This window comes from Chelonia mydas, chromosome 7 (genome assembly GCF_015237465.2).
Source record: "Chelonia mydas isolate rCheMyd1 chromosome 7, rCheMyd1.pri.v2, whole genome shotgun sequence".
NCBI classification, from domain to species: domain Eukaryota; kingdom Metazoa; phylum Chordata; order Testudines; family Cheloniidae; genus Chelonia; species Chelonia mydas.
In genome coordinates this window covers 59,094,342-59,163,567 of record NC_057853.1, presented here as the reverse complement: position 1 = coordinate 59,163,567, position 69,226 = coordinate 59,094,342, and the positions used below count along the sequence as shown (strand labels likewise).

The following is a 69,226-nucleotide window of genomic DNA, read 5'->3' as shown; positions in this document are numbered from 1 at the left end:
CCCCTATGCCGTGTTGCCTCCCCAAGGCCCCGCCTCCACACTGCCTCTTTCCCGAAGGCCCCACTCCCACATCGCCTCTTCTCCCCAAGACCTTGCCCCCAACTCGCTCCTCTCTGTCTCCTCCCCCATCACTCACCCTTATGGCTGGTAAAAGGTCGTGGGGGTGGGGGCATGGCCCCCTGTTTCCGCCTGTGCCGGCGCCCCTGGGATTTGACCTGGTGAGGGCTGGGCCCACAGACATCGGAGAGGTGGCTTGTGGGTAACTGAGGGCAGAGAAAGGATCTCAATACCAGCTGGCCTCCAGGCTCCCTTAGCCTGCTAGCTGCAGGGCCCAGCACCTGCACTGAACATTTCCCCAGCTCTGTGGCCCAGGCAGCGTCCACTGCCAGCACTTCCCTCAGACAGCCGACTCACCAGCTGCTCCCCTCTCCCCCTGGTCTCTGGGCGTGGGACGTGGTGTGCTGTCAGAGTGAGGCCTGGCTGAGCTGGGCACCTGGCCTGAACCACAGCCAACACGCGGCACCGGCAGTCTTTGGTAATTGTGCTGCCTGCAAAGCCCGTGGAAAGACAGTGACTGACAAAAGCTTTCCCATCACCCAGCCCTCCAGCGGCCCTAGGCCGTTCCTGAGTAACTCAGGCCTCGGGGACACAGACCTCTGGTTTCTATCAACATGTGCTCAATAAATCCATTCTGAAACGCCAGTCCATTAAAGTCATCTTAATCTCCAGTGCAAAGAGATAAGCTGAATATGAAATAAATGCAGCTGCTTCCCGTGGGCTGGCTGGGAGCGTCACTACCCTGGCTAGTTTGGAGTGATTCAAACCATGTTTTGGCACATTTTCCCAGAGACGGCTCCCAGCCTTTGATGCCGGCTCTTCTTGAATTGACAAGTCTTCAGTCTGGCTTTGCGGTTCGTGGCCCCCCTGCACCGGGGCTCTGCGCCGCCATAGAGAGTTTGGTTACTAATAGGCTGCTCAAACACATCTTTATAAAACATGATGTGTCACGAGTGAGCTATCACGTTGCAGGGGGAGGGCCAGATGCTTTGGGGAGAACAGGACATGAGCATTTTGTCTTTCTCTCTGTACTGCCAAGCCGACCTGCAAGACCAGGCAGTGGAGGTTACCCTGAGCTGAGAGGGGCAGGAGGCAGAGCATGCAGTCCCGGCCCGCTAGATGAGTCCCTAATGCAGACATGGCTTGGTTTTTGCCAGCAACAGCTGATCCATTAAAACAGACAGTGGAATTTGGGGAGATTGGGGAGGAAGGATGGTTCGGGTGCTGGCCTGGGACTGGGAAGCCTGGGTTCAAGTCCCTTTTCTCCAAATAGGCCCCCTGGGGCAAGTCCCTTAGCCCTGGATCCTCAAAAGGATTTAGGAGCCTCACTCCCACTGAGCTCCTGGATTGCTGTGGAGTTAGGTGCCTGCATTCCTTTCAGGCCCTGGGCCTTAGTCTCTCATTGCCTCATCCCCCATCCCTGGCTCCCAGGGGGCAAACTCCTCACAGAGCAGGAGTGCTCAGCTACCAGGGGGATGGGGACAGAGTTTGACCAGGCAATACTTGGTGGATGGAGCCAGCTTCTCCTGCTAGTTACGCTGCTGTTGCTGGGCTGCCTCTCCCAGGTTCAACATGAGTCCCTTCACAGCAGGTGCTTATTTCAGCCTCTTCATCCTCTCCCAATTTCTGTCTGCAAACTCAAAGGTTTGTCCCGCAGGCCAGAACGGCTGCCATCACCCCCCACCATCAATGGGACTGGAACCACAGGCTGCCCCCTGCCAACATGGCTGCCCTTTCCTGACAGCCTTTGCAGGGGAAGGTGAAGCTGCCCCCAGTAACGATGGCCACCAGCTCTCATTGTTCCGCAGTGGTCCTGAAGCCACGCTGCCCTCAGGAAAGATGCTGGCTCCTTTGTGGAGGGTGGGATGGGGGGACAGAGGCACACAGAATAGCCAAACTGACATTTTTTTTCATTTTCAGGCATTTAGGGTTTTGATAAAAAAAGAAATTTTGCCCAGAAAGTGAGGACCTATCAGGAATCAGGTCACTGAGCTGAACTACCCAATTTTCCACAGAAAAATGGTTTGGACAGAAGATGTTTGCCCAGTGTGATGCTGGTAGACCATGTGGCAGCTCATGCCAAGGCCCCTAGGTCTCACTGACTGCTGACAAATGCAGAGTTGGAAACCAGTCTGATTCACTGGTGTGTTAGTAGTGTTCAAATAGGTATTAGATTTACAGAGCTGTGTTTAGTGTTTGGACTTTATGAAATGCTAGTGGGTCGTTGTAACCCATGTTATAAGGTAATATAAACGTGTTTGCTCTAAAACTGTACACAGCCAGGAGAGAAGCAGTACCAAGTGTGAAATATTAGATTACCATAAGAGGTGTCATCTCCTGCCCATAGACACCAGACAAACCACTGGGGAACATCAGAGGACAAAAGACTTTGTTGATTATTTTCCCCACACCCCTAAAGAGGGGATGTGCACAAACGCTCATCCAATCACAGCTTGAATACTGGGGGAAGGGCATAAAAATCCTTGAGAAGAAGAAATTGTTATCCTTAAGCTACTTGGACTTCAGGGAGAGGGCAAGATGTCTAAGCATAAGCAAGAGATCCCCAGCTGTTCAGCTTGGGTTAGCCCTAAAGGAGACATAGAGTTTGCACATTACAGCAGCTTCCATTACTTTTTGAAACCTGAGACTGTAACTCATTTGTGTGTGTAAGTTTACCTGCTTTCTCCTTGCACATAACTCTAATTTCTTGTTCCTAGTTAATAAACCTTTAGCTAGTTTATTATAAGATTGGCTACAAGCGTTGTCTTTGGTGAAAGATGTAGGGTGCACTTGACCTGGGGTAAGTGGCTTGTCCTTTGGTAACTTGAATATTGCTGTGATCCTTGGTGTAAGGGACCACCTATCACAAAGGTAGGCTCACCTGTATACCCAAGGGAACTGTCTGTGACTGCTTGTTAAGGCTGGTATAGTGCCTGAGGAGTTCACATTTGATTCTTGGTTGGTGAACTCTACATACAGAACTCACAGCCAGTCAGGGGGTGTGCTCTGCTTCCTAACAGTCTGCCCTGAGGCTGGCACTCACGGTCATGAGCCATTCCAGACAGCTTGACACCCAGCTCTGACACTGAGCACACAGGCAAGGACAAACCCTCGACTCCCCGTGGCACAGATGGGGAGCAGGAGCCTCACTTTTCTGCACTATCAAAAGTGGCTGCTAATTGGGAGCGCCTCCATGAGTGGGTGCTCAGTCTGAGACACACTCAAGGTCCCGGGGGAGACCACCAAAGACTAAGTCCTCCAAAATAAACTGCAGAATGTCAGAGCAGGGCCTTGGTGGACGGCTCTCCTGCTGGCAGTCCTGCAGCCAGGGGATACTGCCCTGCCAGGGGGCAGGGGTACTGGCCCAACCCAGTTTATGAGACTGGAGCCAGGTGATCCAGTGCTGTTCCTTGCCAATGCCCTGTATGACAGATCCTCATTCCAGGGAGCCAGACGTAAACACCCTCTCTCCTTGCAAGGGAGCAAAGAATGCCTCCTGCCGCTGACATGCCTCCTGCTGCTGCTGAGTCGTGGTGCCCAGCGCAGTGCTCCGCATCTTCACTTTGCTCTGTGTCTGCGTGGTTGGAGTGCATGTGTCTCTCACCAGCAATAGCCAGCACATCCCCTTCTTGAAAGGGATGTCAAACCCCAGCCCTCCTGCCCCTCCATCTTTGTCCATTTCTGATCTCCCTCCATGCCTTCCATTCCCAGGGGCACAGTCTGCCCTGGGCACATCAAGGAACTCCCTGGAGACGCTGGTGCGCTGGCAGTAACAGGGTGTGTCAGCAGGAAAGGCTAGACCAGGCCCCACTGCATGGGGAAACCACTGCAGTCAAACCAAGCAGCTTCTGTGTGAGTTCAGGGCCTCAGCCTGGTGCCATGGACCGGAGACAGCCGTGCTGCATGTGGGGATTACAGGGAAGGATGCCTTAGTAACAAGGCTAATTACCCGGGGGCTTTGGTAAGGGCAGGAATGAGCAGCATGTTATCAGCATATGGGGCGCTAGTGAAGAGATTTGCAGATGAATTGTATCCCATGAAACAGCCAGCCAGCGTCAGCAGTGCAGGGACAGCAACGAACCTGCCTGGGAGCCCAGCTCGGGGGCCTCTGAGCCCTAGGTAGTTTAACACCGGATGTACTAAATAGATCTGTCTCTCTGCACATAGCCAACGCACCGCACACTCATAGCACACACCCACACCACACACATGCATGTTCAAAAACTCTGCACAAAGACACACACAGCTAAACACACACAGACAAACACACCGCACGCTCGCAGCACACACCCAGACCAACATATCCAGACAAACATGCACATTCAGAAACTCTGCACACAGACACACACAGCTAAACACACACACTCATACAGGCACCTGCACACACAGACACTCGCATCCCACACCCTTAGACACACCCACACATAGACAAACACAGACACAGACAGACAGACAGAAGATAAACACACTAACACAGAACACTCGAAAGCTCATCTCTCTCACCAACAGAAGTTGTGCCAATAAAAAATATTACCTCCCCCACCTTGTCATCCTAACACAGATACACTCACATGTAAACACACACCCCCACCACATCCAAAAACATGGCACGTGTACACTCTTCCAAGCCACCGGATGTAGCTGTTTCTCTCCCACCCTCCCGCCTGTTGATGTTCCCCCCTCCTGCAGTCACAATATTCTCCTCTGTGGGCCTACCCTGAGACACCATGGGCGCACGATTCCTTCAGTCACATCGTCCTGATGCTCCTGCCACCCTCTTGAATGCCCCCCCCCCCCCCCCAAGGAGGAACAAGTGAGCTTGGAATCAGCTGGCCCTTGTGGAATCTCTGCAGCCCAAAACTGACCCACCCAGACATGTGCAAGGAGAAATCTGATACCAGCCTCTGCTCAACGGAAAAGATGCCATAGCCTCAGGTCACCTGGGGAAACAGATAATGTAGCCTGGGTCTCGAATCTCAGAGCCAGGAAGGACAGGGCCCCAAGGTGGATGTCTCTGGGGACTGGCCTACAAAGCTGGGTTTCAGGACAAAAGCCCGAATTTCCATAAGGCTTGTCTGAGGTGGAAGCAAGGAGAAGGGATCCTGACTTGGCTGCTCCCTGAATCAGAGGAAGCAATTGTGGGAGCTGAGGCTGGACGAGGGTGAGAGACGGGAATGGTCCATTGGGCAGGAGACACCCATCCTTCTCCAGCAGCGAGTAGATGCCCCAGCTGCAATGGATGCCAGATCTGAGTCCATTAAGCAGGGCGCTGCCCAGTCTGCTGGGAGGAAATCACTCCCGGTGTGAGGAGGGCTCCAGATCAGTTTGGATGGGACTAAAACAGATGTGCAAGGTGATCCAGGGGAAAAGCTCTACCAGGGAGTCTTGTCTTATGAAAGGAGACTCAAGGAGCTTGGCTTGTTTAGCCTAACTAAAAGAAGGTTGAGGGGAGATATGATTGCTCTCTATAAATATATCAGAGGGATAAATACCAGGAGAGGGAGAGGAATTATTTAAGCTCAGTACCAATGTGGCCACAAGAACAAATGGATATAAACTGGTCATTGGGAAGTTTAGACTCAAAATTAGATGAAGACCAAATTAGACGAAGGTTTCTAACCATCAGAGGAGTGAAGTTTTGGAATAGCCTTCCAAGGGAAGCAGTGGGGGCAAAAGATCTATCTGGCTTTAAGATTAAACTTAATAAGTTTATGGAGGAGATGGTATGATGGGATAACATGATTTTGGAATTAATTGATCTTTAAATATTCATGGTAAATAGGCCTGTGATGGGATGTTAGATGGGGTGGGATCTGAGTTCCCCAGGAAAGAATTTTCTGTAGTATCTGGCTGGTGAATCTTGCCCATATGCTCAGGGTTTAGCTGATCGCCATATTTGGGGTCGGGAAGGAATTTTCCTCCAGGGCAGATTGGAAGAGGCCCTGGAGGTTTTTTGCCTTCCTCTGTAGCATGGGGCACGGGTCACTTGCTGGAGGATTCTCTGCTCCTTGAAGTCTTTAAACCACAATTTGAGGACTTCAGTAGCTCAGACATAGGTGAGAGGTTTTTCGCACGAGTGGGTGGGTGAGATTCTGTGTCCTGTGTTGTGCAGGAGGTCGGACTAGATGATCATAATGGTCCCTTCTGACCTTAGTATCTATGAATCTAGTATCTATGAATAGGGCTCTGTACTGCGCCCATCTGGATGGCACTGCAGAGACGCTCAGGAGGAGGGTGCAGGGATCCCGGCTACACACCTGCTGCAAGGAAAGTCCTTCAGGGACCCTCCCCATGGCTAAGAGCAGGGAGAGCTGAGTCCAGCACCTCATCCCACAGTGGCGAGGGCTCCCCTGCCAGCCAAGGAGGAGGCTTGACCCAGCCCCTTCTCTGGGGAGCGGGTTTCATGCAGTGCATAGACACACCCCTGCTCAATGATGATTCCCTGTTTATAATTACATTTTGAGACCTATCAATTAGCTAGCTTTTAATCCATTTACTCTGTGCCAGGATAATGTTATATCATTTTAGTTTTTTAATCAAAATGTTGTGTTACCAAGTCAAATGCCCTACAGAAGTCTATATATCTTGCATCATCACTATCAACCCAACTCGTAATATCATCAATAAATAGATATCGAGTTTGTTTGTCTTAATCTATGAAATTTATGTGGTGAGAAGGGGACGTCACAGCTCTTTGTTCATGCACTGCAGAGCTACAGACAAATTGCTTGTCCACTCTGAAATTAACTTCTGCCCCTGTCAGCTTTATAGGCACCAGGGAAGCATTTCCCATTCTAGCACCCTCTGCCTAGGGTCAGCCTGCTGTCGACTGAGCTGCACAAGGGCAGAGAGATCTGCATCTAGCCGAACCTATAGGATTTTACCAGGGACATTGTGAGAGATTCATGTAGATTCAGAAGTTTGTTTTTTTTTAAATGCCAATGTATTCAGAAAAAGCAGCGGCCCTTCAGGCCGGAGACCGGCCTCCAGAATGGCACCGGACAGGACAGTGTTACTGAACTCAGACATCCTGGCTGCTGTGTGCCGGTTCCCCAGTTCTAAGGTGACGACTCTGCAGATCCGGGACTGGCACTGCAGAGGGGATCTGACGCCTGGCACTGCATCGGGGATCTGGGAGCTAGCGGTGGGAAGCAATGGACAGAGGAGCAGGAAGGGAAGTGACATGTGTCTCATGTTAGTTGCATACCGGGGTTTTCGGTTTCAGGACATCAGTGGCAGACCATAATCCACAGACACTTTGCCGAAGTGATCAACAGAGCAGCCTGCTCTGCCAATGTGATCAATTTCAGCTGGTTTGAGTTAAGATTCGCTTTAGTCTTGGATGCTGGGGCAATGAAATGTTGTGATCCCTATTGTATGAGTAACGGGCAGCAGAACTGTGCTCAGTGATCCCTTAATTGAGGGCATCACCCTAATTCTAACCTCACTCACGAAGCAGGGGGTAGCGATGTCAAAGCTGTTTGAAAAGCAGAGGGGTTGGGGACAAGTGGTCCTAGCAGGTTGGGTGAGATACACAGTCCTAGCGGCCATAGGCACCGACTCCCGGAAAAAAAACAGTGGGTGTTCAGCAGCCACCTGCCAAGAAGCTGTTTGGCAGCAGGTGGGAGGCGCTGAGGGGAGGGGATGGAGCAGGGGCAGGAAGAGGTGGAGAAAGGGTGGGGCCTAGGGTTGCCAGGCGTGCGGTTTTCGACCAGAATGCCTGGTCGAAAAGGGACCCTGACAGCTGCGGACGGTACCGCTGCCCGGGCTGTCAAAAGTCCAGTCGGCAGTGCTGCGGGGCTAAGGCAGGCTAGTCCCTACCTGTCCTGGCTTCACGCTGCACCCCGGAAGCAGCCAGCAGGTCCAGCTCCTAGGTGGGGGGGGGGCTCTGCACGCTGCCCCCACCCTGAGCATCAGCTCCGAACTCCCATTGGCCGGGAACCACCCCAGGGATGAGGGGTTTGGAGTGCAGGAGGGGGCTCCGGGCTGGGGCTGAGGGGTTCAGAGTATGGGAGGGGGTGCGGGCTCTGGCTGGGGAAGTGGGCTCAGGGGTGGGGCCAGGGATGAGGGGTTTGGGGTGGACAGAGGAGGACATAGACCTGGGTGTGAAGGTCGATCATAGGATGACTATAAGGATCTGTGAAAAAGGCAAGTGCAATCCCAGGATGTATCAGGCAAGGCACTTCCAGCAGAAAGAGGGAAGTATTAATGCCACTGTACAAGGCACTGGGGAGGCCTCATCTGGAATCCTGTGTACAGTTTGGGTCAGCCATGTTCAAGACAGACAAATTCAAACTGGAACAGGTGCAGAGAAGAACTACTAGAATGATCAGGGGAACAAAGGGCCTGTCTTATGAGAGGAAATTACAAGAGCTCGGTTTGTTGAGCCTAGCAAAATGTAGGCTGAGAAGGGCTCTGACTGCTCTCTACAAATCCATCGATGTAAACACCAGGGAGGGGGATGAGCTACTGAAGCTAAAGGACAGTGTGGGCACAAGAACAAATAGGGAGAAACTAGCCATGAACAAATTGCGGCTGGAAATGGGAAGAAGGTTTCTAAGCATCAGAGGGTGAAGTTCTGGAACAGCCTCCCAACAGGAGCAGTGGGGGCAAGAAACCAAACTCGTTTGAAGATGGAGCCGGATAAGTTTATGAACAGGATGAGATGAGGGGCTGACTGAGATAGCAGAGGACTGGACTTTGTCAGGGCAGTGATCGGGAGCCGCCATGGGAGACGGATGGATGCACGAAGCCAGTCATTATTTCTCCATGGCAAAGGCATGTGTTTTATTTCCCTCCGTCACCTTTTGCATTATTTTTGCAAAAACTTGACAGAAAAAATTCACCCTTGAGCAACAACCCAGAGTACCACTTTCAAAAGGGCCTAGGGGCCATCTTCAGATGTGAATTAGGCACTTAGAAGTCTCAGTTCAATTGACCTTCAATGAGACTTGCGCTCCTGTGTTCCAGAATTTTCCATGTAGGTGCCTAAAGATGCTTATAGGTGCCTAGTAGTGTTCTCAGACGTGTCTAGGTGCCTAACTCCCATTTGAAAATCCCACCAGCTGCCTTGCTGCATTTTATGGGGCCTTTGAAAATCTGGCCCTTTCGCACATCTGACAGTTTTACACTCGGTTGAGAGAATTCCCAGTCTACAAATTCTGGAGCTAGGGAAAGGGCCTGTAGAACAGCAATTGTAAATGAGCAGCTGCCACAACGTGCCCCAGCCAATTCTATTATAATAATTAATAGATTCTAATAAATATTGTCAGCTTTTTGGTGCAAGGACCGCCGTTTTGTTCAGTGTCTGGTCTATGCCTGGTGAGGCACTGCACTAATACAAGCAGTAATCCGCAAATCTGTTGTGACTCGTACAGTTTATGGAACCCCAAGGGGATGTGGACTCCAGCGAGCCAGGTGATGTCCCTGAAAGTAATTGGAGCCAGTCCCTGCCCCAGGGAGCTCCCTGATGAACTTGACAGGGAAGAGGAGAAAGGGGCTATTCTCACTTCACACAGGTGGGGATTGGAGGCACTGGGAATGGAAGTGATATACCCAAAGGTCTCACACACAGTTGGCTGCTGAATGCCCTGCTCTCTGTGCTGGGGGTAGTTTTCTGACCAGAAATCAGTTGCAACTTCCCTCTCTAAAATTCTCCCCCTGCCTGGGTGCTCCCCTGGCACCTCCTGGTGTGCTAAGGAAATCCCGAAGGAGCCCAGCAATGCCACAGGCTGAGGAGGGGGGGCCCTAGAAGGTTACAGGAGGGGTTTCCAGAGGGAAACATGGTACTGAAAAGTGCCATTGTGGTGCTACGTGGCCTCTGCAACCTGGCGGGGGGGGGGGGGGGGCAGGAGGATGGGTGTGTGTGTGCTGCAGGGCTCTGATCTCTGCTGAGTTGACACAGGAGCTTTCCACCTCCCATTCACGCACTGCCTCTTCTCGCACTATGAACATTGTTTCAGCTGAACCTTAGATCCTAGTTTCTCTTGGTTCCCTAGGCTCCACGGTGACCCAGGACACGCTCTGCCAGTTCCGGAGGCTCTGACCTGGAACAGGCCTCTCAACGGGCCAGTCGCTGCCTGATGTTCAGAGCCATCGCCCCGAGCTGGCCTTGAGCTCCAGGCGGGCTCCTCTCTCCTTTCTGCACTTCATGGACCCTACCCTAGACGTGGCCCCTGCCCTGAACCACCCGGGCAGCTCCTCGCCTGTCGAACGGGCACAGCTCCCCAGAGCCAGCTGCACTTCCACCCCCGAAGGCTTTGCAGAGATAGCTGGCCAGGCACACGGACTCACACATGCAGAGACACCAGCGTTGAACACACACAGCCCCGAAATGTGCAAGCCCAGCCCACGTGCATAGGCTCTCTGCACAGAACAGGAGCCGGGAAAGGAAGGCAGCCTGGGAGGTGAGGCTGGAGCCTTTGGCTAGCCAGGGCCTGAGATGGCTCCAGCAGAGCCCAGACAAACCTCGAGCAGATTAGACTGCAGAGGAGGGTCTAGGAGATCACACTGCTGGCAAGGAGAAGCAGGTGCCAGCTCCCCTCCCTCCATTGCTGCCAAGTGCCCTTCCCCCTGCTGTCTCTCTGTCTCCTCAGACTGGGTGCCAGACGCTGGCCCACGCTCTGGCCCCATGGCACCACCAGAGCAGCGCTAGGAGAAAAGCCCCAGCTGGGACAGCTCTAAGGTCTCTCCCCCTGCCCCCGAGCAGGGGGCAGGTCACAGGCATGCCTAACGGATGGGGCATGCATACCGGGGCCAATGCGGCTGGCATAAGTTAGAGCAACCTTGAGTTGCTCCACGTTGCCCCGGGGAAGCGTACAGGTGGCACAGGGCTGCCCCAAGGATATCTAAGGATCAGAGCCCTGCCACCTCCCCTGACCAGCAAAGTTCAGATTGCATCCCCCTAGGGCTCAGCGCTTTTGGGCTGCCAAAATTGAGTTTTCACTACAGCATGAATTTACTTTGACACGTGGCAACTAGATAGACAGACAGCTAGGCAGACAGACATCCTTACAGCATAGAAATATCGGCTCCTCTTTTGTACACATCTTGGAACATCAAATTAGTCTAGTTCCACCTTTTTTAGTTGAGTGACTTTCTGTCCCAGGATAGGCAAGGCTGCTTTCACCTGGGCTGCTTTACATTCAAGAGCATCTGGCCCGGCCAATCTAGAAGCAAGTTCAAGCCAGGCTAGAGGAAACAAGAGCAAGGGACATTTTCCCCTCACCCAAATGAAAGCAATCCATTTGTGACATCCCAGTATGGCCCACTGCTGCAGCCAGTGTGAAGAAGAACTTGAATTGTTCTTTTGCAGCTTCACAGCCTAGGAGGACAGAGCGTCTGGAGGGAGAAAGCAAGCAAGCAAGAATTGTCCCAGGACTCAGACTCAGATGCGGGGCTGAGGAAAGCCCCCTGCTGCTCAGGCAGTGGCTGTGGGTTGTCTAAGTCTCTCCTGCATAGATAACCCGCTGTCAGGCAGGCCAGACTAGATCAAGGGAAGCGGCCTTGTGACTGCTTGCTCAGGGCTGGGGTTGAAACAAGCGCTGGGCTGCTCTCTGAAGTTCTCAAAAGACAACAGTGCCCCCTTGCGGCCTCGCCCAGTAGCACTGCTGCTGCCTCAGAGCCTGTCCAGCCTGCAGAATGCTCGCCGCAGATCCACGAGCGCCTGACCCCAGCCCTGTATGTGCCCTGATGTTACTGCTACAGTCTCCTCAGTCTACACTCCAAATACACCATTGCAGCCACAGATTTGCTTTGCTTTGCTCATCCCCCTTTTCCCCAAAGCCAGTCCTTGCGGGCCCTGCCAGGTCACTATGCCGGAGGCTGGCTGTGGTCTTGGCCTGGCTTGAGAGTTTCTAGCTAAGTCCCTCTCTTTCCTTTCATTGAGGCTTGGTCTGCACTAGGAACTTACAGCAGGAGGGCTACACCACTCAGGGGTGTAGACAACACACACACACACACACACACACACACACACACACACACACACACACACACACACACACACCTCCGTGAGCAATGCAGTTATACCGACCTAGCCCTCAGGGCAGACAGTGCTTCTCCCGTCGACAGCCGGCGGGAGAAGCTCTCCCATCAGCATAGAGCCCTGCTGCAGCGCTGTTGGTGTAGACAAGCCCTGAGGCTCGGCATTCATCCCCACAGTGAAACAACCATCTCAGCCCTGCTCCTCAGGACCCCCTGCCTCTCCCACCCCGGGACAATCGCCCTGCACAAGGCGGATGGGTTAGGGTTAGATCCTGCAGCCCCCTGTCCCCTGGCTCTGGGACCAAACTCTGAGTCCCGCTGGGGATCCCAGTAGCATGTGAGCCAGTGGCTGGTGTGCAGCTGCCCAGGCCGGCTCTCCAAGGGGAGGCGCCCCACATATCTCCGCTGGGAACAGCTCGGCAATTACTCGCCTCATTTGTTGTGTGAAAGGCCCCTGTGCTGCTCCACGGGGGATGGGCCAGACCAACACATCCATGTTCGGCCATTAATCAAGGGGGCAGGGTTGGCACTGTTCCTGCTCCAGCGGCCCAAACTGCCCCATCAAGCCACCGCAAAGAGGGTCCTTTCCCATACCACAACCCGGCTGAACCCTGCCCTGGCGTGGAGAAGGGACCTGTGCCCTGGGGCAGCAACAGTGTCTACGAATAGGGGTGGGGCTGGGGGCACTGTGTAGCAGCGGGGTGGGGCTGGGAGGCTGTGTATTTGAATGGGGGTGGGGCAGGGGGGCAGTGTCTGTGAATAGGAGTGGGGTGGGGCAGTGTGTAACAGTGGGGGGCAGTGTGTAAAGGTGGTGAGGAGCTGGGGGCCAGGCGGGGGGCAGTGTGTAATAGTGGGGTGAGCCTGGGAAATTGAATGGGGGTGGGGCAGGGGGGCAGTGTCTATGAATAGGGGTGCGGTGGGGCAGTGTGTAAAAGTGGGGGGCAGTGTGTAAAGGTGGTGAGGGGCTGGGGGCCAGGCAGGGGGCAGTGTGTAATAGTGGGGTGAGGCTGGGAGGCTGTGTATTTGAATGGGGGTGGGGCAGGGGGGACAGTGTCTGTGAATAGGGGTGGGGTGGGGCAGTGTGTAAAGGTGGTGAGGGGCTGGGGGCCAGGCTGGGAGCAGTGTGTAACTGGGGCTGTGGGGCAGTGGGATTGAGGGCAATGGGGTAGCATCACAGGCTAGAACTGCTTCACAGCAGCCGCAGCCCTGTGACTGCAGTGAAGTCCTGGCTCTGTGGAGCCAAGGGGAGTTGGGCTCTGACTGAAGTGGAGCAGGACGGCCCCCTGGGTGTCAAACCCAGGAACCCTAGCCCAGGGGAGGAGGATGTACAGGGCACACTGGGAGGGGAGGGGGACACTGGCAGTGCTGGGAGGGCAGCAGGTTTATTGGTTACACGGGTGTGCCAGTACAATGCGAGGCCAAAGGCTCCCATGCCAACATGCCACCCAGCCAGCCAAGCCCAGCATGCAGCTGCTGCCCATGCAGCGGGCACCTTAGCTCGCAGCCCCGGGGCTGGAAGGGCTCCCGCTCGCGTTCCCTGCCTGGGAAGCAGCTGCCGGGCCGGGAGAGGCCAGGGAGCGGAGGGGCTGTCTGTACTGCGCTGCTCAAAGGCCCTTTCTTGGCGCAGGCCCCATGCTGCTTGCCCTTTGCCAGAGGCGTTTATCACGCTCCGAGGGGCCGCCCGGCCCCGCTGCAGCGCTCCCCCTCCTTTGTGCGCCCCTACCGCTGCCAAGGGCCCTACATTTATTAGTTTGACCTTTGGCCGGGGAGGGGAGCCATCAAAGCGGAGCCGCCAGGGCTCCAGCTCTCTTGTGAGGGGCTTTGTGCCGGGAGCGCCCCGCCCCCCTTCATGGGCCTTTTGTCCCAGGCGCTGAGAAGAGAGCTCCCTCGGGGGCGGCCCTGAATGCCAATACAAATCGATTCGTCTCCGGGCCAGCGGAGGCGGGGAGGGGGGTGAGAACGGGGCTGCGCGCTAATCAAATCCGCCATGGTGCCGGCGCTGTGCAGAGCAGGGCTGGCGGGCCTGGCATGGGCAGGGCTGGCAACAGACGCAGCTTGCCTGGCCCGCCAGGTGGCAGCAGAGCACCGGGTGCCCTTTTCCTCAGGGTGTTTCGGGAAGACCCAGCCAGGGGCTACCCTGACAATCCTGCCATACCAGCTGCTCGCTGCGAGGCAGATGGGGCAGCTCAGCCAGGACTTGCTGGGGGCAGGATTATGGTCCCCAGGCTCTGACGTCAATGGGACTGGGGTGACTGTCACCCCCAGTGGGCGGATCCCATAGATGGGGAGGGGCAGTAACTCAGGGAACGAGGGGGCATCGGCACTGCCAGCTGGCCCAGCCTACCAAATGCACAGGGCACCTGCTAGTCCAAGCCCTATCCCAGCTGGCTTCCCTGCAGTGCCCGGGGCTTGGGCCCCAGGCTCTGGTCTGCAGAGGTCCCTCTACCCCGGCTGTGATCCTGGGCTGCAAGCCAACCTGGCACAGGAGCTTGAGGCTGCCCTCACCTCAATCTTTTGTTACCTCTACCTGAGTTCCTGCTAATGGAGCTTGGATTGGCCCCTGGCAGGGGCCAGGCTGCTTCGGGAGCCTCACACCCGTGGCAGCAGCTTTGCCCACCTGGCCTGAGCTGCGAGGTGAACCCAGACACCTGCCACCACTTCAGTGCGGGCGGGGAGAGCAACCCAGGCTGAGCCCCCGTCCACAGAGCATCCAGGGGCAGGACGCTGGGGGGCAGAGTATATTAGTGATTAACAACACAAAAAAGGGCTAATACCCAGGAATCAGCCGTGGTTAATAATTATTAGTAATGAACCATAATCAGTAACAATCGTAACCCCATTGCCTCCCTCACTGGCATGGCCTCTGGTGGGCCCTCACACGGAGCCAGCCAGGAGTGTCCGGGGAAGAGGGTGGGCCAGGGCTTGGCTGTTTCTTGCTGCCAAATCCCGCCCTGGTCTCTCCCCCGCCAGCTGTGCCCACGCTCCTTGCCGGGACTCCTGATTTTTCTCTCTAGCTGAATTTCAGACACTGGCAGTTGATTTCCCTGCACCGGCTGCTGCCCTCTCTGATCACAGGCACTAAATACGGCGCTTTTACAATGAGAAAGAGCATGTGCTGGGGGCCGGGCTGGCCCCTCAGGGCTGAGGAGGGTCCTGGAGGCAGGTTCAGGGGTGCTGGGCACAAGCCACTGTGGCCAGGGATAACTGGGTCTGCATTGCCCAGAAGGCTGCCTCCAGCCCTGGATATTTTTGCCTTGGATTTTGCAAGGACAATGCATCCCCTTTCCCTGCCACTTCCCAGCCGGTTAATATTCAGCCCGAGTGCCAGACACCAACGCCCCTCCGCTCTCTTGTCAGCATTCTCTTTTAGGAAGGGGCCCCCCGTATCTCCCCCCCACCCCGCCACAAGGGCACACAGCAGCCGCTGCCTGAGAAGCCCCTTTCTCTTTTTTTGGCTGATGTGCCTTTGAAAACATCTCCCCTTCCCTTTGCTGAACAAGCTGGAGGCTCTCCGCTCTGCAGCCGGTGCTGGGTGGATGTTGGAAACACACGGCACAGGCAGACTTCAAAGGGCAGCCCCCTGAGCTCTCCCCGCGCCCAGGCTCTCAGAGCATGAGAGCCATGACCCTGATGGACACAATATGTGGGGGAAGGCGGCAGGACTAAAGTCAGGCTCGTGTGTTTGCAGGATTGAGGCCCTCCAGCCTGACACACAGCAGCGTGATTTAAACCCTCACTATCGTCCTCAACTTTTCATCCGGGCCTCTCCCAGCAGGTCAGCAGCATCAACCCCATTTTACAGATCGGGAAACTGAGGCACTGAGGGGCAGTGACATGCCCAAGGTCACCCAGCAGACCACTGGTAGAGGTGGGAACAGAACCCTGGGCTCCTGCGTGCTGTCCAGGTCATAGAATCAAATCATAGAATACCAGGGTTGGAAGGGACCTCAGGAGGTCATCTAGTCCAAGCCCCTGCTCAAAGCAGGACCGAGCCCCAATTTTTGCCCCCGATCCCTAAATGGCCCCCTCAAGGATTGAACTCACAACCCTGGGTTTAGCAGGCCAATGCTCAAACCACTGAGCTATCCCTCCCTCCAGGTCACTGTCTGCCAGGCCCTACTCATCTAATGGCTGGCAATCTCCCCTCACAATGGATTTTTATCTGCTGCCCCTGGAGAGGCAGAAAAGCGTGTGATTCTGCTCCCGGACTGCTGGGCTCCAGCTTGTTCCTGGCCCTTTGCCCACTTCACTCCAAGGCGACTGGCATCGCCACTGTGCACAAAGCAAAACCCAGCCACTCGCCGCACTCTCCAGGCTGAGACAATCCCTGGCCTACCGGTTGCGTTCGTAGGATGTAACTAGGGGGGCTGGGAGGGTACTGCTAGAATTCCACCAGCACCCCCGAGCATAGGTACAGTGATCCCAATAGAAAGGTGCCTTATACCAGTGGTCTCCAAAGTGGGGTGCGCACACCCCAGGGGGTGCGCCAGAGGATCCCAGGGGGTGCGTGGCAGGAGGAGCGCCACCAGACAGCACTCCGCCCTTTTCTTTTCTTGGGCGGCAGCTCCGCATGCCTGCAGCAGGTCTTCCCCTCCAGCGGCACGCCTGCGGCAGGTCTTCCCTCCTTCTTTCTTCGGTGGCATGCCTGCGGTAAGTCTTCCCCTCTCCTTTCTTCGGTGGCACCGTGGGGGTGCGCGATCCAAAAACTTTGGAGACCACTGCCTTATACAACAGAGCTTATTCTCCTTCCCACATGGGAGTAGCGAGCCTAGCATAAGCACTTTCATACCAGTATAACCGGGCCCACACCGGGGACTGTACCAGTATGATTACACTGGTGTCTCTACATCGGGGCAATTTTTGTGCAAGCTTCCTCCCCTCACCCACGGCTGGAAAAGCTGGCCGGTTTCTCTCTGAGCTGGTGGGTGTTTATCAGGGAAGTCGGAACAGGTGGGTCATTTTCAAATCCCTGTCTCTGCCTTTAATCATTTGGAGCCTGACCCTGCAGACAAAGCTGTCCCGGCCCAGAGCGGGCTTGAGGCTCCAGTTCTTTTAGGTCTGGTCTACGCTGGGGACAGCGCCTGGCCTATCACGGTGCCCCATCTCCACACACTGGGCACAGCATCTGGAATGGAAGCAGCTGCCCCACTGCAGACAAGGGAAGCTGCAAGGCTCGGCTCCACCAGTTGCCTGTGGGTTGGCACTGGGGCAGCTCCCCACGTCACCAGCTCCCAAGGGCTGCAGTAGGGGGTAATCCACAAGGGTCGCCATGCTCGCAGCTGCAAAGCGGGCATAGAGTGGAGAACTCTGCTCTGGGCACATCTGGTTCTCATTGGAGTAACCAATGCCCATGCTTCTGGGCACAGGCAATCAGGCCTCTGGGGCTCTCCCTTACACCCTCTAAATTAGGGCCCTTACCCCAGGTTTGGCCTCATGGTTTGACTCCATGGTACAAACCTGACTTGGGAGCAGTCGGGGGCAGCAGAGAGGAATGCCATCCCCAGCCCAGGGTGTGGGGATGTAACCACAGGCTCCAGCTGGAAGCAAGAGGTTGGTCCGGCTAGCCCAGGCAGCCGGCCCCATCTGATATGTATTTCAGTAGCTGCACCAGGATGGGAATTCAGCCTCACGTGATCTATTAGGCTGTGAATGCAGAGAGGACAAAGGCGATTAGAAGAGCACTGGCTCACAGCCTGGGGGGGGGGGGGGGGGGTTAAGGGGCACCACATGGGTCCAACTGTGCTGAGGGTGGTGGGGGGTTCAAAGGATGAGCTGTTGCAGGCAATGCCAGGAGAGGCAGAGTGGAGCAGACCCGCCACCTCCGGCTCTTGCTTGATGGGCGCACTGGCTTCCCATGCCCAGGGCTATAGGAACAGGCAAAGGTCCCATCCCCATGCCAGCACTGAGCACCCTCTGCTCCTATGGCACCCAGCACAGGGCCATGGGCGCAGCAGAGGGCCCAGACAGACCCTTTGGGAGGGTTTACTCATAGGACAGGCCAGCCTGCCACCAAGCATACCCATCACCAGTGCATGCCTCAGTTCTGCCCTACCCTTCCCCGCCCCCGCAGCAAGGCAGCCCGGACAAAGGGTGGAGGGGGGGCGGTGGGTTCTGCTGAGCTGTGGGCAGCTTCCCCCCAGGGACTGGACTGAGGCCCGCCAAACTCACTGCACAGCAGCTAGTTGCACCCCCTGGCAGCCATTCCATCCCTGCACCACAGGGGAAGTGCCAGGTCCATGCCAGCCAGTGCCCCCTAATTGCTCTGCCATGGGGGATAATGGGAAGCACATATATTTATGCCCAGTCCTTATTCGTGCTGAATGGACTAGAAATGTTTCAATAGGAACCCTGGGCTCTGGCTAGGCACCCCCTGCAGAGCAGCTGGGAGCAGAGCCCCCCACCCCTCCCCTCACTAGGGAACCCCCATGCCAGTCCGCATGTCACTTTTACGGCGGTGAGATTTGCAGTCAGCAATACAGGGGCTGGAGCTGAGGAACACTGGGCAAGCACAGGCCCGTTTGGCTCCATTTCCCTACACTTGTCTGCACCAGTGCCCCCAAGGCTGCATCCCTGCCAGCCTTGCCCTGGCAGGGCCAGGGTCCATCCTCCGGGCTCGCTCTGGCAGGGGGGGAGGGAGCCGGTGACCTGGGGTACTCCTGGCAGGGGAGGGGGATTAGGAAGACAGACCTTGTTCACAGTGTAGGCAGTGCTTTGGGGGTGCATTGGTTAGGGCCCTGGGGCTACGTCTTTACTGCCTATAGTGACATACCCACCGCCTACAGCTCTAGCCCAGTGATCGCCATGCAGATCAGGGCTCAGGGCGGCAACCTGGACTCTGCCACTCAGCCGAGACTTGTGCCAAGGGGTGTTTGCATGGAGGCTAACCTATGGTCCCATGGACTGCATGTGCTCAGGGTAGCTATACCTGCCGTCTGTGCTGAGGAGGGAGGAGAATCTGCAAGGGGGAAGCACAGAGAATGCCCACGCAGTGCCAGACGCATGCCCCACTTGGGGTGGGCAAAGGGCCCCAGAGCTCCCCAGCACACAGGGGGATCGCTGCTCTGCCATTCCCCTTCTATCCCTTGCCCAGCTGGGGGACCCTGGGCAAGTCCCTTCCCTGCCTGTGCCAGGGAACTACGCCCCTGCCCTCCTGGCTGAAGCATGGGGAGAGCTGGGATGGAAAATGACTAGAGAGGAGCTGGGCATTGGTTATTGCTGTTATAGCCCCGCTGCCCCCTCCCAGCCACAGTCTGGGCACGTTCCATGCACCCGCCCTCAGGCTCCAGCCTTACCTCACCTCCTGGGAAGGCAAGAAAAGGCCCAAGCCCTGGTCAAAGCTGGGGAGTGCAGTCCTTCCCAATCTACCTCCTGAGCCCACTATTACCAGTGTTTAACCCCTGGGGACCCAGAGTCAATCCCTCTGCCCCACCCTCACCCCCCTCTTCAGCCCCATTGCTTTCCAGATGCAGATAGAGGGACAGGAGCAGCCACAGGACCACAGGCAGCTTTGACGGGGCCAGTGCCATCTCCTCCCAAAGCCATCCTAATCCACTCTGTGAACCCAGTGGTGTGTGAAGGGCACCACACTGTGGAAGGCCCAGCGTAGCACACAAGGGAGGCCAGTGGAGGGGGCTGGGTTTATTTGCTTGTCTGTTGCTCTGAAGGGGAATCTCACCAGCCAGAGTGCCCTTCGCAGGACACCGACCCAGAAGCTGTGACTGAATGCACCTTGTGTTCACAGCTGACATGCCCCTGTAATCCCCACGCTACAAAATATGCCTTGTGAGGTATCATTTGAAAACTAACAACTTGCTGGTTGATGACCTCATGGGGAAACGTGTGTAGCAACCTTACATGTAAAGTTACAAACACAAGCTGAAATCACGACTGAAGTATGTTTACCAGACAAGTCTGGGGAGGGGATAAACCTGTTTCTCCAAGACAAAGAACAGGATGATGTTTCTAGCTAGGTGTCATCAAAGTTGATGGGCCGTCACCTATCAAGGAAGGGGGGCAGGAACAAACCAATCTGCATCTTAGCAAACAGCAGCTTGGAACCTCTTTCACCATGGGACTCCTTGTCTCCATCTTCACAGTGGGGTAACCCGCAGGAAAATGCATTTCAAGGGGGGACTAGACTGAAAAGTGAGGGGCAAAAACAGTCCAAGGTACCTCTCCTCACCCATCTCTCTCTCTTTCACCTAAGAAGAGGAAAGAAACAGCCACTGGCCTTTGGGAGTAGGGCCTGGCCTGAGAACTTGGTGAGCAATGTCACTGGGAACATGTGGGAAGGGACTTCGCTTTGAACCAACTCTAGGTAGTTAAGTGTTAGTCCTAGGAAGCATTTTATCTTTGTTTCTCTTGTAACCATTTCTGACTTTAATACCTTATGCTTGTACTCACTTAAAACCTGTCTCCTTGTAGTTAAATAAAGAATCAAACAAGCTTAATCAAAACTAATCTGCTCTCATGAACTGTGTGGGTAACTTGATTTAGGGTAGCAAACTGTTGTACATTGATCCCCTCAGAGGGGCAACAGATCCAATATGTCTGGCCAACCCAGGAGAGGCTGGACCATGCAAAACACACATTTTGGGGAAGTATGGGACCAGGAGTGTGCTCAGATCACTCTGCAAGTGGTAACTCAGGCTGGTGGAAGCCAGAGTGTGGCTGAGGCTGCAGTTACACAGACACTCGGGGTGTGACCTACATGCTGTTTGTGAGCAGCCTAGGTGGGAGCTACAGCGGAAAAGGACAGGGGTGACGCAGCCTCCCACTGGTCTGGATTGCACCCCGGTATGTCATAGGAACCCATGCCGAGAGTGTAACATTGCAGCTGGGAGACAGGCTAGGCACTGGAGAAGCAGCCGGGAGGAAAAAGGCCAGGGCTGCTCTCTGGGAGTCATGGGATACTTCCACCGCTAGGGTGCCTCCTTCTGGCTATTGGCTCCTTCCAGGTCAAACACCCCTCCTGCCACTCACTCTGCAACTCAGTGGTCACCCTTCGTGGCTTGTCCCTCCAGCCAGCCACTATGTGTTTTCCCCTGCCAGGGGTTATCGAAGTCCATCTAGCCAAAAGGGCAGTCTTCTCCCTCACTGCCCTGGTGATGCCACTTCCCCAGCAGCTGGCAGGGGAACCCAGGGCCACCCTGTACTCCAGGTTCCAGCTCAGGGACCCTTCGATCAGCAGCCATGGTCTGCAATGTCGCCCTGAGCCTTTTCCTTCTCTGCCTCTCAGGCTTATGTCCACTACCTGCCTGGATAAACCGTGCCTGCAGGGCTGAGGCCCACACAGTCAACCAGGCATTGTAGTCCGGTCCGGTCCGGTCCTCTCCTCTCCAGCATCCTGAGCATGGTCACAGGTCCCTCACTACAGCCCCCTTCAGCAGCCAACTTCCTGGCTTTGTATTAGCCCAGCCTGCTCTTTCTCAGCTGGGCTCCACCACCTATTGCCACCGAATTCCCCTCAGCTGTCACCTAACTGGTTAATTGGCACTGTCTCAGCCTCCTTAACTCCTTCTAGGCTACAGTGTGGTGAGCAACCCATCACACAGGGGCTGGTTGCTAGGGCTGGTATCTGTGGGTAGAGGGCTGGTCACGGGTCAGGACAGGTAGTTGGGGGCAGGGGCTGGTTACTGGGACAGGTGGCTGGGGGCCATGGCTGGGAGAAAAGGGCTGGTAATGGGGTCAGAGAGGGCTGGGAGCAGAGGGCAGGTCGCTGGGGCTGGTGACTGGAGCAGGGGGCACTAGCCCAGCATGGGGCAGCAGCCCGCACAACACTCAGGTTGCCCAGCCCAAACAGCCATACAACAACCATGTCTAAGCCTTGGGCGCCACCTAGTGACAGCCCCGTGCACGTGCAGAGGGAGCAGGACCCAGCTTGGACAGATGCAAGTTGTGGGGTGGGGGAGAACCCTACAGTCTGGGGCTTGGGGGCTGCACATGGGGATCCCCAGGGGTGCACCCCCTGCTAGGTGGCTCTGAGGCCTCGGGGCTCTGGTGCAGGAGAGCACTGCTGGAAGGGGGTCTAGTACACAGGGCAGGAGCAACAAAATGAACCATCTTCCCTGGCTCAGCTTGGGAAGGCAAATCCCCTGGCCTAGGGCAGGGCCGCTTCCTGTGGCTTGCAGGGGCTGCTCTGCCCTCACAGACATGAGGAGGGTGGCTCTGGGGCTAAAGAGCTGAGTTGGGACTCCAGTTAAATAAGTTCAATTCCCATCTAGGCCTTGGCCTCGCTACCCCCTCTGTAAAATGCAGGCACTAACCCTTCTCTCTGTCAGGCCTTCCTGGGCCCATCCAGTGCCTGGCCCGAAGGGGTGCTCAGGAATCGCCAGGGGCTCTCTACCTGCAGACCCCACATTGGTCTCTTGGTCATTGGGGCAATTCAGGCTCAGGTCTCACTGGCCTCTCTGAACCACTCCTGACCTTGCGTGCTAGCCCTAACATAATGCCCTGGGTACAGGAGCCCAGGACTGGCAGCGCCACAGCCCACTGAATTTTCTGTTTGGAGGCAGCTGGCCTGTGCCGTGGCCTCCAGTGGGAATGACTCTCTCCAGCCATGCTGCGTCTGGGTCATGGCGTTCTCCTCCTCCTGTTCCCTGCCAGAACCAGGCAGCATGTGGACCCCTGTGTCCAGGGATCTTCCCGCAGCTCGCGCCACTCGGTGGCACCCTCCCTTGGCAGTGGCTCTGTACAGAGCCCATGTTTAACAAGCCATGGGGCAATTTCAGCTCTACTGAGTGCTCGGGGCTGTCTCAGGTGTTCCTGGGCTGTCTGCCTCACCCCGTCCCTGCCCAGAAATGAATCAGGGCCGCCCCAAAAGCTGTGGCCAGTGATTCGCTGCCCCCCTGAGCTGGCCTGGGGGCAGAGGTCCAGCTTGGGTGCTCATGCTGAGGAAGGCTAGGCCCCCATGTGAGCAGGTTCAGCCCAAGGGGAACGGTCCCAATGAATCCTGTACTGCCTCCAAACCAACCTTCACAATGCCAAGCCGGAGTAGCTGCACATGCGTGACCCCAGGCATGGCATGTGCAGGGGAGATAGGGTCACTCAGAGCCTGCTCAGAAGCACAGGGGTGCACCAGGAGCCTTTCCAAGCAGTGGGTGGGGGCTCACACTCATTGCTCCTGTTGGATGGCCGGGCTGCACTAGCCTCAGGCACGGCTTTACTGCCAACGGCTGTGTCAGCCCCAGGGGCAGGTCTAGGGCCGGGTTGCAGGTGATCAATGCACCCCGTGCAGCGGCTCCAGTTAGAGAGTACCAGACCCACTGGCTTACCTCTGGCCCCTGCTGTGCCCCACCAATGCCCAGCTCCATGCACAAGCGCAGGGCTTCATCTCTGGAGGCGGGAGGGGAATGGTTTAGGGGGCAGCACAGGCCTGAGGTCCAGAAGAGCTGGGTTCTGTTCCTGGCTGCATCACCAGCCTCCTCAGCCCTGGCCCTGTGCCTTAGTTTTCCCATCATTAAAAGGCAGCGATGGTCCTGCCCTGTGCTACAGTGGCTGGCCTTTGGGCTTCAAAACATGCTGCAGGCACCACTCAGGCAGGGCAAAGCTTTCCGGTAAATGCCCCAGAGGGACCTGGCTCCAGGATCCTGCTGCCCCTGCACATCTAGCCCTCCTGGTGCCACTGGGATCCCCAAGTCCAGGCGGGCATCCCGAAGGGGGCCCTGGCTCTGGGGTTGGGTTTGCCCAGAGCGCAGCCAGGCAGAGGCTATCGCCCTGAGCAGCCAGGCAGGCGGGCCAGAATTCCCTTTGAGCAGCTGGATCACGCTCCACAGAAACAATCTGAGTGAAAGCCCTGAGGGCACAGCTGAGATGCCAGGGGCTGGCTGTACAAACGGTGCAGGGACATTCCACATGAGACACTGAGCCCAGAGCGGCCCGGGCAAAAGAACAGGGGAGGACTCAAACCATAGACTTGGTTTGACTGTGAGATTTGTGGGGCAGCTCCAGCCAGCCCAACAGGGCCACGGCTGGGGACCCACGCTCTCTCTCCCCCCCTGGAGTGGCAGGCACTGGCAGTACCTGGGCTGGCTTAGAGTGGAAGCCCCAGCGGCTCTCCACTGTGCCGACCTAAGCGCGGGAGCTGCAGCTGGACTTGATGCCACCAGTGCTGCTGTGGCCTTCCTGCTGCTGCCACCGCCGAGGGGACGCTGCATGCCGGACTCCCACTTCCCTGCTGCACCGCACAGAGACACCGCATGGCAGTGCGGGCTCCACCGGGACCACCAAACAGCCGGCACCCCCACCTGCTGGGGCTCAGGAGGGCTGCTGGCAAGGGCCCGTCCTGGTACATTATTAAATGCACCAAACCCCCCTGCCTGCTGCCCCCCAAACCACACCCAGGACACAAACCAGGCTACCTAGCAGTGCACCAGCGAGAAACAGACTGAGCCCACTAGGGCATGGGGCAGCCCCATGGGGGGGTGAGCTCTCAGGCCCGGAGGCAGCAGGGCTGGTTCAGTGACCAGAGCCGCTGTGACAAATTTGCTTTCCCAACAATATTAACCAGACCCAAAGCATTGCAAAGGGCAGCAGTTCAGCCAGGTCTCAGCTGGCACCCCAAGCAGGCACTGCGAGCCCCACTTCTAGCTAGCACTGGTGAATGCCCAGGGCACGGCTGAGAGTGGACTCAGGGCCTTGGACAGGCATCCATCCCCGCTTTGCCTAGTGCAGCCAGCCCAGGAGCCAGCTCGGGAGTCCTGCAGGGACTGCCTCCCCGCCCAGAGATTGGGCAGCACCTAACCTAGTGGGGCCTGGTCTCTGGTTCCTAGCCTCCCCCACAATACATCACGCTAACTGCTGCTGGGAGGCTGGGCCCAGCCAGACCCGCACGGCGAACATCAGCTGCATTCCCTGCAGCACCGCAGGGCTCCTGAGGGCGAGCGAAAGCATGGTGAAACTCAGTGGGCTTGGAAGGCCCGTCAGCGCGCAGCTGGCAAGGAGAGGCTGCCCACCCTGGGGAGGGACGGGAACCAGCTTCCTTTTCCCACAGCCATGGCAGAGAACATTAGGATGAAACCATTCCCTGAGGCTCAGGCCCAGCCCTGCAGAGGAGAGAAGGGCTGTTCTCCCTGCTTTACACCCAGAGGAAATTGAGGCACGGAGCAGGAATGTGACTTGCCCATGATCACCCTACAGGACATAGGCAGGAGCAGAACCCAGGAGCCCCTAGTCCCAGCCCTGAGCTTTTCTCCCCTCCCCTCATTTCCAGCCTGGTCGTTCTCCTGCACACCCCTTTCATGGGTCTCAGGGCATAGCAGCTAGAACAGCTGCTCCCTTGGGCCCATTTCATCCTGTGCCAGGGCTTCATGCCACCCTCATGCCTCCTGCACCTCCTCCTCCTGTTTCAAGCCCTGGCAGCGGTCAGAGCAGCCTGAGGGTTGCCCACACCAGTACCTGGCTACCTCTGCCCCCATGGGGCCATTGCAGTCACTGGGACAACTGCTTCCTCACCGCCAATTCTGCTGAAATGAGGCCCCTGCCTGTAAGGGGCCAAGGATGGATCAATCAGGGTGCACTGGACTCAGGCCCCTCTAGTCACAGCACTGGGGCTCCACGCTCTATGGAGGCTAAGCAGAACCACTGTCCCCAAAGGCTGCTGCCCCGCCCCCAGCCCGAAAGGAGATACTGCTCTGCCTGAGCACAGTGCCTGCCAGCACTCCGGGGCAGCAATTTCAGCTTATGAAAAGCAACAGAGAAGCTGGCTCACCTCCTGTCGGCCATTGACAGGGAACAATGGACCCTCCTGGGTTAGCACATCAAACCCCTTGGCAGAGGGTAACATGAGCTGCGGATTGCAGCCGCTGAAAGGCACCCACCTGGCAGCGAAACCCAACACGCCCCACACAGTGGCATCCATCAGCAGGGAAGGCACGACAGGCGGCTGGGACAGGACTGGTGTTAATGCCCAAGTGGTTTTTAGCTAATTAGACTCAATGCTGATTAGCAAGAAGGAAGGGCGGCGGGGGGAGGAAGTCTGTGTCCCCAGCCAGCTTGCTTCCCACACTGACGCCAGTATCAAATGCTGGTGCTCAAAATTCAACAGCCAGGCCTCAAAACCTCACGAGGCTGGTTTGAAAAGCAGGAGGTTCTGTAAAAATACAGGTGGGGTCGGTTGTATTTGGCTGCCGGCTCGGGGGCCTGCAGCTCACGCACTCAAATCAGTTTCAAGCTTTTCTCTGCTACTAGCAGCTGTGTGTTTTCAATGCCCACCGAGAGTCCCAACTCGTCACAAGCATCCGGGAGCTTGAGAAAAACACCAATGAGCATGAGGCTTGCCATGAAATCACAAAAGCTGCCAACACTACGGAGAACATCAGGTCAACCCAAGTGGCCCAATTCCACTCCCGCAAAATCCCACCGAGTCAGTGGAGTTGAGTTTGGCCCTTCCTAGATCCCCTTCACACTCAGTAACTGCAGGAGGTGACCGCAAGGCAGCAAAGGCAATCCACGCTGCTGGAAGAGGGCAGGGGTGCTCTGATAGGAGAGCGGTGCACAAAGGGGAAAAGCACCAGCAGCCAGAGGCCAGGCAGGAGCAGGCTGAGTGCAGCCGCAGCATACCGACCTGGACACACAAGGTGCCAGCTCCTGCCGGAGGGGGCCTGTGAGGATGGCAGCAGGGCAGGATTTCACCCGTGCTCCACTGGAGCAGCCAGGAATCTGTGGCCTGGGTAATAGACAGGACCGGTGGCTGTGCACGGGAAGACGGCTTTGGAGCCGCTCTGATGGCTCCAGGGCAGGCGTCGGACGCTGAAGCGTCGGGGGGAAGCCAGCGCACACATGAGAGGGTGGGCTGGGGAGCAGAGCGCTGGCCCGGCACATGAGAGAGCGGAGCTCTAGGCCCCCGCTCTGCCACCACCTCTCCAGACGACCTTGGCCAAGTCGCTGTCTCTGCTTGGGCCTCAGTTCCCAGGTGTGCATGGGGGACAGCAGCAGTCCCTGCATCTGCCTTGCCTAGGAGTCTGCAAGCTCTTTGGGACCGGGACCCTGTTTCACAGCTGGCTGAACAGTGCCTCACACGGGGGATCCTGCTCCCAGCTGGTGCTCCTGCGATACTAAAAGCACAGGGGTGTGGGGAGCCGGCACAGACCCCAGCCTACAGGCCTTGGGAGGAAATGATGCACTTTCCCCTCACACTGAGCTCAGCTGGTTCCCAGCGGCCTGCTGCGGAGGTCCATTCCCCCAGATTTGTTTTTGTACTGCTCGCTGGCCAGCTCTGCTGGGGCCTGGAGAGCTAGTGGGGTTTATGACAGCTCCAATTCCACACAAGTGAGACCTGATCCTCCGAAAGGGGAATGAGATTTTAGTCAGTTTTTTTTTTTTTTTAACTCAAATGCTTGAGATACAGATAGGAGGAAAGAATTCGCTGTGAAAGCTCCACCCCCAGGCTCTCGAGGTTAGATTCCTGTGATGCCTTCTGCTTGGGGCGACTCTGTGGGACTAGCTAAACAGGGCAGCTGCTCCTCATATGGATCTTTACCTTGCGACACTCTGGAGTTGTATTCCCAAGCTGTGCAGGCTGGCTGGGGGCCTCTGCGGGGAACTCAAGGGGTTGGTCTTGCCTTTTAGAATCCTACATCATGCAAGCTTAGCCTCAAGGGCTTGTCCTTATGTTCAAGGCACTCACTGGCCTGGGCCCAGCAGATCTGCAAGAGCCTCTAGCTCTGGGATGAACACCGCCACCAGGAGCAGAGTACTCGAAAGGCGGAGCCTGTCTGTGCAGGAGACAGAGCTTTCTCAGGGGCCAGGGCTGAGGACCATCCTCAAACATGCCACCTGATGCTCCATATGCCAGCTGCTGAGAGAGTAGCCAGTGCATGAAAACCAAACCCCCAAACTGCGGTTTGAAGAGGCAGAGTCTCTGTACTCTGCCAGAGCTGAAGTCTAAACTCTCTCCCTGACGTTGTCTGTCCCAATGATATATGCAGTGCTAAGCAGGGGCCGGGTATTTTTCTATGATTTCAACTCTTTGCTAGCTTTGCACTTTGAGATGGGACTGTCAGAGGGTGGTTGTGACCATGCTTGTGAACTGACCCCAAACCTGAAATGCCTCAAACCCTGTGGAGTTCAGCTGCAGATTCAGGGATTTTCTGAGCCCAAAATTACTTCAAGGGGGAAGATGCATTGTTTGCATTAAGGTGACCTAATCAACCCTTGTTAGGTCATGCCAGAAGGGGAGTGCCCCACTCCGAGGCAATAAACCACTCCCGAGGGCCAGGCCACCATCCCCACAAACCGAAGGGAAAGCAGCAGCCACCGCAGTCTGGCTGTCAGCCTCTGGCGATCACTTGCTTCTGGTTACGCTGGTCTCCAGCCATGCAACACCACCATGCCGGATAAAGAGGCCTTGCTCCCTGCACCCTGCCATCTCGCCACCGGAGTCCCACAACTTGCAAGAGTTGCAACAGCCTCCCCCTCCCCCCCCAAGTCTTTGCGGTTTGTTCTCTTTTCCCCAGTTTTAGTAGTGGAGGGAGACAGCCCATTACATAGCGCTTATAAAGGATTGGTGGTTTACTGTATATAGTTTCATCAACTTGATAATTAGACTAGCTGGATTATTTGAGACTCACCTGCTTCGTTAATCTGATTTGTTTGCATGTCTTCAATTTTATGCTTTTGCTCATTTACTTTAGTTAACACAAAGCTAGAAGCCTCACTTGTTTCTTACCCAGTTATAAGGGGCCAGGACCAATGGAATCCCAATAGAGAGCTCTGTGCCCCACCTAGTGGCAGCCCACAGAACTGCCCTGATAGTCCTCAGCATGTTTTTTTGACCCACCTTAAATAATAAAAACAGAGTCCTTAAAATTTCATGTGATTTTCTCCCTATGGGGAAAATCACAGGTAACAAATGCCAGTAGTTGTGTTGCTTAAGACACTCTGGTAACGAGGGTGGTATCAGAACTGGAATAGCATATTAGCTCACACTACAATATTGCACAGGTGCCTCTGATGCCATAAGCCTACCAGGTCTGCTATTGTCCACAGAGTCTTCTATGGTCAACAAGACATGAATGTCAAAAGCAAAACACAACCCGAGAAGCCCTTTACAAGCCCTCCCAGGCTTCCTTCAGACAGGGTATAAAGCAGCATGAAATCACAAAGAAGATGGAAGGCAACACTTTCTCTCAGATCCCAGGTTGGTCCTCTTGGGCTGGCAGTCAGAAAACCCTTGTCAGATGAGCACAGCTGATCTGGCATCACTGACTGTCTACACTAGCACACTCATAGCGGTGATCACCACCACTATAGCACTGCTGCCAAAAGCTGCGGTGTGCACAGGGCTCCACTATTCTTCCCATGAGGGCATCTAACCCTGGTGTTAGAGCAGTGGTGCGCAAACTTTTCCAGTGGCATCCCCATTACCGCTCATGGAATTTGTCGTGACTCCCACCATTATTTGTAATCGGAAGTCATCCCTTACTTCTGTGCTGCTGCTGGCAGTGGCACTGCCTTCAGAGCTGGGCGGCTAGAGAGTGACAGCTGCTGGCCGGGGCATTCATGTTGTTTGTGGTGTGGGAGGACTATTCTTTTTAATCCCACTCTGCAGTGCCCACTCTATTTTTATCCCGCTCCTGCTATTATGGAAGTGGGTCCTGCGAGATCCCAGTTTCTTCTCACCCCCTACCCCACCCAGAGAACCTCGTATCCCCCAGGAGGGCACTCCCTCCAGTTCGCGCACCGCTGTGTTAGAGCACACAGTGGTAAAACACTCACGCCTGCCCAAGCTAGCACAGTGCAGCGGTTACCCAGTGGTAACAAGGGCAGGAGACCTGCTAGGGCAGCCATGATCGGATAGCTATAGCAGGAGTCTGGTGGGGCTTAGAAGTCATTGCTCTTGTTGGGGTCAGGATATGGATGGAGCCTCGTCACCACATAATCCCCAGGGATGTGGTGGAGTCCCTAGCAGAGCTTGCTGGTGTGGCAAAGGCTACTGCCAAAGGGGCTGAGCTGAACGCCCGTAAGGCAGCTGATGGGGCAGTTAGAGTGAGCTGGAGACCGACGTACACCAATAAGCTGCAATGTACCCACCTGAGACAGGATCAATAATTCCCTGCAGCAACGGCACCAGGATTTGTCCTCCACTGTATAACAAGAACTAAGGAAACTCCCACTGGAAAAAAAACTTGGTTAAATTGTTCAGGCAGAGAGAGTAACTGAAAGGATTAGGTGATAACATTGCACTGTAGCTTTTCAAAGAGCCAAGGAATTCTACATTAAGCTCATTCAAATATCCTTAACTCTGCCCCTCCTTGTCACCCCTTAGCTCACAACGAGCTCAATCATCCCCCAGTAACAAGTTTAGCCACTGGCAGGTAAATGGAGATACTCAATGGCCAGGTGGCTTCCCCTCTCCATTTACCCTCCGTTGGCTGAGCTCATGATCTGCGCAGGGGTGGAGCCTCCTGCACTGCCACTAAGGGTATGCCTGCACAGAGGGGCGGCATCGATGCCAGCGCAGGCAGGCAGACGTGCTAGCAATCCTCCAGCTAGCGCATGACAAACAGCAGTGGGGCCGTGATGGCACAGGCAGTGGGTGGGGTTAGAGTGTACTTGAGTGGCTCACACACCCCAGCTGCTGTGTAGACATATCCTTAGCACGTCCAGGGCAGCCATCCTGGTGGTCAGCCCTGTGCTCCAGGACACAAGCCAACCAGTCACGATGGGTCAGGAAGCGACACCCCTAGGGTTATTCCCACGAATGGGTCTCTTTGCTTGACACCTTCTCCTGTCAGTGACAGGCCATGGGATTAGACGGCCTCCTGCTCTGATCCAACCTGGCCACTCCTACGTTGTAAGAGTAAGAACACCTCAGCGCGTCTCTGCGAGCCGGGCCACCGGCCCTTCCATCCCGTCTGTGAGCCGGGGGCCGACAGCTCGAAGCCAGGCACCAGCTCGTGGTCACTCAGCACTAGGAATCAGACCCACTTCAGCACAGGGGCTTCCAAAGGCCACTGCCCCCCAGCCCGTAGGAGAGCACTGCACCAAGAAGCTGGCAGGCAGAGGGACTGAGCTGGCTCCAGAGCCCCCTGTCAGAGACCCGCATGCCCAGCCAGGGGAGAGGAGGGAGCCAGTTTCCTGCTCAGCTGGGCTGACTCAGAGCAGGAAGGAGTCTGAGGACAGAGAATGTCCCTTGAGTTGGTGGTTTCCTATTGTTTGTTACGCTCATTTTACCAAGGCCACCTCCGAGGCTGGAGCCCCGAGTCCCTGCCATGGGGAGAGGAGAGCAGCATGGCTGGGGCAGTGGCGTTTTGCTTAGTGACCAGCCCAAACCCCAGAGCCCTCCTTTGTCTCCAGCTCTCGGAGCTGGCGCACCAAAGCGTTCAGCACATGAAATCCGAAGCAACCCTCCCTGGGCGAGGGCAGTGCCGCCAACACAGCCAGGGGAGCCCTCGAGTAAAGATCACACGACAATCTCCATTTCCGATTTTCTTATCGTGAACAAAAGCATTGGGTCATTTGAGATTCAGATTAGACGTGTTCCCTATTCTCCGTCACCTGATTACACGGAAGGGCCCAAACTGTTAGGCTAGCCTACGGCAGCTCCTTCCCCAACACCCCGTGTAACGTAGCATTTGTGAATCAAAGGGCCTTTCCTCCCAGGGCAATGGCACAGGATTTGCCACCCGTACTGGTTACTGCCGGGCGCAATCTGCTGCGATGGTTATTTGTTAGTCCCACCCTGCAAGCGGATCAAGGCAGAGGCTCCAGCTCAGCAGCTTCGAGAGGACGAGGCACACTGGCATTCAGTGGTCTGTGAAGTTTGCCTTTCTCTTCTCCACGAAGGCTGCCATCCCTTCCTTTCGGTCATCCTGAGAGAGAGAGAGAGAGAGAGAGAGGCGCTCGGGGGCACGGTCTGTACAACAGTCGCTCTACAGACAAGCGGTCCGCGGGACAGCGCCTGTACTCACCGTAGCAAAGGTGGCATGGAAGAGCCTCTTCTCCATTTTATTTCCCTCAGTCAGCGTCATCTCAAAGGCTGAAAAAGAGGAGCCAGTGGCAGATGCAGGTGAACGCGGAGGGCGTGGCTGGGTGTTTAACAATCCCATCTAGCCCGCTCCCTGAGAGGAGAGCCCTCCAAGGAGAGTGAGAGGGTTTGTACTGCCCCACCGCAGCCTCACCGGGGGAAGGCCAGAATCATGCACATTCCAGACCTCTCGTCCCCTCCTTCCACGTTCCTTTACCAGCTCCTGGGTGGCCGGGCAGGGGGCTCTCCCCAGACTGCACCCGAAGCCGGCTGACATTAAACCAGGGAGGTTTCAAAGAACCCCTCGCTCACGTGGAGCCACAGCACATTCGATTCCCCGCCATCCCCACCTGTTTGTATGAACCCAGGACTGCACTGTCTGGCCGGGGCTTTGGCAGGTGGGCAGGCCAGCTGGGACGGCGGGATGAACACGCCAGCTAGATGTTTGCGCGAAAAGCATTGGCAGTGAAAGGGTAAACGCTGGCCTGCCCATAGTCCCCGTTAACCCCAGGCTGTCACCCTGTCTGGGCTAGCGCACCAGTCTGACCGCACGCACATCACTGCAGCAGCCGCACTCGGGCCACAGTTGCAAGGTTTTAGGCCCAACCAGCAGAGCCGACGAACCCAGGCTTATCTTCACAGATCATTATACTGCGATTGGCCAGACGTGAGCCTGCAGAACAGGGGTCACAGAGCCGAAGGCCAGAAGGGTCCCCCAGATCACCTCGTCTGGCCTCCTGTCTATCACAAGCCACCAACCCCACACAGCCCCCACACGCAAACCCAGCAACCAAAACAAGACTGAAGTATTACAGCCTGCAGGAGGCTAGACTGCCGTGTGCCACAGGCAAGGAATAGGAGGGACGGGGGACAGGTGACGGCTAGAGACCTCCGACCCAAGGGGCGTTCCTGGAGTGGGCCATGGCGGGGGGCTAAAAGGTGTAGTTGCCATTGAAACCGTGATATTATTTTTTTCATGCAAGTGCCTATTCCGGGACACCATTCCTCAGCAAGGCTGGCCTCTACGGCCACGGACCCAGAGCACCTCAGCCTCCCATTGGGTCCTGGTGGGGACTTCAGCCCAGTGAACCCACCCCGATGTTCAGCCATCTCTCAGCACTGCCTGCACCTGCATTGACAGCTTCCTTGGCCATTGCTGTTACGAGCTTAGAATTTCCTGCAATCTTCTCCCCACAGCTGATGGCTTCTTCCAGCAGCTTCTCCACGGGGTAGATTTTGCTGACCAGGCCTAGGGAGGAGGGGGCACGTTACTGGACTGTCAGCACTTGGCACTCAGCATTCTCGTGTCCTCCCCACACACCACCATCCGAGAACATGTTCACAACGCCCAGCCTCTGAGCAGCAGTGCTCATCGGACAGTCTTGCCCGGGGTCCAGTGTCTGACACCGGTAACGCAGAGAAGCTGCTGTCAGCAGACCCAGCGCCTGAACCTCGGGTCAGTTAGCAGGCTCTGCACATGGCACAAAGCCTAACTGGAGTTCAGCGTGGGCATGGCCCAAGGCACGACTGTGCACGAGCATCCCCTTCCATCCCCCACACCCACTCCCATGTGTACTCAGAGCTGCGGCTGCCACCACTTGAGCTGGACAGTTCGTAGTGCCCAGCACCAGAGTGCAGAGGGGCTGGAAGCGGAGCACGGAGCAGCATTCGAACCCAGCAGCTTCGGCCTGGCCACGCAGCCCTCTCGCCCTCGGGTGTGTGGGCTTTGCAGGGCTGTGCGAAAGGCAGCTGGAGTCTTGGCCCCAAGTCAGCTCCAGCTGCGGGATCTTTATTGCTGATGGGGCCAGAGCCCAGGCTGTGTTTCCCATTAGCAAACCCCTCTTCCTTCTAAACCGAGCACAGCTGAGGGAGACACCAGCATGGAGCCGCGGGATGCCAGTGCAGAGCCCACAGAAAGCTCCCACTGTCACCCCACTTTGGAGCTTCCCCTGCAGCAAAGAAATGCCCGAGTGAAGCCTGCGGAGGCCATGGGATACCACCAGCCAAAAGCCACCCCATGCCGAGCTCCCTCTGTGCTTCAGACTGAGCAGCGGGAGGCACCTCGCTCCCAATCCCCGTTTTACCTCCTGGCAGCGAGTCCACATGAAACTGTAGGATCCAGAGTGGACAATAAGCGTGTGCCCAGCTACAGGGACAAACGCCAAACTCCGCCCGGGAGATGGAATGGGGGAGGGTTGTTACCCTTTCTATTCTAGCTACGGGGCAGAGGGCTGCTGTCTACACGGTCCATTGCACACCTAACTGCTGTTCCAGTTGACAGCAATTCGGTCCCCTCCACCCAGCATCAGCTGCTGAGTGCAGCCCTTCCCGCTGGGGATCTGGACACCCTCCATAAGGCCATGATGTGCAAAGAGCTGCCTTCCTGGCTGGACCCCTCACCTGCTGGGTTGATCTGAAGAGCCCCTGAGCTGATTTATCACAATCAGCCAGGATTTGGGGAGTAATAGTGAAGGGAGAATGCCTGGGGGAGGAAATCCTTCCCAGGAACGTCCCCTTCCCTCTGAATGGTCTATCCCAGGACACTGGAAAGAGAAATAACGCCAGGCAGCGGACCCTCTGCACTAGGAGCGCCAGGGAGAGCGGCTGGGCAAACGCCTGACAGAGACGGGATCAGTGTGGAAGAGTGAGGCGTAAGACAGAAGAGCCACGTGCCCCTAGCAGCCTCCAACCAGGTATGTTCCTAGGGGACAACTTCGCCTGCTGGCTGGTCTGCAGCCTGGGGAAGCCACCTCCTGCTCCGTGCTACAGGGACGGCTGGGCCACGCATGCAGCAGGGAACAGCCGGCTTTAAGGGACAGTGATGGACTTGTACTCCGGCACGGCTCTGAGGCCCCGTTGTGCCTGGCAGCAGAGGATGCACTCTCTGCCCTGACTCATTTAGTTACCTGACACATGCCCAAGGCACGGAGCCAGGAGGATCTCAGTCGTCCATTGATCCACAGATGGGGAGCCCTCCCCAGGAGCCATGAGTTCTGGAGAAGGGCATGAAGTGACTTGCCAGCTTCAGTCAGCTCATCAAGGACCAGAAATGATGCGTGAGCAGCTCTCACGGATTGCCCTCTCACCCACAGCATGGGTACAGGAACCCGCCCTGTTCTCAGCACTCTCGCCTCCCTTCCCACCTAGTGCCGCAGGAGGGGCCTGGTGGGAAGCCGTGTACACTTGTGCCCATACCTGCTTCTTTGGCTTCCTGAGCAGAGATCCTGTCTCCGGTGAGGACCATTTCCATCGCCAGGGACTTGCCCACTGCTCTCGTGAGTCTCTGAGTCCCGCCAGCTCCTGTGGTTAATTAGAAAGGCTGCAATTAGCTTGCAAGGGTCAGTCAAGAGGAATTTCCTAAATAAATGCACCCTGATCACACACCTGCAATGGGTCAGGTCTGTGCACACGGGGGTGGCAGCACGGCAAGGAGAAGAGGAAGGGGTGGGCAGGGAGACAAGCTGTTGGATCCCTATGTAACACGCAGTAAGAGACAGGCGCATTTCTACCTGCTGGTTGTTGTTTTATCACAGAGCTCTAGCTTTGTCCTGGGACTTAAGGATGTCACCGTATCCCATACCCCCACCCTGTGGAATTATGGGGCACCCTTGACTGCCATTCACTCTGTATGTAACCACTTGAACTATTCTCGACACAGATCTAGGCAAAGGGAGTGTTCTGGACCCCGCTACAAGTACATTTCTTGAGCATCTGGGATCTGAGATCGGGGCGAGCTCAGGGATCCCATTCCGTTTATGGGTCTTTAAAGTGACCACATGATTGACAGCTGCCCTGTGCTTGGACGCAGGCACGCAGGTCTACCAATAGCTACCAATCAAAAATCAGAGGGTAAATCAGGCTAATTACTGAACACAAGGCCCCAGATGACCCAACAATAGCACTACCTGACCTTGGAGGAGATGGGGTGTGTGTCTAATGGACAAGAAAGTAACCTGACAACACATCTAGCAGGTGGAAGACCTACAGATTCCCGGTGTTAGATACATACATGAAAAAACCGATACCAGCCAAGCCCAGAGCATTGAAAGGCAGCAGGAACAGCGAAGGAGGAATGGGACCAGAGATTGGTGTGGTTATTTAAAAAAAAAAAAAAAAAAATGGAGGAAGACACATGCCAGAGATCTGAGCGGGCTTTCACTGTGAAGCAGGAAGTTGTCAGACAGTGATATTTGTCTCAGCACACCACAAGAGGGCTGTCAACATTCGAAAGCCTGGTAGTTCGGGATTCTGAACTAACCAAGCCCATAAGAGATGCCTTGATCTGAAATGATTGCACTCATGTCTTTATCTGAGTAACCAGAAAGGGTCGGTTTCCATGCTCCGTGTACCACGTGTCACTGGGACTCTCACAGTACCTTTCAATACGTCTTTTTAAAAGCGTTCATTTCCCTAATGCCACCAGCCAGCGCCAGAGCTGGGAAGGAGCTTGGCCACCCTAGACACTCGCAGGCAGGAGTGTGCTCAACATGGGTTACCTGGAATGGTTCCCAGCAAGATTTCGGGTTGCCCAAACTGCGCCTTCTCGCCAGCAAAGATGATATCGCACATCATGGCCAGCTCACAGCCACCGCCCAGCTTCAGGGGAGAGAGGGGCACGGGTTAGAGCTGGCACAGCGCCACCCGGCACACAAGGGTTTCTTGCAGTCAAGCTAGGTCCCATGGGATCAGAGGCCTCACAGTCTGTGCTGTATTCATCCAACGCAGGAGAGGGGGAACTAAAGTCACTTGCCCACAGTCACCCAAGGAGCGTATGGCTGAGCCAGGACTTGAATCCCCTCCTTCCAAGTTCCCATCTGATGCCCTAACCAGCACAGAGCTATAGAACTCACTCGAGGAGCCCGAAGAGAAACAGCTTAGTACAAAGCATTCCACTCCTCTCTTCCAGAAGAGACTAGGGGGTGAGGGATGGGACATTCCTCAAGGGAGGAAGGCAGAGCTGCTTCCTGGGCAAAGCAGGAGCAAAAAACTCCACAGCCAGAGCTGCAGGGAAGGAGGTGGTGTTTGGATACACTTCCCTTATCCCGCTGCTTTGACTCAGAAAAATTTCCCATTCGCCCTCTCCATAAAAAGTATATTAAGACTACCACAATTCCCAGTTAAGACTGGCATCTGGGTCTGCCCGGAGCTGGCTGAGACAATGACACAGAAGTTAACCACGGTACAATATTTACCAAGAAACATTTTAGACTGTGGGGTAGATTAAGGAACGGAAAACCCAAGCTCACCGCATATCCATTCACAGCTGCTATGACCGGCTTCCGGACCAGAGAGACTCTGTTCCAGTGTGCAAGGAAATTGCCCCCGTAACATTCCTGGAAGGTTCTGTTCTGCATCTCCTTTATATCTGCTCCAGCTGAGAGAGAGAATATTGCGTAGACAGGTTGAACTGGGAAATGACCATCCTTGGGCCACGTGGTGTTGTAGCCCTGTTGGTCCCAGGATATTAGATGTTATGCAGCAGAATGGAAGAAGAGCTCTGTGTAAGCTTGACAGCTTCTCTGTCCCACCAACAGAGGCTAGTCCAATACAAGATATTGCCTCCCCCACCTTCTCTCACTAACATCCTTTGATCAGTAAGCGATCAGCACTAGAATGGTTTGTCTAAAACTTACAGGGGCCTATTGAAATAATTTCAGGTCCAACCCCTGTCTCCAAGTTGCCCTGATAAGATTTGTGATTTGCAAAAAAAAAAAAAAAAAAATCACAGAAATCGTCCTATTTTGTAAAAGTTTTCTAGCCTCCTGTTACTGTGTGAAAAACTGATAAGATGCGGGAAAGGGCTCAGACTGCACTGGGGAACCCGGGAAACTGACTCTACACTCAGAGCTCCCCCAATGAAAGAGAGAGAAATACTATTTTCTCTACTCTCTTTCCACACAGGGATCTTAGGGCTTACTTGTAGGAAGAGCAGTAGGTAACATATGCTCAGAGAGAGGTGTGATGCTTAAGCTGAGTGTCTCTTTAACAAAAGCACCTGTCACACTGCATGCCTGAAAGACATGGTTATAAAGCATCTGGCCTTAAAAATAATCCCCCATCCTTGGGGCTTCACATTGGGTTCTCAGTGGCAAAGCCAGACCCTCGTCATGATCCAGGTGCAATTTGTTTTTTCACCCAGGGGAAGGGCTGGAACCTCTAGCGTTTGGACATTTAAAATCCAACTGGACAAACACGGAGGGTACGTCTACACTAGAAACGCTGTGACTGCGCCTCTGCAGTGCTGAGGTGTAGACACTTCCTGCAGTGGCAGAAGGGGTTCTTCCATCACTGTAGTAAATCCACCTCTGCGAGGCAGCGGCTGGGTCAAAGAAAGAATTCTCCCATTGACCTGGCAGCGTCTACACTGGGATGAAGGTCAGCTTCATTACATCACACAGGGGATGACATTTTTCACAGCCCTGAGCCATGTAGTTAAGCCCACCTAGCTCTGGATTGCAGGCCAGCCCTGGGAAGCATCCTTCACTAGCCCCTGGGTACGAGGGGGGCCTTTCCCATCTCTAATGCTCACGAGTCTCTGAACATTCTTGGGGAGCAGCCAACCACTTGGGATCCCCAGAATTATCAGCGGCTTAATGCCTTGCATCTCTCACACACAGCTGGGTTCTCCCCTTTCCAAGAGAAGTGGGGATGAGGCTCTTCCATCCAAAACCAGACCCACGACAGGAGTCAGTGATTCCCCTTCCTAAACTCAAGCCCTGTTTTCCTCTGAAAGTGCTCCTGCAAGGAACAGCAGAGCTCCCTAGCATCGCCATCCACAAGGGAGGGCATCCAGAAGGCAGCTCCCAGTTGGGCTCAGAGTTTTCCCGTAGTTCTCACACATCCTCTTCACCAGGAGACAAAACATTTAAAAGCGAAGCCGTCACCCCGAGGCCTTTGCAGCCCCTGCGAGCCCACCACCTGCCAATGGCAAGTGGGTGGCTAAGGCAAAGCAGCTTCCAGCCAACTCACCTTGCTATGGGACGTGCTGAGTGAGCCGCCCCAGAGAGCCCCGGGGTGCCCTCTCTGCCTACCTGCGAAGGCTTTCTCGCTGCCGGTGATGACGATGGCTCCCACATGTGGGTCCTTCTCGAAGGAGTCCAGGGCCTGGTTCATCTCGTTCATCAAGCCATCGCAGAGGGCATTCAAGGCCTTGGGGCGGTTCAGCTGGATCACTCCTACATTCTGCTTTGCCCCCTTCTTCTCCACCACCAGGTATTGGAACTGAGTGCCTGTCAGGGAAGGGACACCGGCACATTGTTACAGCAGTGGGCGGCACTGCACGGGATGGACCTGCTTTCTGGTGGACTGGGTCCCCCTCCTATCCTGCAAGGGCAAGCACCCGCCCCTCCTCTGCCAAAGCCGTCGCACTTCTGCCAGGGCCCCCGGTTACCAGGCCTCTGCACCAGCGTGCAGCAGTTCTGTGGCTTGCTGACTCTGGGCTTCACAAGTCTGCTCTGCTGGCTAGTGTTCTGCACTGAGAGCGACTCAGGACAGGGCTGGCTTCCTGTGGTTACGAGCACACAGTCAGCACCCGCCTGCTGCTTTCCCTGGCGTTTCCTACAATGCACAGAGCTTGCCCCTGCTAGCTGGGGACTGCATAGCCTGGCCAGAGGCTGTGAGAGTTGGGCAGGCTGTAGGGGCCTGCCTTTCAGGGCAATGCCCAATGAGCAGCTCAGCTATCCCACACCCAGGCTGCTGGAACTCCTACCCTGTACCTTGGGTGGCTCCACATTTCATTTCAGCCTCTGGCTGACAGCTCTTTAAAGCCCTCCCTACCTGCTGGACCGGAGAAGCATTCTGTGTGTCTCCACCTGACTGCTGCAGGACTCTCTCCCTTACTGTACCCTCTCCTAGAGCCTCTTAGCAATGTGTTGTAGGGAGGGTTGGGAGAGATGACCTCTATTATTCTGTCCCTTCTCTCAGCCTTCAGCATTGGCCCCCTCCCCATGGATTATCTAGGCTGGTCTCCCTTCAGAGCTTCCCCAGGGAGTAGTGACACTGACAGAGTCTTGTCTATTTCACAGCTGGGGCTGGTTCAAACCAACCTTGATAATTTCACTATACTGCTGCTCGGGAAAGTTCTGGGCAGCAGCAGCAGAGGCACTGGGCAGTCTGCAGTCTCAGGCAAATAGGGCTGCATCTGGTATCCCATTTGGAAGGTTTTGTTCATAATCATTAAGGCCAGCAACCTACTTTAAAATAATTCACACCTAGCTCTTGTTTAGCAATTGTCAGCAGAGGATAGAAGCACTTTATAAAGGTAGGTTGTACCATTATCCCATTTTATAGATGGCCCTTGCGGGGTAAGGACTACCCTAAGATCACACCAAAAGTCAATGGCAGCACTTTGCACCGAACCCAGGAGTCCCGGATCCTAGTCCAGCGAAAAGTGACAAATGAAAGTGTAAATTCTGCAGAAGCTGATGGTGTAAACCCAATCCCCTTCCATTGGTAGTGGGCATTACCAAGCCCTCCAGGACACAGCTCAACGGTAGCAGTACACTACAGAAGATGGCAGCAGTACACCAACAAGGACAGCCTGCAGAGAAGCAGCAATAATCCAAGGCACTTCTGGGTTAAAAGGTGCAGCCTCCACAACCAGGAGCCTCCAATAAAATGCATTCCAAAAGAATGGGCCAAAAGAAATCTGATGAGGTTCAACAAGAACAAGTGCAGAGTCCTGCACTTAGGATGGAAGAATCCAATGCACCGCTACAGACTAGGGACCGAATGGCTAGGCAGCAGTTCTGCAGAAAAGGACCTAGGGGTTACAGTGGACCAGAAGCTGGATATGAGTCAGCAGTGTGCCCTTGTTGCCAAGAAGGCCAATGGCATTTTGAGCTGTATAAATAGGAGCATTGCCAGCAGATCGAGGAACTTGATCATTCCCCTCTATTCGACACTGGTGAGGCCTCATCTGGAGTACTGTGTCCAGTTTTGGGCCCCACACTACAAGAAGGATGTGGAAAAATTGGAAAGAGTCCAGCGGAGGGCAACAAAAATGATTAGGGGACTGGAACACATGAGTTATGAGGAGAGGCTGAGGGAACTGGGGATGTTTAGTGTACGGAAGAGAAGAATGAGGGGGGATTTGATAGCTGCTTTCAACTGCCTGAAAGGGGGTTCCAAAGAGGATGGCTCTAGACTGTTCTCAGTGGTACCAGATGACAGAATGAGGAGTAATGGTCTCAAGTTGCAGTGGGGGAGATTTAGGTTGGATATTAGGAAAAACTTTTTCACTAGGAGGGTGGTGAAACACTGGAATGCGTTACCTAGGGAGGTGGTGGAATCTCCTTCCTTAGAGGTTTTTAAGGTCAGGCTTGACAAAGCCCTGGCTGGGATGATTTAATTGGGGATCGGTCCTGCTTTGAGCAGGGGGTTGGACTAGATGCCCTCCTGAGGTCCCTTCCAACCCTGATATTCTATGATTCTATGATTCTAACTGAAATCCCTTCAATTGTTCTAGTTATATTTATTCCTGTGTGTGTATGCAGGTACGACGGGCTCCTCCCAGACTATTTGCTCCTCTTAACCTGAACCTGCCATGTCCTCAGAATGGGGATTTGTGGCACTTTTTGCCATAGCAACCCTGTCCCAAGCACTGGTTTAGGGGCTTTGTTGCAGCATCTAGCAGGAAACAGATCTGCCTGGGAAATGATGCCCCATTCTTTGGCCTCCTTGGATTATTGGGGGAAACCATCAAATTTTCAAACTGGGGTACCTGAAAATCCATATGTAGGCTCATAATGAAGTGGCCTGGATCTCAGAACTGCTGGAGTCAGTGCGAGCTGCAGGTGCTCAATAATGTTGCAAGTCAGGCTGCTTTTACATAGGAGCCTAAATACGGATGACAGGAAGCCAGGCATGGAAATCAAGGCCCATATCATAGGCTTTTAACTCACAAAAGTTGCCTCCCCAGGCTTGTGTGAACCTGGACAATGATGGGGTTCAAGCTCTGTCCTCACTATAGCTGGCCTTACAGGACCTATTTTTCTATCCAAACCCTGCTTCCCATCACATTAGCCGCGGTGACCCCTTTGGCAGCACCACCAATGACAGACCCACCAATCAGCCTGGCTGCAGGCACTGATTAAAGGGGCACTGTACATTGGATTTGTAAGAAAAAGCCATTTTCTGATGCTCTGTGCAGGGGCACCATAAATCCGGATTTTATTCTTAAATTCCATTTTTAAAGCGTCTACGAGGTTTCCCGCTCCTCTGCTGAGTTTTATAAGGATCTTTTTCCAATTAGCTGTCTCCCCCTCTCCGACTAGCCAGGAGACCAGTGAAACTGACTCTGCAAGGTGCTGTCACATGCACAATGCACAACTGAAAAGAGGAAAATAGTTTTTCTCGATCAATCCTTCAGTTACGGGAACGTTGTGCCGACAAGGGGCTCTGTTCAGGAGTCTGGCATCGTATGGGAGGACAGGGACCTTACGTACAACTTTAACAACAGATGGCACAACAGCAAGGTTGTTTTTCAAGCTGACCTTGAAGTTGGTGCCCTTTGAAGTCAAATTCCTGAATTAACTGCATGGAAGTGGACTGATCGAGTAAACTGATCTATATGTGCACCACCAGTATGAAAGTCTCATACAAGAGCAGCAGATCTCATCTCGTGTAAACAGAATCAAAGCATTCTACATACACGTCTCTCCTGTGTATATTTCTGTATTGCACCTAACTGGTGCTAAGTGTAATTCATACACCGCTCTCAAAGCATTTGTCAAAGGAAGATCAGGATCATCACCCCACATTACAAATGGCAGAATGGAGGGGAAATAATTGCCCATGTGCTTTTCTGATCAGGAGCCGCAATTGTTCTGGTCACTTACTCCACAACTGATGACATAACCCTCCACTGGTGAGGTCACACTCACCTCCACAGCAGCCAACAGAACCTTAAGTGATGACATTAGCAGGCAGATGCTTAAAGGAACAAACATCCTGTTTACACACCAGGTCCCAAGGAAGGTTTAGTTAGGCTAAATAAGTTTTATTGCCCAAAAGCATTATGATGGCTAGCATCTACCTTGAGTAACCAAAAAAGGGGAGAAGAATACATGGAGAAATCACAAGGATTCCACCCCCAAGTTTAAAGGAAAGCATAATTTAATAAAGAATGATTTAGTTGGGGATTGGTCCTGCTTTGAGCTGAGGGTTGGACTAGATGACCTCCTGAGGTCTCTTCCAACCCTCATATTCTAGGATAACCAGATCCAGCTTCCAACCCAGCTCAGGCTACAGCTCCCCTCAAATACACCAGGAGCATCAACTCCAATATGGTGCTCAGCACGAACCTTCCACTGAGAAAGCACAATGCTTGAATCCTGCTTCATCGGTCGGATTTGAAAGAATGTTACACACAAAAAAACCAAAACACATATTAATCATTTCCTGTATGAAAGGTATGGGAGGCAATCAAACATGCACCCACACTTCAGACACTCATCCATAAAATCATAGGACTGGAAGGAGCCACAGGGCTAAGTATTATCTAGACCAGTGGTTCTCAAAGACGGTCCGCCGCTTGTTCAGGGAAAGCCCCTGGCGCGCCAGACCGGTTTGTTGACCTGCCGCATCCGCAGGTTCGGCCGATCACGGCTCCCACCGGCCGTGGTTCGCTGCTCCAGGCCAATGGGGGCTGCGGGAAGCAGTGCGGGCCAAGGGACTTGCTGGCCGCCCTTTCCGCAGCCCCCATTGGCCTGGAGCAGCGAACCATGGCCTGTGGGAGCCACGATCGGCCAAACCTGCAGACGCGGCAGGTCAACAAACCGGTCCGGCCCGCCAGGGGCTTTCCCTGAACAAGCAGCAGATCGGCTTTGAGAACCACTGATCTAGACCAGCCCTGACAGGTGTTTGTCTAACCTGCTCTTAAAAATCCCCAATGATGGAGATTCCACAACCTCTCTAGGCAATTTATTCCAGTGCTTAACCACCCTGACAGATAGGAAGTTTTTCCTAATGTCCAGCCTAAACCTCCCTTGCTGCAATTTAAGCCCATTGATTCTTGTTCTATCCTCCGAGGTTAAGAACAATAATTTTTCTCCCTCCTCCTTGGGACAACCAATCCACAGGACTTTCCACACATACACGTGAGGAAAAGCAACCCAGGCATACTAGAGGCTGTGTGAATAGATTATCCAGCAGCTACAATACCTAGAATTGCCAGATATATATACACAAACTAAATATAGCAAGTTTCTTCACTCTAACCCACTCACTAACACTCCTCAGCAGACCTGCAATCAAATGAATTTGGCTGTAATTTCTTTTCTTAACATTAAAAAAAAAAAGTTCATTGAGACCATGCGAGCAATATTTTTATGCAAGGCCCTGTGTATCAGCTCCTATTGCATCAGCCCTCTCCCCCGGTCAGTAATGCCAACTTGGATGCACAGTGTGTTCCTCCCACAACTATTTTAGTTCCATTTCTCACCCCCTGCCCTTATTCCAATCTGCCAAGCCACTCCCTGTGCTGTGTGTAAATCTCTCCTGAAGCCTCACTTCTCCTCCTGAAGAGTGAATAATTTCACATATGACATTAAGGCTTTGTCTACACTGGCAAGTGAAAGATAAAACCTGTGTCATTCAGAGGTGTTAAAAAAAGCAACACGAATTGTTCTCCAGAGCGTTCAACAAATGCTCAGAGAACCAACAGTACCAAGCAAGGGGAATCTGTAAAAGGCTCTGAACACACTGAGCTAGAAAGCTTGAAATTAACATTCCCACGACTATGCCAGAGCAGCCTGGCAGAATCCAGCCTGTGAGAGGTCAGTCTTTTGGTCTGCAATTAAAACAGACCCTTATTTTTCCGTCATCCTCACCATAGCAATGATGGGTGAAGAGATTTGGGCCTAGGCCCACTGGTAAATTTTTCAAGGCTGGTGTCAGAAAAGAACCTGGTACAAAATAATGGCTAGTAGGAAGCCAGCTGGGGGGTAGCTCCCAACGGCCATTCAGTTTCCCACACGAGTGGCAACTCAGCTCCTAGCACCAGCAGCATCCCGATGTCCCCTTACCAGCACGCCTGGAGACTGACCTTGCCTCTCAGCAGGCCTGAGGCACACCGTGGGGCAGCATGGGGAAGGCTTGCGCTGCTGCCCACTCTAAACCTGACCTTGGATACAGGTTTTCCTTCTCCAGGGCAGCACATCCGGTCCCTTTCACAAGCCCCAAATTAACTGAGAAAGAACTGAATGTGGAGGCCTCGCAGACGGGCTCCCATCACCCTGAGCCCTGCTGGCATGGCTCTGGACACATCCACGTCAGCCGCAGGAGCTGTCTGTACAGGGCGAGGGAAGAGGGTATGACCAGGTGGCCCCTGGCCAGTCCTCAGGCAAGCCCCTAGAACCAGGCTGAGGCACTGACAGCTGCGAGGTGCTGTCATGAGTGCACAAGGCCCCATGCCCACAAAGCAGGGTGGGTGCAAAGAGTGCCTTGGAAGTCACCAGGACTGACAGCTCCCCAGCCAGCTTGAAGGGGAGACAGGGCACCGGGCACAGCTCTGGCATTACTGCCGCCCACAGTGCAATGCAGCCCTGAGCTCCTGGGCGGCAACTCCAGGGGTGGGTAGCAAGCAGCAAGAGAGTGAGACAGGAGCTGCTGGGGGAACCGCATTTGTTTGGATTGGCAGAGCTCAACTCAGGAGAACTTTGCCCTCTGCTTTTGGGCAACAACAACTCCTCCTCCAGAGCTGGTCATGCTGCCTGGGCCTTAGGCCCCTGCATGAACTTCCAGACAGCAATCTCAAAGCATGGCACAGCCCCCTCCACTGCCCTACAGAGTCCCCAGGCCGCAGGATCAGGCGGACAGAGAGGGATGGGGCAGTGCAGGGAGCCAACTCCATGGGGCAGGACCCTCTCCTGAGGAGGTGGGGGAGTACACACAGACAAAGCACATCAAGGCCCAGCAATGCTAGCCAGAGAGGGGAGCGATCGCCCGAGGAGCCAGCCGGGCAGGGGCAGCAGGCTCCACAGCGGGTGTGCCGAGCACCCTGCGGGGAACCGAATCACCCCTGTCCCGCAGCCCCTGCACCCCAGCCCCCCACTATACCCCGGGGCACCCCAGCCCCTGCACCCCAGCCCCCCACTATACCCCGGGACACCAGCCCCTACGCCCCAGCCCCCCACTATACCCCGGGACACCAGCCCCTACGCCCCAGCCCCCCACTATACCCCGGGACACCCCAGCCCCTGCACCCCAGCCCCCACTGTACCCCCGGCCCCGGGACACCAGCCGCCGCTCACCCGCCGAGCAGAGCCGAGCCGGGGCTCGCAGCAGCAGGCGGGCTGGGGCCTGGGCCGGACGGAGCAGCGCGCGGAGCGAGAGAGCCATGGCGGAGCTGAGCCACGGGACCCGGACCCCGCCCCCAGCGCCTTCCTCGCATAGCCCCGACCCCGCCCCTGCCCCGCCCCCAGCGCCTTCATAAGCACAGCCCCGCCCCCCAAGACCTTCGTCGCATAGCCCCGCCCCCTGCCCCTGTGTGGGTTCAGAGACACGGGGAGAAGCAGGGGCTGTGGGTGGGTTCAGGAGAGCAGGGATGATGGGCTGTGGGTAAATTCAGGGGAGGATCAGGGGTGTAGGTCTGCTCAGGAGAGGGGGTGGGTGGCCGGCCATGGGCAGGCCTTCTTATCTCACCTGATGGGTCCTGAATGGGTACTGTCCCCTCCCGGCCCTTCTAACTGCTGGAGGACCATGTTTTGTTGGTTCCACGGATAGAGAGGGGGAGCAACTTGCCCAAAGTACAACAGGTCAATAGGAAAACCAGCAATGGAACCCAGGAGTCCTGCCTCCCAATCAGTGATGTCCCTAGGCAGTGCTGGGAGGTCTAGACCCCCTCCCCTTCTATTCCAGGCAATGCTCTTCCTTCGCGTTGGTATGTCAGCTTTCTACAACGACTCCAGCAGGGGCCAGAGAAGTCTTCAAGCACCCATCACAACACTTCTCTGGTCCCTGCTCACCAAGAATGCAGTATCTTAAAAGGTTCTCATGCTTCCAGGTAGGGAAGGATCAGATGCTCTAGTCGTAACCCAATTGTAGCACTGGTGGTCCCTCCCTACTAAGCCAAGTGTCCAGTACCACTTTTAGGTTTCTGCAGATTATTTGTGGGTTGGATCACCTGGGAGCTCCCACCCCATGACTTCAGTTTTTATACTCGGGGTGTTTACAGGGTTGAGTGGTGACTCTCTTTTTTTCTATTGGACCCTTGCTGTCAGAGCTCTTAGATTTCAGCTCAGTTTCTCTGATGCTTCCATCAGTATCAGGTAGATGGCACTGTTGGATAGCACACATCTCACCTTTTCTTGCAAGGTTTTTTGTTTTCTTCATTTTAAGGATTATCTTTCTCTATTAACCCCTACTATTAAATGGAATTTCCCCCTACTTACCCATTTCTTTTAATATTCCAGGGTTACACACTGATTAAGTGCTTATCTCTTTCCATATTCTTTCTCCTTCTGGTGCCATAGCAATTCTTATCACTTCTATAATACAACAGTCATTTGAAAAGGAGACCTCCTTCATACTGCCTCTAAATTAAAAGGACATAGCCTGTACATTCTTTGATTATATAATACCATTAATTGCTCATCTTTCAATGCTTGCAGCAGAACAAGAGACATTCTGCTGAACGAACAAGACAGGTTAATCACATATAGAGAGGGGTTCTAGCTGATCCCAACAGTGGACCAATATACAGATATGAATTTGAAGTAAAAGCTAGTTTGTTTGGATTTGCTGAGGTATCAGGAAGTGTGACCTCTGGAAGGTTTCTGGGTCTCATGGGAAGCTATTCCTTAAACACTACCTCCCATTCCTTAACTAGTTTATTTGATGTAGAGTTCCTGACTCCCTCTCTCTGGCACTTACTTTATTCACAGGCCACAATTGGTCAATGGTCCACTCTACAGCAGAAAGCAAAATGCTACTCTTTGTTTGTCAACCTGTGGGGTTCCCTGGAGCTAACCAGCAAAATGGGAAGCTCTTCCACATGCAAATCTTGTCTGCGGAACAAGCATCTGAAGAATTCGATGAACATCCCATATCTTATTCCTGGTGTTTGGCATTTCTGAGGTCTACACTAAAAAAGATAGGTTGACCCAGCTACACCCCCTGAGAGGTGTAATTAAGCCTACCTAACCCCAGGTGCAGACAGTGTTAGGTCCGTGGAAGAATTCTTTTGTCAACTTAGCTGCGGGTTCTTGGTGAGGTGGATTAATTACAGTCCTTGGAGAACCCCTCCTGTTGGCATAGATGGAGTCTACACTGAAGCACTACAGCAGCACAGCTCCAGAGTCACACCCAGTATTGCTGTTGCCCAGAGCTGCATGGGGCCGTGAGTACTGGGGCTTGTGCCTTTGCGTTACAGTAAGGAGGGAGGCTGTAGCTAGTTAAACAAAGAAGTTGTCGCTCTGTGTGGGTTTGCAGGGAGCGGCAGAAGAGGGCACCAGAGGGATTTGCTGGGGAAAGTTTACTGATGCCAAAGACAACTAGGAGCAGCCAAGACTCTGCCAAACTGGAACTCTGCCCAGGATTCCTGAACTCTGAGTGTAGATGCACTGCTCAGTGACTACCGCTCCGTATTGTGGTAGCGCTGGACCGGCTGGTCCTCTTGTTGGATGTAATGCTGTTTTACCACTCCCCCTATCTTTCCCCCCATTTTTATCCATTCATTCCTCTGTAAATATTTCCCGTTCCTATATTCATTGTACTATTCCAGGGTGTGTGTGTATATGTGTTTACTCCAGGGGGCTTGGAACTGGTGCCCTGGACGGGGTGGAAGGGAGTTTCTCTGCTGCATTCCCGTGGGCGCCTTTTCTTGGCCGGAACTGCCGGCAGAGCGGACTCCATCTTGGCCACGAGTGCACTAGAGTTACATGTGTGAAGTACCATGTGCTCCTGAATCAATCCTTCAGCTAATCAAATGCTCATGTGCAAAGATCAGATGCCCACAAGCCTACAAATGTTGGGCCAGTAGCCTGCCTTGTACAGAGATGTGTGTCAGAAACTGGGATGGAGATGGCCAGGCCTAGCGGTCAGAGCTGGAATTAGGAGTCCATGACGGTCAACGTGAGGCTGGAGGACTGGGAGCAGGGCAGCAACAAGAGCAAGGCTAGGGCAAGATGAGGCCTGGGGAGTCTTGCCACCATCAGGCAGGACAGAGTTCCAAGCCCTGAAGTCTCACTGATCAGACTGAATTGCTGTTGCTTCTGTGGGGCTTATATACCTGCTCCGGAAATCCCATGGCCAGTTCCTGGCTTGTGGATTGGCTGGAACCTAGCACAGGAGTGATTCATGGGATTGGCTACAAGCGTTGCCTTTGGTGTGAGATCTAAGGTGCAATTGACCTGGGGTAAATGGCTGGTCCCTTGGGACTGGAAGTAACCTGAATATTGCTGTGATTCTTCATGTAAGGGACCATCTATCAAAGGCAGGCTCACCTGGTTGGCAAGACAAATCGGAGCAGTGAGGGGACTGTCTGTGACTCCATGGTTAGGCTGTTACAGTGTTTGAGCAGTTTACGTTTGATAGCTGGTTGGTGAAATCTAAGTATAGAACTCACAACCAGTTTGGGGGTGTGCCCTGCTTCCTAACAGTCTGCCCTGAGGTTGGTACTCACGCTCATGAGATGCTGCCCGCAGCATTATAGGCAACAGAGTCCTTACAGGTATAACACTGCAGTACCTAGAAAACAAAGGCAAGGCAGCCACATAACCAAGCCCTCTGCAAACAGCCGGAGATAATTCCTAGGAGTGAGCGGATGAGAGACAACAGGAGTGGTGGAAGCCCATTCCTCGGGGGTGGACAAAGCGCTGGAGAATGCATCTGTCACTGGAACAATCTGTGCTAACCCCTGCGGCTGGGTGGAGGAATGTTCCATCTCTTCTGTGATTCTATAAATAACATCTCCACCCCCTCTGTGCAGACACATGAACAGCCCGGCACACGTGTCCCCAAACACAGGCAAGCATATATGTGCACACATGCACCCTCCCCCCACACCTACATACGGGTACCCTCCCACACCTGCACACACACATAGGTGTACCCACCCACCCCTGCACGCAAGCACCCACACACATTTGTGCACACGCATGGGTGCACCCACACACACAAGCACCCATGCACACAAGAATGAAGAGAACAAATTCCTCCCCGTAGGCCCAAGTGATCGTGCTCTGGGTCTCTCTGCGCCCAGCATGGTGTGCTGGCTGTCTCTCTAAGATAGCAGTGCCGTTGCAAGCCCCAGTCTCAGAGCAGACACAAGAGCCCAGCCTGGGCACACAGGACATGCCAGGTCCCAGCTTCAACCCCCTTTGCACCATTCCTGAGCCCCTCTCTAGTCCCCCATCAACATAGTGGGGGAGGGGGACTCCCAGCAGTAGCAGGAGGAAGACAAAGAAGCATGCCCTGTCTCCCCACCAATCCCTTGCCAACCTGCCTGCATGTCCCCTCCCTGGCTCTATCCCCACTCACCCCTGCCCCTCCCCCCATCCGTTCCTCCCCCCCAAAGGGCCCCCCAGCTCTCTGCCCCCTCTAATCCCAACCGCTTCACATACATTGCCCTGAAAATACACTGAGTCCCGCCATCACATAGTGCGGTATAATCCAGCCGTGCCCCAGATATAGATGCCAATCTTCATCATTGTCTGCGGCACTGAGAGGGGGAGGGGTGGGTGGGGACTTAGCAAAAAGATCCTGTGGGAACGATGAGGGTGTCACTAAAAATAAGAGCCCACCGCACCAACACACACACACAGCACCCATGCCACACTACAACCCCCATATAGAGCAACTGTGCCACACTGCAACCCCACACACAGAGCAACCGTGCCGCACTGCAACCGCCCCACACAGATCACCTGTGCCACACCACAATCCCCTCTGCACAGAGCAGCTGTGCCACACCGCAAAGCAACACACAGAGCACCCATGCCACACCTCAGCCCCCCCACATAGAGCACCCGTGCCACACCGCAACCCCTCCCCACAGAGCAACTGTGCCACACCACAACCCAACACACAAAGCACCCGTGCCACACCACAATTCCCCCCAGGGCACCCGTGTCAAACACCCCCAGAGCACCCGTGCCACACCGCAGCCCCACACACAGGGCCCCCGTGCCATACCGCAACCCCCCCCACAGAGCCTTCGTGCCACACCACAGTCCCCCTGAGCACCCGTGCCACACTGTAGCCCCCCCCACAGAGCACCTGTGCCACACCACGACCCCCACAAGAGCAACCGTGCCACACCACAACCCCTCCCACATAGAGCACTCATGCCACACCGCATCCCCGTAAACAGAGCACCGGTGCCACACTGCAACCCTCCCCCCCCAACACAGCACCGTTGAACACCACAACCCCCGCCCACAGCCGACCACACGGCTCTCCCTCCACCCTGCTCCGCTCCTAGCGCTGGGCGGGGAGGAGTCCTGGGCGGAGCAGGAGAGACCGGAGCTGCCAGCGCCGCCGCCTCTGCACCGGGGACCGGGGAGCCGAGCCCAGGACACGGGGTCCCTCGTGCCCGCAGCGTCCATCGGCAGCGCGGAGCCCAGGGGGATCTGGAGCCTCGGCCGCAGGGCTGGCCCCTCCCTGCCCGGTAGGCAGCGTGTGTGTGTGTGTCTCTTTGTGTGTGTGTGTGTGTGCGCGCGCGCGCGCAGAGGATGGTAGGTGTGTGTGTGTGTGTGTACTGTGTTTGTATGTTTGTGCGGAGAGGATGGTGTGTGTGTGTGTGCGCAGAGGAAGGTGGGGGTGGGCACCGGGGTGTGCAGAGGATGGCGGGGTGTGTGTGTGCGTGCAGAGGATGGCGGGTTCTCTGTGTGTGTGAGAGAGGATGGCGGTGTGTGTGCGTGCGTGCAGAGGATGGCGGGTTCTGTGTGTGTGCGTGCGTGCAGAGGATGGTGATGTGTGTGTGTGTGTGCAGAGGATGGCGGGTTCTTTGTGTGTGTGTGTGTGTGCGGAGGATGGCGGGTTCTCTGTGTGTGTGAGAGAGGATGGCGGTGTGTGTGCGTGCGTGCAGAGGATGGTGATGTGTGTGTGTGTGTGCAGAGGATGGCGGGTTCTGTGTGTGTGTGTGTGTGCGGAGGATGGCGGGTTCTCTGTGTGTGTGAGAGAGGATGGCGGTGTGTGTGCGTGCGTGCAGAGGATGGTGATGTGTGTGTGTGTGTGCAGAGGATGGCGGGTTCTGTGTGTGTGTGCGTGTTCTGAGGATGGCGGGTTCTCTGTGTGTGTGAGAGGATGGTGGTGTGTGTGCGTGCGTGCAGAGGATGGTGATGTGTGTGTGTGTGTGCAGAGGATGGCGGGTTCTGTGTGTGTGTGTGTGTGTGCGGAGGATGACGGGTTCTCTGTGTGTGTGAGAGAGGATGGTGGTGTGTGTGCGTGCGTGCAGAGGATGGTGATGTGTGTGTGTGTGTGCAGAGGATGGCGGGTTCTTTGTGTGTGTGTGTGTGCGGAGGATGGCGGGTTCTCTGTGTGTGTGAGAGAGGATGGCGGTGTGTGTGCGTGCGTGCAGAGGATGGTGATGTGTGTGTGTGCAGAGGATGGCGGGTTCTGTGTGTGTGTGTGTGTGCGGAGGATGGCGGGTTCTCTGTGTGTGTGAGAGAGGATGGCGGTGTGTGTGCATGCGTGCAGAGGATGGTGATGTGTGTGTGTGCAGAGTTGGCGGGTTGGCGGGATGGCGGGTTCTGTGTGTGTGTGTGCTGAGGATGGTGATGTGTGTGTGTGAGACAGGATGGTGGGGTGTGTGTGTGCAGATGGTTGTATGTGTGTGCTTGTATGTTTGTGCAGAGAGGATGGTATGTGTGCGAGAGAGAGGATGGCAGGTTGTGTTTGTGTGTGTGTGTGTAGAGGATGGTATGTGTGTGCAGAGGATGGTGGGTTCTGTATGTGTGTGCGCAGAGGATGATGATGTGTGTGTGCGCACAGAGGATGGTGGGGAGCGTGTGTGTGTGTCTAGAGGATGGTGGGGGTGTGTCTGTGTGGGGTGTGTGTGCAGAGGATGGCAGTATGTGTGTGTGTGCAGAGGATGGTGCGGTGTGTGTGGGTGTTTTTGGGTGTGCACAGAGAATGGCACATGCACAGAGGATGGTGGTGTGTAGGGGTGTGTGTGCACGCAGAGGATAGTGGTGTGTGTGCAGAGGATGGCAGGGTGTGGGGGTGTGGGTGCAGAGGATGGTGGCATGCATGTGGATGTGCGCATAGAGGATGGTGGAGTGTGTGTGTGTGTGTGGGCAGAGGATGGTGCAGTGTGTGGGGTGTGTAGGCAGAGGATGGTGGGGTGTATGTGCAGAGGAAGCAGTGTGTGTCTGTGTGGGTGTGTGCAGAGGATGGTAGGGTGTGTGTGCAGAGGATGGCAGGGTGTGCAGAGGACAGTGGAGTGTGTGTGTGTGTGTGTTTGTGCAGAGGAAGGTGGTGTGGGGGTGTGTGCCAAGCATGGCAGGGTGTGTGTGTGTGTGTGTGTTTGCAGAGGATGGCAGGGTGTGGTGGGGTGCAGAGGATGGCGGGGTCCGTATCCCTCTTGGTCATGCGGTGGGGGAGTGAGGCTGGCCCTGCCACGATGCTGGTGGCTGCGGGTGCGGTGGGGCCATGCCCTGGGCTACCTGTGCTGGGGGAGCGGGCAGCGAGTGCAGCTTGACTCCGCTCAGGTGGCTCTGGGGCGACCTGACCCCCTGCGGCCAGCAGGCGGCGAGGTGTCCGGGCCCGGGCCCGGGCCGGGTCCCATCCCCTCTGCGGAGCGACCCAGCCCCACCCCGCAAATTCCAGCAACCTTCCTCCTCACCCTGCCCCCCAGCTCCTCACCCTGCTTCCCAGCCCCTGCCCTGCCTCACAACCCTGCCCTGTCCCCTCCCTACTCCCAGCCTCCTGCCAGCCCCACAACCCTGTCCCTGCCTCCCTGCCCCCATCCCCTCCCCACCTCACAACCCTGCCTCTGCCCCATCCTCTCCCTGCTCCCAGCCTCCTGCCCGTCCCACTACCCTGCCCCCGAGTCCCTTCCCTGCCCCACAACCCTGCCCCCGAGCCCCCTCCCCACAAACCTGCCCTTGCTCCCAGCTCCTCACTCAACCCCCTGTCCCCTCCCTGCCTCACAACCCTGCCCCCTCCCCGCCCCTATTCCTGGCTCCCTGCCTATAAACAGTGGCAGCTTGGCACGTTTGGAGGCAGCTGGGTGAGCTGTGGGGTCACCAGCAAGACCCTGGCCCATCCTGGGGCGAGGGGGGCTATTCAAAGTCAACCTGAGCCATTAGTGCTCTCACTGCTGATGGGATCCCCTTGGTGTAGGGGGCTCCTGCGTGCTCGGGGTGTGGGGGCGGACGTGGGCATGCTGGCCCTGCATGGCTCAGGCTAGGAGGCTACTGTAACCACTTACTGGGACTGACTCTTCTCATCCGGGCAAAACCAAACCAAGAGGAACAACCTGCCCCAGCCAGGTGCTGCTGCGTCCAGCATGGGGCACTGCGGGAACAGTCCCGCCGCAGCAGAGGACTCTGCCCTGGCCGCAGAGCGTACAGGGATGCCCACAGCTTGCTGGCCTGGGGGGACCAGCAGGGAAGGGGGCACCGTAGTGCCAAGACTAGCGTGGTGCGTGCAGCGTTAACGGGACCGTCTGGCAGAGGCCTGGCCCCATGCTGGCTGTGCAGGCTGGCCGCCTGGAGCCAGCGGGGACAAGGCAAGAGTTGAGGTGCTCAGGGCCACAGAGCAGATTTCCCCCTCGGAGCAGCGGCACAGAGGCGCTGGGGTCTCTGGCTGATGGGGTGGGGGTTTTGCAGCCCTCAGGAAGCCTGGGTGGGCATCCTGGCCTCTCACCTGCCCGGCCTGGGGGGCTGGTGCCAAGGGAAGCCAAGGCCTTGGCTATGAGGGAGGGGTTTGCAGCTCTGCTGGAGCTGAATCTATTTCTCGTCGCTTAGAAACGAGCGTGCTAATGCCTGTGCTGTGTGCAGCTTGACGCTCAGCGGAGGGCACGGCTGGGATCAGCATGGGCACAGCTCTGCTGCCTGGCATGGATACAGGGGAGGGGGGAGCAGCAGCTGCGGGGCATTGCTGACTCCCAGCCTGGTGGTGGGGGATGCTGCTATTCCATCTCTCACCCCTTCCAGAAGCCAGGCACCCCTTCTGAGCCCGACTCCCCCTTCCTGGCAGGCAACCCTTTCCCCTCGTCCTCAAGGGGGTTCTCCTTGGCACAGTTCCGCCCCCCCCACTCCATTGCCAATGTTCGGCAGCCAGCTCCAAACTGCCTCTGCTGGGGGACTCCGTGAAGGGCCGCGGTGCAGCTTGGCCCACATATGCAGGGCTACAGGCCTGGGCATCCATTCCCTGCCCTGCAGCTCCCAGCCCAGCTGTACCAGGGGGCCCCCATGGCACCCAAGCCCGGCTGCCTCGTATTCCTCAGCAGTGTGGCTCCCAGGGGTTTGGGGTGCTAAGAGCTGATGGTATCCTCCTTTCATTCCTGGCCTTGTATAACCACTGATTTATGTCTGGAGTCCTGGGGCCAACCCGCTGGCAGGGCCAGCAGCTCTGAGTGCCCATGTGAAGGGCCAGGTGGGAGCGTGGGTGGCCAGGACACAGAGTGGGGCCCCACACACATACTACCAGGAGCGTACCCATTAGCTTCTACAGAGGAGCCCTGTGCCTGGCAGGACTGGGCCATAGGCGCTCGGGGCACAAGGTGGCGCCCATCTCTCTGGATCGGCTCCTTCGGCAGCAGAGGGTCTGACAAATCGCTGCCTTCAAGCTTCTCTGCTGCCAGCCTGTGGATTGGGCACCATGTACCCACGACTGGCTTCCCAGCCAGGCCCTGGCCCCTTCTGCACTGGATCCCTGTCAGGGCCTCGCCACGTCCTGCAATGCCAGCAGGGCACGCAGCCCAGCCACACACGGCAAACCTGAGCTCCCGCAAAGCCAAAGGGCAAGGCCCTGCCTGCTGCTCCCCCAGCCCAGCCCCTGAGGGTGCTGTGCCTAGGAGGGGAACATGGGAAATGGGCCCTATGGCACAGGGAGATGGACTGGCCGGGCTGAGTGAAACAGTGTGTGATGGTTACTGTTTTCTCCTGCCCTCCAAACCCCTGCAGCCCTCAGCCCCCCATGTTACTGAGCCCCCCAATCCCACTCCAGCCCCGTGCACCCCCACATTCCCTGAGCCCCCCAATCCCACTCCAGTCCCCGGCACCCTCCACATTCCCTGAGGCCCCCAACCCCACTCCAGCCCCTGTACCCCACTCATTCCCCGGAGCCTGCCCACATCCCACTGCACTCCCTTGGTGGTGGGAGGCAGTAGATCATGGCCAGGAGGAGCAGCGGGGCAGGGGGAGGGATTTCAGAATCAGAGTTCAGTTTGGGGCTGGCCGGGTTGGCTTTCAGGGGCAGCCTTTCCTGTGCTTGCCTGGGATCCAGTCCCCGTGGGCCCCCCACGTCAGCCAGCCCCAGGCAGAGCCCAGCAGCCGATCCCTGCTGGGAGGGTAACGCTCAGCGCAGCACGCCGGGCACGGCCAGACTGTTGCTAAGGCAGGGCCCTGGGATACCTGCCCGGCCGCTCCAAATTTGAGTGGCATTGAGACCTGGTGCAAAGGGGCGCAGCTGCGCTCAGATTTGGCCCGGCCGCACCAGCAGAGGCAGGGCTCTGCCATTAGCGCCCAGCTCCAGTCAGGGGCCGAGGCAGGGGCATGGGTCCCCTGCAGCCCAGCCTGACCGCTGGCACCACACCTGGCCCTCCCCGCCCGGGGGACGGCACCACTCGTGCTGACGGCCCCGCCCGGAGCCTGGCGCTGACGTGCCTTTTGGTCCCTCTTGTTCCAGGTGCTGGGGGTAGCGCTGGGATGAAAAGACGCACCGCCACCTGCTGGACGCTCCTCCTGCTGGCCGCCGCCTTCTGCGACAGCGTCACCTGCAAGGGCGGGCGGGGCGGGGCCCGGGGGGCGGCCCGTGGCAGGGGCATGGCCCGCAGCCGGGCCAAGGCTGCCCCTCGCTACGGCTCCTCGGGAGCGGGGCTGCGGGTGGCGGCAGCGGCGGCGGCGGGCGCGGCGGCGGGCGTGGCGGCAGGAGCGGCCCACAGGAGGATGAGGATCTCTGGGGAGCTTGGTCCAGACGACGGCTCCGAGTTCCAGGAAGGCAACAGGACGGGCAGCGGCGTGTACAGCTACCGCTCGTGGACCTCGGCTGCTGGGGCCCAGGACACGGCGCACCTTGCCATCTCCTTCTGCCTGGCAACTGGCTTCTTCCAGCTCCTTCCCCTGTAAGGGCCTGTGGCACCCGACCGACCCTCCCCATGTCGGAGCCTGCAGAGCGGCACCACCCTGCTGGGGCTCGGCAGCACCAGCCCCGTCCAGCTGCGTCTGCCCCAGCCCCCTGCAGGCCAAGCGGCTCTCCCGCCTGCTGCGGGGCCGGAGCAGCCTGCGCTGCCCAGCGGGCTGGAGCCGGAGCAGCTGCCAGTGAGCAGCTGCCTGATCCCGCTGCGGCTTTGCCCTTGGCTGTGGTGAGGGCAGGTGGTGCAGCAGGAGAACCTAGCGCAGCAGCTGTGGGTGGCGTGAGGTTGCCAGGCACTGCCATCGCTGCCGCTTGTGACGGCCCTACTCATGCTGATTGACATGGACATTTCCCAAAGCACCGGCCCTGCTAGCCTGTGCCACGAAGGGTGGGGCTTGGGCCCACAGGTTAAGGCAGAGCATGAGGGGCAGAGCCTGGGCCGCCAAAACGGGGTAGGGCCATGTGTCCCAGCCCCAAGGAGCTGCTGCCAGCCCCCTGCCTCGGGGCCCCGCTCTCCTGCCGAGACATGGAAGGGAGGCCGGAGCGGCCTTGTGTGTCCCGTGGGGGCTGCGGTGAAGCTGCGTGGTGAGGGAAGCAGCTCCACTCCTATGCCGGTACAATGCGGAGCAGGATCTCCTGGCGGGGGGGGGAGGATCTGGAACTCTGGGCCAGCCTGTCCGAGCATGTGGGGGGCCGGAGCTGGGTGTGAAGTGGGATCCAACCTCCCCCTGGTTTGAACCCCAGCCGCTGGCACTGGCTCAGGCTGGTGAGGATGGTGCCAATTGATTCCACAGCTGGAGGCAACGATTAGAGCCAGCCGCTCCCAAACCAGAGATGAGTGCCCTGGCTCCTTCACGCCCAAGGATCCTCCTTGCCCAGCTGCCGCCTCCTCACCACTCACAGGATCCCCCCAGACTGCCGGACATTGGCTGAGGGGGTCTGACCCCCACTGACCTCAGCAACGCCCCCCCCCCCGCCGCAGGACGGACTGGCTTCCGCGAACTCTCTGCCCAAACGAGGCCCATCGAGCCAGGCTGCTCGGGGGGAAGGCCCGAACAGCACTACCGGCCATCGCCCCGCCTTGGGAGCCGCTCAGCCTGCAGGTTTGCCCTGACCGGGCTGCGCAGCCACACAGAGCCATGCTGCGTTCCTGACCCAGCCGAGCCACGTCCCAGCCAGAAAACATTCCGGCTGCTTTGGTTAGGGCCGTGGAGCGGGTGCCCGTTACAGCACAGGGCCAGCATGGGGAAGGGTGGGCTCAGGTTCGCACATACACCAGGTCAGTCTCTTGGTTTTGCGTGAAGACCACAGTGCCTCAGCCCCAAATCCTCCGCACCTAATCACAGCGCAGCACTGGCACGTCAGAGGCGTTCCGGGAAAATCAGTCCGTTGGCGTTTGAACTGCTGATCCGTCAGAAATTGGCCCCAGAACAAGTTCCCGCTCTAAATGCCCTGATTTTGCAGGCCCCTCGAGCTTGAGAACGACACAGTGTTGGAAGACCAGAAGGCGGGTGGCAGAGCAATCAGGCGGGGGGAGGGGGAGCCCATGAGCTCAGTGCTCCTTTCTCCTGCCTGCGGTCACTGCCGTGCGCTCCCCAGCTCCTAGCCCCCTCCTCCCCACTACCTTGCACTCCAGGCCCAAGGGGCAGTCAGGTATTAACCCTACCTCCTCTTACTATGGGAAGATTGCACAAGGTCGCTTCAAGCAAGTTGAGACGAACACCCCACCCTCTGGCATGGCCGACCCAAACTCAGCCACGCTGCCTGGCAGAGTGACTGTGCCAAATATAGGCACTTTGGCTAACCTGTCCCTCACCATGAGATGACACTCCCCTCCAAGAGCAGGAGCAGGACCAGGAGTCCTGTGTCCCGTATTCCCACGCTGTCTAGCCAATGGTCAAGTGTCCATTTCCTCCTCGAGTGGCCAGTCCCCACAGGAAACCCGGTGGCACCGGCAGAGCTGGGTGGTAGGTCTCCAACAGGCCAGAGCTCAACCCTGCTGGCTGCTGCAGCAACCATGGTTTCCAGCCTGTTCTGCGCTATAAATGCCCTCAGTGCAGTCACGTGTCCCACGGTGGCGGGTCAGGGGTGAGGCTCATGGGCCTTGGCCAGCGGCTGTGCTGCCTGCTGTCCCACTGGTAGGTTTGGGAAGCTGCTGCAGCAGGAAACTCCTCTGGTACCAGCAGCAAGTTTGCCAGGGAGCTCTGGGCACTGGCCGAGGGAGAAACTGGGCTCAGGTGACCGAGGAGCTGATGGGGGAAGTGCAAATGGGAGGGGAGGAAACTGCCCCCAGTTCCACTGGGGGGCAAAGAGGGCAGGAAACAGGCAGATCCATGTGGGGATCCAGATTGGTTGGAAGCCAGTTCCAGTCACCAGCCCTGCTCTGGCTCCAGCCCCAGCCAGCAGCCAGGGGGCCTTTCCCAACACAGCCAGGAGTTAATATAGTCTCAGTCCTTGCAGCTTTTCCACAGGCGGTGGGGGGAGAGTGCTCTTCCCAACATCCAGGGGGCTCCAGCCTGGAGGGGTGCAGATCCCCCTGCTCTACACAGGCTTGGGGAGGGGGCTCCATGCTTCCCAGCTATCCAGGCTCACCAGCAGCCGTCCATCAAACAGCTTGGCCTCCCCACGCGCAGTGGAGTTTGCTGCCTGACACTGGCACAGACGCGCAGGCTCTGGCCCCTGAAGAGCACGGGGAGGGGGCTGTTCATGGAATCACTGCACTTGGGGGCACAGGGGTTCTGAGCTTTTATTAAAAAAATGCCCTCTACATTTTGGACCAAACTCCCCCCACTCCCACTTAACCCACCAGCAGCCAGAGGCAGGGTGCAGGCGGTAGATTGGCATTGAGCTGTTCCTCAGTGCCCTAGGACTGGTGGGGATCCCTCCACACCCTGTGTGGAAGGCTGGGCTTTGGGCAGTGTGTGTAGACAGGCTCCTGCTCGCTGTATGTGCATGTGAACAGGGTAGTTATGACACCCCCTCCTCCCCATGCAGAGCCCTGCCCCAGCCCCTTTCCCAGGCCTGATGCCAGCTCGCCCAGCAAGCAGGAGGCCACGTGTACTTGCACTCACCTGTTTTTAATGTTCCGTGTTTGTAATGGTTTTATACGTGTGTTCACAGTGACGTGGAAATAAAGTCTAGGAGTAGAGTGTGACTCAGTGAGCTGCGGGGGGGAAGACTTCATGTGATGGAAAATCCCCCAAGTGCCTGGTCAGCTATTCCAGGCGTTAATTGGCCTCACTGTTAAAAGTGTGTACCTTTTTTCCAGCCGGAGTTTGTCCAGTCACTGCTTCCAGCCCTTGGAACTAGGGTAGCCGTTGGATTTAGGAGCTCTCTCCTGGTAGGGATCCCTACCTCAGGGAGGTTGACGGACGCGGTGATCAAGCAGAGTCTGGTCTGCAAGGAGGACTCCTGTGTGATACCCTGCCCTGGCAGACTCAGCCCCACATGGAGGCAGCTCAGCTGGGCCCAGCTACTTCACTCCCCAAGGGGCCTAGTGGCAGCTGCACAGGGAAAGCAGCCAGCTCCTGTGGGGCAGCATGAGAAGTGCTGCACTGTCCCCTCAGTCCTTGCTTTGCCCGCCCAAATACAGGGGCAAATGACACTACTCTTGGACAGACCACTGCCCACTACAGCAGGGCCCTCAGGGGCTCTGCAGGGAACTCACTCTCTGCCTCTGCCAGAGAACAGCTGTCCTATGTCTGCAGGGAGGTACGAGCCCTGCCATTGCAAGATCCACCACTTACATCAGAACTATGTTCACAATCTCGGCTTCCATCACTCCCACTGGGGCCTGCAAAAAGAACCATGGAAGTGTGACCTGAATGTAAGACACAGCCTGAGCCCATTGCTCTGCAAGGGGGGGGGAGCTGCCCTGAGTATGACCGATACGGCAATGCTGCTTGAGTGTGCAGAGAGCCTGAGCGCCTCGCTCTGAGGGTAGAGCTGCCCTGAGTGTGATCGACACAGCGACACTGCCTGAGTGTGCAGAGAGCCTTAGCGCCTCGCTTTGAGAGAGGGGAGCTGCTGCTGCCCCTCAGGTTGTATCTGAAACCTAAAGACAATTTACATCACAACACTTAGCTCCCCCCACACATCACTGCAGCACAAACATCCAGCTCACACGCTTGCCCCCAGTACCAGCCTCTGAGAATGCCAGCGACGCAGTGATGTCTTAATAAATACCAATGTGGTGACAAGGTGGAACTGAATTTAATGGCCAATAAATCCCAGCAGCAGAGGGCTTGGATTTCATTACATGTGCCCCAGTTTTTATGTTAAACTAAGCTGCCACCACACGCTGTACCTGCCCTCAGGGTCCAGGCCCAGCACCTGGGGCTTGCTGGCACTGGAGAGCAGTGGGCTGCCAGCACTGCGGCAGTGACAGAGCAGACGAGGGTTTGCCTGGACACAGCTGGAGCATGTCTCTTTAAAGGGTCCCTGGTGATCTGTTCTTCCAGGAAACACAGAGGCTGGCTCTGCCCACGGGGGCAACAGCCTAAAGGAACATGAACCGACGCCGGGGAAAGGCAGGGCCCTGAACTGCCCCAAGACCTCCCTGCCCCCGACAGAGGATGGGGGAGTCCATGGGCTACGGTCTGTTCACAGCACGTCATCTCTGGGGATGACGGGCAGGCAGAGCCCACCCAAGCAATGACAGGGGCCCTGGCTGGGAAGCCAAACACAGACCCACATGAGGGCTGCTCTCCTGGTCACACCAACCCCAGAGCTGCATGTGCATGGGGCAGGAGGAGGGAAACAGCCTGGGCACTGCCACATCCCGCTTTGTCTGTGAGCCACCTCCATGCCATGATCAACCTGGCCAAGAGGATGGCGGCTCGTCCTGAGGCCAGGCACTCTCAGCCCCTGGTCGGCAGCACTAAGGGGACAAGGCAATGGCTGAACCCACTGGCAGGTCTCCGAGTGCCCTGCACTGGCAGGTGGGTCCATCCTCCCGCTAAGCCCGAGCCAGGCGTGGGGGCTGCGCAGGGCTCAGTCCAACAGCACCTGGCCCAGCTCCCCCTTGCGGAAGGTGCGCAGGAGCTCATAGGCGGCTGCAGGATAGTCGGGCGCAATCACGTTCACATCCCCTGCAAGAGAAGGCAAAGGCTGTAGGTGAGGGGGGAGCTCATGGCCCAGCCCCTCGATGGGTTCCAGACTGTACAGACACTGCCCCAAAAGCAGACCAAGAGGGAGGGGAGGGAAAGGAGCTAGCCCTGGCTGGTCCCTGGGCACTGCATGGCCCTGGCTCCATGCAAAGGACACAAGAGGCTTCCCCACAACACACCAGGGCTCAGAGATCCTCCCTCCCCCCAACCACAGTCACCAGCCTCCATCGCCCCAACGGGCAACTCCTGCCAGCCCCCACTGCCCGTCCTGGTGCCAGTCCCACGCCCTGGCCACACCTCTTGAGGCGATCACGCTGAACAGAGGGTCTGCAGTCGGCAGCAGCTGGGGCCCTCCTACCCCACCCCATGCACCTTCAGGCTGGGGCACTCCCCCAGAACCTCCAGCCAGCAGTGGGTGGGGCATTCCCCTTCTCTCCCCCACCCACCCAGCTAGGGGGCTCCCTTGTCCTGCCCTCCCCCCTTGGAATCTCCAGGTGGCATGGGCACAGCACTTAGCCACCTCCCGCCAGGCTCTCTGCCCAGCATGGGGGGGGCACTCAACTGTCCATCCCACCCCACCCCCAGCTGGCTCTCACCCGTCCCCCCACGGGCCTGCAGGGGCACTCACCTGTCCCTGTGAGCACCTTCACTTTGTGCTTCTTGCCCAGGTTCAGTGCCACCCGCTTGAGCACGCTCTCGATGTCGTCACTGGGCTCTCCCAGCCCATAGCGCTCCACGTAGCTGTGCCAGGGCAGCGAGAGCGGGTTAGCACCAAAGGGCAGGGGCAGAAGCACCAGCCAGGTCAGGGCAAAGGGCAGCTTTCCTTGTGCAGAGCACCTCACCCAGGGGCTGCAGCGCCCGAGTGGGGGCCACTGCCGCAGTGCTCAGGGTGCTCTGGAGCGTGCAGAGGGATGGTGTGGCTGCAATGCATGCAGTGCCTGCTCTGGGGCACGGCCAGCACCCTCCATGCCCCGGCTGACCAGCCAGCCGCATAGAAGACAGGCCCCATGTCCCTCTGGGCTCCTTTCGGCCCCACCAGTCACCCGAGCAGCTCTACCACCACCTCCGAGAGACCGCAGGGATTTCTGCACATTCCTACCTGTGCGGTGTCCCCAGCTGCCACTCTACAAGGGCGGCTGCCAGCGCCGGCTGGCTACGGGGGCCTCAGGCAGTGAACGCCTTGCTGCTCTGGCATGGGGCAGCAGGGCTGATACCTGCCCTTTCCAGGTGGGAGCCTTCACTAGCAAAGCCACCCAGAAGCCCCTGCAGATCCGCTAACAAGGAGGCTGGCTGTCCCTTTCAAGCCATGAGCGCTGTGCCTCCCAGTGGCCAGAAGAGAGCACTGAAGGCACCAGCAAAGTACAGCAGAGCTTCAGCTGATTCTGGGACAAGAGCTGCATTTTATTCAACAGGTGCCAGCTCTTGCCAAGGCTTTAGGCCTCAGCCAAGCACAGACAAATTCATTGCTGGAAACGAGGTTTGTTTCCCCTGTGCGTCAGTACGGCTAAGGTGGGTACTGAACTTAGACTTTTATGAAATGTCTGAAAGTTGCTGCTCACATCAATCACACTTGTAATATCTTTATTACATGATCTAAGATAAATAAGCTTTTGCTTTGTAACCGTAAACTGTTTGTGCTCTGGAATGGTGAGCCTTGCAGGAGGGATGTCTCCTGCCCAGAAGGCAGGGCTATCAAAACTAGATGAGTCATAGTGGAACATCACAATACAAAGACTTTGTTGATTGTCCCTTCCACATCCATGAAGAGGCCACAAAGGAAATAAAAATAGCGAACAAGAAAAACGTGCATCTCATTTGACTCTCCCAGGACTGGAGCCACAAAACAGAAGCAGAGATCCGCAGGGTCAACCTGGGTTAGACATTCTGTGCTGACAGATCACTACAGCTCTGTCACCTTTAAAAACCACAGGCACACATCATGTGTGTCTATACGGTTGCCTGCTTTAACCTTCTAAGAGCTCTAGCATTTCTTTTCCTAGTTAATGCATCATTCGTTAGTTTACCATAGGCTTGGCTACAAGTGTTGTCTTTGGCGTGAGATCTGAGGTACAAACGGGACTAGCAGCAACCCAAATCTTTTGTGATCTTTGATGCAGAGCAACCAGCCTTCACGAAGTCCAGCTTGCCTGGGTGGCAAGACAGACCGGAGAGCCCAAGGGGACTGTCTGTGACTCCACAGTAAGGTTGTTCTAGTTCTTCAGTTCACACTTGTTACTGGGTTGGTACAATCTAATTAGAGACCATATTACCAGCCTGGGGCGTCGCCCTGCTTTTGACAGTCTGCCCTGAGGTTGGCCCTCAAAGTCATGCAGCGTGACACTCTGCGTACGACACGTTCTGGGCACCACTCCATCTCCTACAGCCCCTCCTGGCAGCTCAATGCGGGGGCACCGCCAGCCAGGCTCACATCAGGAGCAGACAGACCCTCCGCTCTGGCAAGGAGTGCCCCCGCTGCAGGAGCTTCCCTGCCAACAGTGTGCACAAGAGCAGACTCCAAGCAAGAGCTGAGAGGTGGCACTGGGGAGACATAGGCAGGAGCCAGCCCCCACAACCAGGGAAGCCCCTGGGGTCTCAATGCATGAGCCCAGCCAGCTCCACCCCCTGACCCCACAGCAGCCAGGTGCTCAGGAAGTGCTCACCTGAACTGCTGCTGCTTGTTCAGGGTGTACAGCAGGTAGTCGGCCATGATGTCCTCGCCCACCAGGTGGTCCCGGATGGCCCCTATAAGAGACAGAGCAAAGCCTGAGTGCCATCCATGCAGGGCGGAGGCCAAGAGACAGCCCCTCTGCACTGGCCTGGGAGCTGTGCCTCGACCCCTCTCCCACAGGGCTCCAGCAGCGCGCTCAGGGGCCGGCTTGGCCAACCTGAGACTGTGTGCACAGGGCACCTCCGAGGCGCTGCTCCCGCGGGGCCACCCTGGGCACAGCCAGGCTCCAGCCCACGGCGCCAGGCACAGTATGGAGGCAGCCACTGGCCTAGTAAGAACTCCCCAGGGTGGGGAGATGGGCCATTCCTACTGAGCTGTAGAGCCCACAGTGCCCCCCTCAAGCCCCGGGCGAGAGCCCCAGCAGCTGATCTGGATGTTCACCAGCTGCAGCTCACAGTCGGTATGGCCAGGAGGGGGAGAGGGCCAGGGCAGACAGCTGGGCTGGAGCACATGCGTTGGGTGATGCTCCCTCCTCCAGACAGCTGGGAGCAGCAGCCTGTCCTGAGCTGGGCTCCTCAGGGTAGGGGACAGGCAGTGGCTCTGCCCCAAGCACCCAACAACAACAACATGTCTCAAAGCAGGGCCCGCGCTGCCTCCACAACTCCCTGCTGCCTGGGTGGAGCGTGCCTCCCTCCCCCACACCGTGCCCACGATCATGAGTTCCGGGGATTCCTCTCTCAGCCCCAGCCGAGTGAGGACAGGCCCTGGCCAGAAGCAGCTGCAGCTCCAAAGCTCTTCTCACCACACAGGGCCAGCTTCATGCCTGTCTCCACGCTCTCTATTCTCGGAGCCAGCACTCCAGGCGTGTCCAGCAGGTACATAAGGGGCCTCTCGGAGACCTAGACAGGCAGAAGCAGGCTTGTTATGAGGCCGTACGGGTCAGAGAGCAGAGCCCAAAGCAGCACTCTGAACAGCACCAGCATGAACGGAGGGGACACTGGCACTTCCAAGCCGATTCCCCCCACCAGCTGGCTTGGGAACGGCATGACAACTCTGTGCTCCACCAGCCCAGGGAAGAGACTCTGTGGAGCACAAACACTGGCACTGGAAATGGCCCATTATAACCAGGCACCCCAGCTACGCCCCAGAGGGTCCCTCCAGCAACCTGCCAGCAGCCCAAGGGCCAAAGCAAAGCACAAAGCAGGGCAGAGCCCAGCCCCCTCCTACCTGGGTCACCCGCAAAGAACCACACTGGGCTGGCGTTGTCCAGGACCTGTCCTGGCAGGCAAAGAGGCACAGGAGGGTTCCGCACCAGGTGTGGGGTACTGGCGCTTTGGCTCTGCTGGGGGGATGAATGGAGGTGGGTTCGGAGCTGCCAGTCCTTATCCAAATGGGTGGGATGCTGAATCCTTAGAGAGCTCTCCCCCAACACCCCTGGGGCTGCTGGAGGGGCCCCAATCGTCAGACAGTCTGCATAAACATCGCCTCCCTCCTGATGCCAGCAGACCTTCTAGAGCCAGTTAAGAGGGGGCCCGAACCCAGGATCACTTCCTTTAAAGGTGACCTTTACCAGTAGTGCAGTTTGCAGAGACTACAGATCCTGGCATGCACTTCATTACAGCCCTGGGGACCTCGCCAAGCAGTCCCTGGGACCCAGCCCCATACTCTATCACTATGGAGCGACCGGGAGGCCTTGCCTGGAGAACACAACCAGGCAGCGCCCCACGGTTACTTTGAAAGCTACCAACGCTGTGTTGTCCCAGGGGTCTCTTAACCTGGCCACCTTCTGACCATTTCAATTGAATGGCTACTGGCCTCACGCAGCCCCTCGCACTGTGCACACACTAGCTACACAATGCAAGCACACACACGCTCTGCCCATGGCCAGCACAGCGCCCCGGCCGGCCATGCTCAGGGGCACAGCTCCCAAGGATAGTACCTGGATTCTGGTAAGCACGGCCCTGGTGATCCCCGGCTCGCCACCCACGCGGGACGCTTTCCCTTCAGGAAAAGGAGAGGCCCAGTCAGCTGGAGAAGGAAGGCTCACTCTGGCCTGGCCTGCTCCCAGGGCAGTGACGGAGCTTTGCCACTGGCCTCACGGCGCAGGGGTGGGCCCTGTGCATATCCAAGAGGTCTCCCAGCCGTCCCCGATTGGTGTGTCTCATGCGACTGAGGCCCCGTTCAGCCAGCACCTGTTCCCCAGAGAACTCAATGGTTTCTCTCTCGCTGCTCCTAAGGGAGCTCTGCCAGCCCCTCTGCATCCCTCATCGAACTTCACAGCAACGGCAGAGCAGCTGCAGAGAGGGGAACAAGGGCCCAGCTCCCCCTGCTGCCTCCGGGGCCTCCCAGCTAAACACTGGCTAAGCCCAGCCCTGCTCAGCTTGGGTCACTGAACAGCCAGGGAAAAGATACAGCCTGCAGGGCCAGTTCAGTAGCTGGGAGAGCCAGTTCCCTGCAGGAGAGGGTTGAACCACTAGGAGGTCTGATGAACCCGCCCTAAGGCCACCTCAAAGCCCCCAGCCCTCCAGGGATTTGTGACCCACAGGCAGGGGGTGCTCTCCCCCCGAACCGCGGGGCGCAATGGAAAGGCACACAAGGAAGTACCCTTTTTGAGGTGCAGCCTCCGCATGGAGTTGATAAGGGAGGATTTCCCCACATTGGGCACCCCGATCACCATGATGCAGTACTCCACGTTCTGGAACAACAGGAAGGGAGATGGATGAGACGCCCCCTCCCTTGGCAGCAATGCCAGCTGGCACCACGCCAGGCTCCCCGTCCCATTCAGCCAGCCCCCTCCACACACCAGGCAGGGCAGAGCTAACAACAGGAGCGTGGAAGTGTCAAGGCAGATTAATTTGGATCTGCATGGAAACCAGGAAAGTCATAAACCAGACATGCCAGGGAATGGAGGCTCGCACAGTTCATTACACTCCTGGCTTCAGCACAGCCTGGGAGAGACCAGCTGGAAGCCCAGGCCACCAGTGGAATGTTTCCATCTGAAGAGAGAAGCCAGACTCTTCTCCCACTCAGACCATGGAAAACCAGATTCACTCCACCGGAGTCAGCTGCTCAGCACTGACTCTCGCGTAACCAGGAGCAAGACTGAGCCCCAGGAGCTGAGTGCATGCTGGGGGCCCTGCAGCCACCAGAGCACTGTAACTCCCGCTGGCTCCTGTGGGGACGGAGGGCGCTCAGCACTGAGAACCAGGACCTCTTCAGGTGCCATCTACATGTCTAATGTGCATGCAGGTTCCCAATCAGTGTGTCCAGCTGGACAAGCCCTTTGCCCACGTGGGGAACTGGGCAGCAGTGTGGGGGTCTCACTCGCACACTTCCCCCATTCTCACTCTGGCCCGTTAGCTGACCTCAGCTCTCTGGTAGCGCGGGCTGCTGCTGACCAGATCCGTGATGAGAGGGATGACCTGCAAGGCAATACAAAGACAGATGTTAAGCAAAGCACTGGTGGCTTTGTCCTGAGAGGGTAGTAACCTGCCGTTAGACTCCCTGGCTAGCACAGTGCTGATACGAGAAGCCAGGCAGAATTCACTGGCAGGACAGGTGCGTCTCCTGCTGCAACTCACCAGCTAGTGGGAAATCCAGGGACTTCTCTGCAGCTAGCCTGTACTTTAACACAACTTTAAATGGCAACTGCTTCCAAATGAAGGCGCTAACAGGATGGACAGAGACACAGTGGGGTGAGCCCTTTCTAGCCAGCTTTCACTTCCAGCTGTGTTCAGAGAACAACCAATGCACAGCTTTAATGCATGCAAAGCAGGGGATGCTCTGGGGTGGTTTTGTTCCACATAAAAGGCAAGACTCTCCTCTGCCCCCCACAGGGCGGATGCCAACTGATACCGAGCTCCTTCTGCATGCACAGATCTTCCACTGGCAGGGCAGAATATGGGAGCTGAGGACTCCCCTGCAGGTCTGAGAGAAGCGCTTGGCCATAGATGTGACTGCATGAGCATTAGTGTCACTTTAAAAACATTTAAAAGAATCAAAGCTTGAGCCCGATGTCCCTGGCACGAGTGCTCAGATCCTACTTCTGCATGTATTGCAACGGCCATGCCCAACACTAGGGCACTGCTCAGAAAAGCATGCTGTACGGATGCCAGCAGGCAGTGCTGCCTAGTGGTCTCTCAGCAAGCCCAGGGGAAGGTGCACTCAATGTACGAGTAAAGAGATGCTCTTTCTAAC

At 56.4% G+C, this 69,226-nt stretch overlaps 3 protein-coding genes and 1 long non-coding RNA gene across 5 annotated transcripts in view; 2 read left to right on the top strand and 2 right to left on the bottom strand.

Annotated features, from left to right (window-relative positions):
• Positions 1-31,457: 31,457 nt before the first annotated feature.
• ECHS1 (enoyl-CoA hydratase, short chain 1) lies at positions 31,458-46,406 on the bottom strand. Its single transcript, XM_037905046.2, has 8 exons — positions 46,261-46,406; positions 39,040-39,237; positions 37,255-37,382; positions 36,505-36,604; positions 35,204-35,308; positions 33,138-33,257; positions 31,953-32,020; positions 31,458-31,853 (listed from the first exon to the last, which is right to left on the bottom strand). The coding sequence occupies exons 1-8, from the start codon at positions 46,346-46,348 to the stop codon at positions 31,788-31,790; spliced, it is 873 nt and encodes a 290-aa protein (XP_037760974.1). The 5' UTR covers positions 46,349-46,406; the 3' UTR covers positions 31,458-31,787.
• Positions 40,029-58,925, top strand: LOC122466468. Its single transcript, XR_006291984.1, has 3 exons — positions 40,029-40,041; positions 55,534-55,540; positions 57,447-58,925. It is a non-coding gene; the product is annotated as an uncharacterized LOC122466468 (long non-coding RNA).
• SPRN (shadow of prion protein) lies at positions 51,447-58,925 on the top strand. The gene is made up of 2 exons (XM_037903756.2): positions 51,447-51,617; positions 56,807-58,925. The coding sequence occupies exon 2, from the start codon at positions 56,827-56,829 to the stop codon at positions 57,244-57,246; it is 420 nt and encodes a 139-aa protein (XP_037759684.1). The 5' UTR covers positions 51,447-51,617; positions 56,807-56,826; the 3' UTR covers positions 57,247-58,925.
• A 2,521-nt stretch (positions 58,926-61,446) lies between these two features.
• The window catches only part of MTG1 (mitochondrial ribosome associated GTPase 1), a 12,215-nt gene continuing 4,435 nt past the window's right edge, over positions 61,447-69,226 (bottom strand). For both annotated transcript variants that reach the window (XM_043550317.1, XM_037903755.2), the window contains exons 5-11: positions 68,395-68,451; positions 67,634-67,724; positions 66,969-67,030; positions 65,832-65,928; positions 65,022-65,103; positions 62,990-63,102; positions 61,447-62,343 (exon numbers count right to left, since the gene is read on the bottom strand). In XM_043550317.1, coding sequence (XP_043406252.1) covers positions 62,246-62,343; positions 62,990-63,102; positions 65,022-65,103; positions 65,832-65,928; positions 66,969-67,030; positions 67,634-67,724; positions 68,395-68,451 — 600 coding nt within the window. In that variant the 3' untranslated portion in view covers positions 61,447-62,245. The remainder of the gene's footprint in view (positions 62,344-62,989; positions 63,103-65,021; positions 65,104-65,831; positions 65,929-66,968; positions 67,031-67,633; positions 67,725-68,394; positions 68,452-69,226) is intronic.

What these genes read in the sequence shown, in the direction of transcription:
- ECHS1 (XM_037905046.2), bottom strand. Translation starts at nt 46,348, where the DNA reads ATGGCTCTCTCGCTCCGCGCGCTGCTCCGTCCGGCCCAGGCCCCAGCC. An exon ending in TCAGGAAGCCAAAGAAGCAG is followed by an intron (nt 33,258 to 35,203) that starts GTATGGGCACAA and finishes CCTCCTCCCTAG; the next exon opens with GCCTGGTCAGCAAAATCTAC. An exon ending in TCCATGCCACCTTTGCTACG is followed by an intron (nt 31,854 to 31,952) that starts GTGAGTACAGGC and finishes TCTCTCTCTCAG; the next exon opens with GATGACCGAAAGGAAGGGAT.
- SPRN (XM_037903756.2), top strand. Translation starts at nt 56,827, where the DNA reads ATGAAAAGACGCACCGCCACCTGCTGGACGCTCCTCCTGCTGGCCGCC.